This window comes from Papaver somniferum, unplaced genomic scaffold (genome assembly GCF_003573695.1).
Source record: "Papaver somniferum cultivar HN1 unplaced genomic scaffold, ASM357369v1 unplaced-scaffold_29, whole genome shotgun sequence".
Classification (NCBI taxonomy): domain Eukaryota; kingdom Viridiplantae; phylum Streptophyta; class Magnoliopsida; order Ranunculales; family Papaveraceae; genus Papaver; species Papaver somniferum.
This window is the reverse complement of record NW_020639929.1, coordinates 3,187,980-3,260,068: the sequence shown is the minus strand read 5'-3', so window position 1 is coordinate 3,260,068 and position 72,089 is coordinate 3,187,980. Positions and strand designations below refer to the sequence as shown.

At 36.9% G+C, this 72,089-nt stretch overlaps 1 protein-coding gene, 1 long non-coding RNA gene and 1 pseudogene across 7 annotated transcripts; 1 reads left to right on the top strand and 2 right to left on the bottom strand.

The window, feature by feature from the left end:
- Positions 1-1,785: 1,785 nt before the first annotated feature.
- LOC113341327 lies at positions 1,786-5,194 on the bottom strand. 6 transcript variants are annotated; one of them, XR_003355892.1, is made up of 9 exons: positions 4,926-5,194; positions 4,699-4,817; positions 4,402-4,497; positions 4,166-4,317; positions 3,921-4,085; positions 2,872-3,749; positions 2,257-2,359; positions 2,073-2,162; positions 1,786-1,963 (listed from the first exon to the last, which is right to left on the bottom strand). It is a non-coding gene; the product is annotated as an uncharacterized LOC113341327 (long non-coding RNA). The 6 variants fall into 6 exon arrangements; XR_003355891.1 differs by having other exon boundaries at positions 2,257-3,749; XR_003355890.1 differs by having other exon boundaries at positions 2,073-2,359.
- An 18,499-nt stretch (positions 5,195-23,693) lies between these two features.
- LOC113341406 lies at positions 23,694-25,808 on the top strand (annotated as a pseudogene).
- A 72-nt stretch (positions 25,809-25,880) lies between these two features.
- On the bottom strand, positions 25,881-29,637 carry LOC113341407 (telomere repeat-binding factor 4-like). Its single transcript, XM_026586294.1, has 6 exons — positions 29,452-29,637; positions 28,957-29,159; positions 27,885-27,969; positions 27,574-27,657; positions 26,334-26,616; positions 25,881-26,243 (listed from the first exon to the last, which is right to left on the bottom strand). Exons 1-6 carry the CDS (start codon positions 29,599-29,601, stop codon positions 26,209-26,211), a joined length of 840 nt encoding a protein of 279 aa, XP_026442079.1. The 5' UTR covers positions 29,602-29,637; the 3' UTR covers positions 25,881-26,208.
- Positions 29,638-72,089: the final 42,452 nt, after the last annotated feature.

Below are 72,089 nucleotides of genomic sequence, written 5' to 3'. Positions count from 1 at the left end.
TCCCAAACTGTTTTGCCTTGTATTTATAGTGAATTGGAGCCAAAAATTCGACCATTGATTGCATATATTCTCCATTTAATCCAAATATTCTCGGCTGCCAATAATAACGAAAATTTCCATTTTTAATCCCATGCACGCGTTAACTTTGATCCTGCACGCTCCCAAATGTCTTCTCCACGCCTCAACACTCTTCCAACACTAGTAGGACTCTTCCATGCACACAAGAACTCCATTTTTGCTCGTGTTACAGTGCACGTGCTCTGTTTTGGGCTCAAGGATCATCACGCGTTTTCCAGCCACTTCTGATCGAACTCACTGCCCATAATGTGTTTTTCATGCCATATCACATCTTCCTACCAAGTTTGAGAGATTGAATCTCCCTAAAACATCTTCATTTTGTTGATTGAAACTTTAACAGTTGAGAACTTCATTTCCCGCCAAAAACACAAATTCAAATTGTTGAAGAAGGTGCCCCTTATCCAGAGTGATGGGGTGCGAATATCAATTGGGGTGGAAATAGTAATTTTTCTGGGTTCCTCCGGGACATTTCTGGGACGCTTCTGGTGCATTTCTGGGGTGCCTACGGTACATTTCTCCGGGGTGTAAAACACTGGTTTTTGAGCCCATTTCGCCGCAAGGGATTATTTCTCTAAAATTTCCTACAAGAACACAAAATAACACAATAAGTACTTAATCGAGTCTAACAATACAGAACATTGAGAACAAAATAGACACATAAATGCGTCTATCAGGAAATCAAGTGGGCGAAATCAAAAAACATTCAGAGGCTGTATCTAGAAGGAGATTGTTTGAATGTAGTTTTTTCTATAAATGGTGGTCCCTTAGATGGACAAATAATTCCATTGTCATGGATTGTAAGGAACTATATATTAAGTAGTTCTTATAGTTGGGTGTGTGTCTGTGTGCCAAAAGATACGAATGAAGTACTCATTGATTAGCAAAAGAAGCTAGGCTTAGTAGTTCTATTCTTTGAAGGAATGGTTCCCTGAATGGTTGGAAACTCTCTGCTGAGAGAAACTCTGTGTTGGTACTGATTTATTTAATAAAGTTTGTTTTCCTATTTTATTTTATTTATTTAAAAAAAAAAAAGCTCTCTAGGACTCTCTTTTTATTATTCATTTCTTGCTTTACAAATGAATGTATCATTGCCTATTTATAGGCTACACAAAACCGACAACTATACACTCCAATTCTCTCTAGATTCTTCTTATCTAGAAAACTATTTGACCAAATTCACAATCTCAGTTCACACATTACAGACCACCCAATGTCCATCCACTGCACCAAGACAGCCTTTTTGTGACGTTTATAAACGTTGGTAGAGTTTGTGCAACTGTAATAAGCGTTTTCAAATTGGCGTTGCGCTTTATCCGTTGCACAAACTATATTGAGCAACGCTTATAAACGTTCCACAATATGTGGTGCAACATTTTAGTTATCCTATTTGTGCAACGTAAAATTGTGCAACGCTTACTATTAAAAGAAAAATGGTTAGCGGGTCCCAGATTTAATGTTCCTACGTTTATATCGTTGCACATTTGTACAGATAAAAAAAAAAGTTACCGCCGGCTTTAATTCCGGCGGATTTCTGCACCTGCATATACCATTCTAGATGAACTAGAAGACCCAATTTATGATTTGAAAGGAATCTCAATATCATCACAATGGATCAAGAACAATTATTGATCAATAACAATTCATACATCATCATGAAATAGATGAACTTATCATAAACCCATACTGGAAATTAGTATGATTCAAAGATTAAACAAACACATACAAGTAAACTAACATCTTCATGATCCTGTAAAGTGTAGACACAAACCCATGCACGGTTTGATTAAAAAAGAAACAACAATCTATTGAAAACCCCTAAGAAACAACAAGAAAAGATCGTTACTGTTTTTGCGAGTATTGCTTCAGCCTCTTTCCATTTGTTCGCCTACAAGTTTTCCAAATAATAAATCAGCATGCATATGGACAAATAATCCAACGTGCTTTACCACTTTTAACATACAAATCAGATATGGGAATCACAAATATGTTGTTACCTCTTCATCAGGGGTCTTTAAAGGATTATCATCTTCACTCTCATCGCCAGAATCATTAGATTCATAACTGCTATCTTCGGCATCAGGTGCCTAGAAAAATAATTAAGTGTGGAATGAATAAACATCAAGCCTAATATTAGAATCATTTTGTAAATTGATTATTACATCCTTATACTATAGAAACCCTTTTCACAGCATTATCTTCAGCAGGTTCTTCATCTAAGGAACTTTCCTCAGAGCTACTTTTCTTTTTGGCGGCAGGCTTTAACATTACGGTCACAAGAAACCTGAAAGAATGAATAGCTTCATTTAGATATTATGGGACACAAGAAACCGAGATGCTGATGCACATTAGCATTAGGAATGCCAATCCAACTGATCAGTTTAGGCCAACTTGAACAAGCATTATGTCAAGAAGTCAATTTGAAACCTCTAAATTAACACTTCATCACATAGCTTTTAAGAAACAAGAAACATTATTCACATAAGTCGGATAGCCATACTCTATGCATGTTACTGAGAGTATTCCCTCATAACATAATGAATTTATCTAAATCGTCGAACCAGAAGTTGTACCACACTCGCAACAACAAAAATAATATTCTCAAGCAAATAAATTATAAGCAACATAAAACTACATCTATATAGTATTAATGGGTTTTTTTACCTCTTCATCTTAAGAATCATCTGAAATGTTATCACTGGATTCTTGTTTCTTTACTGCTGGTTGTTACATCAGCGGATTTAAATAAATCAGCTAGCCTAATAAAACCAATAAGAAAAATTGAACAAGACAAACCTCATCCTCGCAATCACTCCCACCATAGTTATCATTGTTGGACTCTTCTTTCATCTTGGTTGCAGCCTTGCAGGTGCATGGGCTTTCCTTGCTTTGGATGCCTTGGCAGGAGGTTCCTACAAGAGAAAGAAACATACAGAAGTTCCAGGACAAAAATAGATACTAAAACAGACATTATAATTATGCGGTTGGGGAACTATCAATCATAGGGAATCTGTTTGCTCTGTTCAAGACCTCAGCAACTGAACACTCCACTGTTTGAGAAGGATGAGCAACAGATGAGACATTAACAATGAGCTGAATAAGTAATAATGGTTTTTCTTACACTTGCTTATAAATGATACTCATTAATGAAGTTCAAGATAGTAAAGAAGTTAAAGCATACATGAAGGTAGAAAGCAAACACTCAATTAGTAAATCTAACATATCTTCTCGTATAACTTTTGACATTGATAATCTAAAGTAATGCAAATTTTCATGCTTTTGAAACAAGAGAATAAGTAAATCTACCGTTTTACATTCACTAAACAGATTTCAAAGCATACTTAAAAATCTGATGATATTCTCTGGTTATACCCGGGGGTAACATCATTTGGGCCTCTAATAACAATAGGTACAAAACTATTGAAGTCTGACCAACAGACATGTGGTTTGATTTTGCTACACAGTTGATGATATGATTAATTGCCTGAGAAAGAATCCAAAAATCACAAATTAATAAGAGTAAGTAGTTCGCTTGAGCATCATATACATAAGAAATATCACATCAGGAAAGTAATATGACCTGCATTGAGAAGTTAAATGTCATACTCTACGAAAGGATCCACAGGGTGAAGACTACAGTCAGCGGTGCGAACTCCATTTTCAGTGAAACCATCCTACAGAGAACGCCATAAATATATTGGTTCAAATTCACTAGATATCGAAACATAGTAAATTAGCGAGGAATAACCTACAATATAATGAAATAGATAAAAACCAACTACGAGCTTTCGGAGCACAAGCTAGGTCAGAAACATGTTTTAAAAGCATTCCTTATCAGGAACAACCTCTGTGAATGTAATTGGTGTATCTCGAACTCTCAAGTTGATGTTCTGTCTTACTTCCTTTCCCATCAAAAACACTTCCAGATAAGCATAGTGCATACATCTCCTCGTCAGCTGAATTCAGCAACTCACAAAAACAGATACAAACAACACACGACCAACGAATGACTGCAATTACAAATTCAATTGTCAGGACCAAAACTAGATGCACAGATAACAAATAAAGTTTAAAAAGATTCAGGTACCACCTACAATTGTGCAAGCCTCGCACAAGTTCGCAAATATGGTAATGATAATTCTTTGAGAAGCTCAATAATAAAGTGTCTCATCCATTATGCCCAATCCTCCTTAGTACCCCTGAAGAAGCCTCACCAGATGTTTTTAATCAACTTTCATTGACCTGTACGGAAATAGTTAAGTTCAAACTTATAATGACAGAAGAAAATGAAACAATTTAAAATAGTGACTGGAAGGGTAAGAATACCATGCATCTAAACTGACATAGGGACTTGCTGCCTGAGATGTTTTGACAGTTCACACCTTGAGAGCATCATCCCGCCGCTACAACTTTTCATACCTACTGTAATAAATCCCACAGAACCCCATGATTAAAGTATCTCCATGAATCAAAAATGCAGAAAATGAGTGCTTAAACTACGGTTAAGCCAAAACCAGAAATATAGTAAATAATTACACAGGAAAACAAATTGAAAATTCAGTCACACAAAAACCAATAGATATAAAACTTACACAGAGAAGTTATAGTTAGATTCATACTTACTCTAACATGGATATGAGATATGCCTGCAAGATCTAGCGTCTTTGTCCGTACAAACCATTCACCAATTGAAGTAGTCACCTCAAAGATATCATCAGCAACACCATAAACATCTCTATCTCCTGATTAAGAAACAAAGAAAAAATTAGGAAAAATAATTACAAATCTAGGGATTTAGAGGAAAATTATAAGAAAAAAACTAAATCTGACGAGGATAATAGATTTATAACTGTAAAATTCGTTGAAAACCGGATCCATCAGTTCATCACTAGAGAAAAAAATTCAGTTTGGACTCAAGCACACCTTACAGAATCGTTCAACTTTACAAAATAAGAATTTCTAGGGTTTGAGTTATTGAAATATTGGGTTTTGATTTCTGGACTAGTTTTGATTCATGAGATTCGATTAGGAGATATGGGTTTCGATTTACGAACACTTGGGTTTGATTTGGAGATCTTGGGATAGGGTTAGAGGAGAAGAGAAAATGGGAGGAGCAGAAGTCGATGTCTGAGAGAGAAGACAATAAAAAGAAAATAAGAAAACCAAAAATAAAATGGAGATAATATGATCTGGATAGACAATTTAGCCCTCAAACAAGTTTAATAAAGGCAAGCGCGTCCTATTTTCCTATTTTTTCTTTTTCTTTCACTAATAACTAATATTTAGTTCAACGTATTTTCTGGTGTGCACCGTCTATATTCGTTGCACATCCTCAAGATGAAAGCGTTGCTAAAATCAGGATATGGTGTAGTGATCCTACACTTCTCAAGCTCGTGGTGTAGTTTTCCTTTTTCCCCCGTTTGATATTTCTTCGCGTCGACACGCCACATCTTCTCATGATGTATCCGTAGCTTTCGCCTTTTATCCTATTTTCTTTTGGCTAGCTTGGCATTCTGCTAGCCCCTCAGTGGGTGCGTTCCCACGGTCTCAACCTTAGCCCATCCCGGCCTTTACGCGGCATTCCATTAGCCTTCGCTCGGGTTTTCTTTAGCCTTCACTTGGATATTTTCTTCACAAGTAGAGGATTAACATCTCGTGACAACATGGATTTCTCATTCCATGTTCAAAATTGCATTCTTCTGTGCCTTGAAGATATCGCGTTACTTTCTGAAGGTAAGCATATAATCTTTCGTACCTTGCAGATATCGCACTATTTTCTGTGCTGCCTTCCAGTGACATATACCAGGGTTACTTTGGTAAACACTGAGCATTCCTGCTAAAAAACTGATATCTGGACTCTTGCAAATCATTGCATATATAAGAATTCCCACTGTAGAAGCATGTGGAATTTTCTCCATATCCTTTTACCCCAGATTATTTCTTAGGTATTGCATCTGACTAAACTTGTCACCTATTTTTATAGGTGCAATACTGGGTGAACGTTCTTTCATGCCTAATTTCTCCAGAACTCTTTCGATATAACTTTTCTGAGACAATCCTAAGATTCTAGATTCTATGTTTTGAGTAATTTTGATATGGATAACAAATTATGCCTCACTCATATCTTTCATTTCAAAGTTCTTAGAGAGAAATATCTTGGTTTCATGTAGAATACCAAGATCATTACTGGCTAGTAGTATGTTATCCACATACAAGAAAAATATTATGAACTTAGTCCCACTGACCTTCAGATATATACATCTTTGAAGATGTTCTCCTTAAATCCAAAGGCCAAAACTGTATCATTAAATTTGAGATACCAGTATTGGGATGCTTGCTTAACTACATATTGACTTCTTCAATATACATGTTAAATGTTTTTTTGCCCTTTTCTGCATATCCTTTTGGTTGTTCCATGTAGACCTCTTCTTCCAAACTCTCGTTGAGGAAAGCAATTTTACATCCATTTGATGAAGAACAAAATCTTAATGAGTTACCAAGACCATAATGATTCTTAATGAGTTCTTCTTACATATAGGTGAGAATATTTCATGATAATCAATGCCATCTTGCTAATTATAATCGTTAGCACAACACTAGCTTTATATCTTTCAATATTACCTTTAGCATAAAGTTTGGCCTTAAAGACCCATTTACACCTAATTTTCTTACAATTTTCTAGCAACTCAACTGTATCTCAGATCTCATTCTGGCGCATAGAATTTATTTCTTCATCCATGGCATTCATCCATTTTGGTGCATTTTTTACTTTCAGCGGCTTGTGAAAACGAAACTTGGTCATTATTTGATCAAATGTCAAAATATGATTATTGAAGATATACCACGTAATCAGGGACATAAAAGATTTCCTTTCTCTATGAGATCCGCGCAATTCAAATGGTTGGGTTCTTCGACCATCAGATCATTTCATTATGGGGTAGTTATCACTTTCTCGCTGTTCCATATTTTCATTTTGTTGATTACTTAAAGGAACACTAATCCTTTCTGAAGGTACGGGAAGAAAAATTGTTTCCCATTTCTCTTCAATCACAATTTTACGCGATTTATTGTTCCCACTAGATTCATCATTTTTAAGGAGTGTGTAACATTAACGATCTCTGTGATTATCGTATTATGATTAGGGTATTATCGCATTACCGTAGAACATATACACTTTGAATCTTTCAGGGTATCCAATAAAGAAACCGCTGATTGTTCTAGGATCCAAAATCGCTTAATATGGGTTATAAATCCTAGCTTCTGGTGTGCAACCCCAAATATGCAGGTATCTTAAACTAGGTTTCCTTCCAGTCCATAACTCATAATGAGTTTTCGTAACCGACTTACTTGGATCCTGGATCAATATACACATCGATTTTAAGAGCTTCACTCCACAACATAAAAGGTAAGATTGGGTTACTTAACATACTCCTAACCATGTCAAGTAGAGTAAAATTACGTTATTCAGCAACACCATTCTGATGAGGCGTTCCTGGCATTGTGTATTGTGCACAATTGTCGATATTTTCCAAGAAGTTTGGAAAATGGACCAGGATTTCGACCTGATTCATCATATCTTCCACAATATTCACCATCATGACTAGATCGTATGATTTTCACTTTTATATCTAACTGTCTCTCAACCTCAGTGATAAATACTTCAACAACATTTACTGATTCATATTTAATATTTATCATGTAATACATAGACATAACCATATAACGTGAAAAATCATTGATAAGTGTGATGAAATATAACTCTCCTCCCATAAACGAAGTGGAAGTAAAAGGTCCGCATATGTTTGTGTGTATGATCTCACGAAGTTTACTGTTACGTGTGGCTTCTTTCTTAGATATATTAATTACTTCCCCTTTGACACAATCAATACACACACCAAAATAAGTGAAGTCAAGTCCTGGAAAAATCTCATCCCTCACCGATGTATTTATTCTTTCCTTGGAGATGTGTGACGAACCGGAAAATTACGCCTTTGGCGCGTTGCCCCGCAGGACATAACTTCCCTCGGTGCGCCATGATGAAGCTACGATCCGGGACTTAAGGCTAGGCAAATGCACGTTCATCCTCTCTTGCAGGAATGCTCGTGGAGCATGATCTAGCTAACTTAGCTTCCACACCGTTCCATCTCACCCTTGTTCCGCGAAGGGTTTATTAAGAAAACCAAAAACCTTCCTAAAACGGCCAAAAACGGCTTTTTGAGGCCATAAACGAATGAATTTGGCTAAATTCTGGTGACCATGTGGATCCTTAATTTGAGGTCCTAAATTACAACACTCGGGTCCTTAACTTCCAAATAATCCAGCGCGCGTGCTATAACTTTCTCTTTGTAGCTTGATAGGAAGCATGAGCATCCACTTGCTGGCATGCAACTAAGCCTCATCAAGCTTGATCACAATCATCTCTTGCATAGAGCTACCGAGCTTAGATGATATGAGGGGACAATCTACCGCAATAATATCGCAATTAGATGATATGAGCGACAAAGTGTTGGACCGGCAATGATGCAACTATTGCGGCTTCCTACGTACCCTTCCCTACTCTAAAGGGATCAAGCACATATCATAGTTCATCCATGAAGGGACAACAACTCAAACCAATTCATTTGCAAGGTCGTGGCCTAGAAAAAATGGTAATGACCTAGTTCGCATAGGACGTTCCGTCATGATGCACAATGATTATGCATCATCGGGTCCGCGGCATGACATAGTGATGCCTAAGCATCAAATGCTCTCTTAGAAAGGCTACACAACTATAAATGATCCTTAGGCATCATTTATACTCTTCCGGCTAAGCTATGAAGCTTACTTGGTACATAGTCCGTATATACACCTTCAACCAACTACCCCTCCCTATATATGTCTTAATGGAATTTCTACAAGTTAGAAAAGGGGAGGAGATTGACATGCTTGCTTCACTGTTCATCGCAGTGATTGCGTGCAATGATTGCACAACACACCTTTGGCCAGCCCTCTCTGGACTGATGCACAATGATTGCGCTGCAATGCTCAAGACCACCTACCCAACTGACCTAATGCATCATAATGATGCAAGATTTGTCTCTTGGCCAAATGCCACACATAATGCTCCATTTTGGCGCGGTATTGTCCTTAAGTCAATCTACCTCTTGCCAAGCAACAGAAGCTTTGAATGAAGCTTCATCTCAGGCCATGGTGCATCTTTTAGCATGCGCCATGCTAAAAACACAGGGTGTTACAAGATGTGTCACATTCATTTATGCCAGAAGTTAGGAGAATTCTCTTTAATCATTTTTCATTTATTTACAATAAAAGTATTACATTCCAGAGACAATAAGGTTTCAGCAAAATTTTTATCAAGGTTAATTTGGTACAAACCATTACTCGTGATACCAGTACTAACAAGAAAAGAGTCTTTATACAGGCTGAAATATTGATTGGTTACATTAAAGGAATATATGACATATCTAGTTCTGATAAAGATATTAAATTTTGGGATAAAGAAGGTACACAGAGAGTCTCAAAAAGATCTAAATAAGTCTGGTATGAAAAAAGAAGCAGTAGGTTCCTATTGCTTTAACTTCAGTCTGACTATTAAAAAACAAAGTTTAGTTGGACATGGGTTTCGGTTTAAAAAGTATCCCTGCAATGTATTGGAATCATGAACATTAGCGCATGAATCAACCCTCCCAGTGCTTTTACAAAATTTGATACGAAAGTACATATAAAGGTAAATTGTTCACCTTTTTTTTGAGCCATGCCAATCGCTTTAGACATTCACTTTTAAAATGTCTAGGCTTTCTGCAAAAATGGCATTTCAGTTTTTCATCCTTTTTGACTTGTAAAGAATCAGCAGGCCTTTCGCTATTTTATGGTAGTAATTTCTTGCCTCTCATGGGCTTTACCTTTTCTTTTGAGCTCCTTGAGTCACAACATTTGCAGTGAAGTTTTCATGCTATTTAAGTCTTGCTTCCTCTTGAACTAACATGTTCCTTGGATAACTCACGTTCCATATATTCATACTCCGATTTTGCTGGATGTTCAGATAGCATGAAGTCTACTTCACGATACGTCTTCATGTTAACTAAAGGAGATATATCATCGAGAAGCGTGAAACAAACTGCATACGCTTCATCCACCATGGAGGATGATATTATAGTATCTTTTGAAGCTACAACACATATTTTATAGTGCAACATTTTATCTTAGGTCTTGGACTTGTCGACAGTATTGCTAGGCTGCTGAGAATTTATTGTGATAATCGCGCAGTAGTCTCTTTCTTTAAAAACCACAAGCATACAGATTCTAACGCCAACAATTATTTTGAAGTAAAGTTTCTTACCGTCAAGGAAGAGGTACCGAAGCAACAAATTAATGTGGGATATATAAACATGAAGCTTTTGATCGCAAATGCATTAACTAAAAGGGTGCCTCCAAATACATGTAAGGAACATGTGACGTCAATGGGGATTAGCCCCATATAAATTAATATTTATGGATGAAGAGTTGATTCCGCACAAAACTTTTGAGATCTCATGATAAATTTTGTCTCCTATGTTTTCATGTATTTCTTACTTGTGTACACAGACTTAAGAAAATCAACAATACATCAATTTTATACAAGTATGGTGTTTACTCTTGCAAACTCGATAGACTTTCGTTTTCCATTATTTTGCAACATGTTACTAGTGTGGTACATGGAAGGGAGTATGTCAGATAGTTGATGTATAAACTTCATGACTCATATTACTGTACTGCATAATAGTGATATTATGACGTATTGTGATGGCTTCAAATCTCACGTTGCACATAATTTTTTTGCATCAAATCATTAATGACGTATTAGGTATATAATGGGTCATATAGGTCAAGTGGGAGAATGGTAGATTTTTGTGGCTCACAGATCGAAGACAAACACAAAATTGGCTTGAACCATGATGAAATCCATCACCGATGCTACGCAATTGCCAGATGATACCGGTTTGATGGTGAGAATTCTTTAGTATGTCGCTTGTGTTATAGTAATTTTATATTTTTTTATTATTTCTTTGATGGTAAGAAAACCTAGCTATAAATAACAACATGAAAGCTAAAATGACTAGTCATTTACCAAATAATAGATGTTACTAAAAAGTAAAGTTAATAGAGAACCCTGTGAGTAGCACAGTGGATGTACCATCGTCCCTCCATAGGGGAGACCTGGGATCGAGTCCTAGTGTACGCACTAGCAGTAGCAGCAGGGGTTAAAGGGGATGGTGCAGTGGGGCCCGCATCAAAAAAAAAAGTATAGTTAGTAACGCGAGAGAATGGGCAAGAGGAAATATAAATCATCATTATCCGCAACCTGTGAGTCTTGTCTCGAAACATAAAAGACGAAAAGAAGGGATAAGGAGCTAAAACATCATCAGTAGTGGCTGCTTCTCGATCATCATGAAAGTTATAGTTGATAGTTAAGTTTGATTTAGCATATACATGTAGCAAATAATGAATAATCTGGATCAAGAAAATTGTTTTTAATTGAGCAACAACATAATTAGAATAGCTTGTACATGTATAACAATTTTTTTTTGTCGGAATTAAATAAAGGGAATTTTGAAAAAGTACCTTCATACATGTATAGAGGTACCACTGTACAATTAATTTTTACACAACTTCAAAGCTATTAACCAGTTGTTTTCTAAGTAAAACTTACCAAAGGGTAAGATGCATGTTTGTATGATCTAATTTTTAACGACAGCACAATTGAAAGCGCAAGATATAACATGAATAACATGAGAATTTGATTAATAAACAAAAGAATTTACAAAAAATACTGAGTTGGGTGTTGAGCCCATTCCCAAAACAAATGAAAGGTGATAAATTGCTCCAAAAACAAGAAATGTGATATAAAATATAATCATAAAGTCACGGGTTCGAGGCACGGTGCAGAGGTGAAGAGGAAGCTGAGAAACAAATAAAACAAAAAAAATTAAATTAAATTAAATAAAATAAAACTTACAGGAGTTTGGGAGGTAGGAGGAGATTGTTTGAGGCGTGACTTTTAAAAACTAGCATTCAAAAATGCCACCAGCATCCGCTTGTGTAAAGCAGCTATTTATTTTGTACAACTTTTCTCTAGGATCGAGCGAAAATGGGTTAACTCGTTCTTCCTTTTTTCCATTAGTTTTTGAATGACTAAAATTCAGGTTTACAATTTCTAATCATAATTTTTTAGATTCATGTTTTTGGAATCTCAATTTTAATCTTACCGCATTACCTAATCTACAATCTTTATATTTATATCTATACATTCTTTCTTATCTTTAATGGATTCTTAAATTTTTTCTGATTCCCCTTATATGTGATTGATTTTTTGATTTTATCTAATGACTTTTCCCACTTTTATTGTTGTGATCATAGTTTTTGTTGAGTATTTAATCAAGCTTTTGATTAGGGGATCAATTATGATTGAAATCATTGCTTTTACTGATGGTGTTGTGTTGAAGAAATCTTGGATCGGTTTCAACTCATTAGAATCAGGCAGTAACTCATCCCGCCTTCCAAACTTTTCAAAAAAATTCAAAACCCATAGATTCAACTATGTGAAACTATTATGTTACCTTAATTTTCTGTTCTCCTTCACTATTGTCAGCTTTCAACCTTCCATATCTAGAAAAGATCCTAAATATCTCAATTTCCTTTCTTATCAGTCTAAAAATACTTCGCAATTACATAACAATATTGACCATATCCAATTATACACCAATAGCAGCATTATTGGATATTCTCATAACCATAGACTTCACATTCAAACTTTTTACATAGTTCTTTTCCGGGAGAGGTATTTTTCCTGTAGTGTAAACTATTCTCTCCAAGTTCATCACCTTATGGAGGAATCTCAATCTAGTCAAGTTATATATTTAGTTAACAAGTTCAAGAAAGCTACACTAGACTTGGGTGATGTTAATGAACTAGAGGTTATCAACAACGATAATAAGGAAGAAGAAAAAAAAGATGAATGGGAAGCAAGTGAGATTGGCAAAGTTATTATTGAAGGTCGAATGAATTATGATATGGTATAAAAAGGCATCACCTTTACTTGGTTTTTTCTTACTCTGGAGAACCTAAGAATCATAGAGGTGGAACCGAATGTTTTCATATTCAAGTTCAATCAATGGGAGCTGCTCAACAAAGTTATTGATGAACGTCCGTGGAGCATTAACAGACACCTCTTAGTTATACATGATTATATTCCGGGAATGGTTTACACAGAAAAACATTGGGGTTTTCAACTATTTTGGATTCAGCTCAAATACCTATTGCCAGAGCACATGAATGTCACTTCTTTTACTAAAATTTGGCAAGTAATGGGTGAAGTTATAGCTATAGAGCCAAAAGATGCAATCCCTATTGGTGGGATCCCTGTGAAAGTTTGCGTTAATGTGGATCTTTCTATGCCTATGAGAATAGCAGTGAAATGCTCTACCAATGCAAGTGTTATTAAGTGGCAAAAATACTTCTTTGAGCGACTACCTAAGAACATATGCACTGAGTGTTACATTGTGAATCATTTAAAAGATGTCTGTAATGATGCTGTGATTTTTTTGAAGAAATCTCATGATAAACCTTACTTTGTTTGAAAAATTAACAACATTCGTAAAAACATATCAATTGTAGCTGCAACTAAGGAATCTGCCTCTATCAAAACTCCTGCTGTGAAAAAAATCAGAAAAAATCTTTCAAATCAAATGTTTTCATTCCACCAAAAGATGGTGACATTATAAATTTAGATTCTTTACTCAAAGGTGAAGAGACTTTATCTGAAGAAGACAGTCGACTAGGCAAACGTCAAAGAGCTGGTGAAGCTGAATCTCCTATTCCTCCTGCTTCTGATATTTCATCACACAACAACATTGTGAGCCCAATCTCTGCCCCTACAAATACTCAATTGATCACTACTGGAAAGAATCAGATAACGCAACCACCCAAGGGGGATCAGGTATCACACATTCTTATCACTTTTATATTTCTTATTCTTAATTTTCAATTTTGTTTTCTTTGTTCACGTAAACTATTAGTTATTATACCTTCATTTAATTGCTTATCTCAGTGTTTACTTAGTAACCCTAAATGTATTAAATTTTTCCATTCAAAACCCACGTTAGTTAATAAGTTTTCATGCATATCTTGTTTTAGGTTTTTTAAGCACGTTACTTTACTTTGCATATTTCAGTTGATAAGTTCACTTTTCAACATGAAAGTAGTTTCATAGAATGTACAATGCCTCAACACCCCTTCCACCAGAGATTATCTTAGGGACTGAATTATTTCCCAAAACCCTGATATCATCTCTTTATGTGAAACTAAAATCCATGAAGACAAGATGAAAATGTTGTTAGCTCCACTTAAATTTCCTAATATGAAATTTCTACAACCCATTGGCTTGTCTGGGGGTTTAGCCCTTTCATGGAAGAATGGTTTTATTTGTGATGTAGTTAGCTGTGAAGATAATATGATTCATGCTTCAGTTCAATGTGATCCTAGTCAACTTGAATTATTATTATCTTGTATGTATGGATACTGTGATTATTTTAAGAAGAAAGCTCAATGTTGAATTTATCAAAGACATTGGACTCAACATTTCTCAACCCTGGGTTCTTCTTAGTGATCTTAATTTTCATATACTAGATTCCTCTTCATCGGCTTCTTCTTTAGGTGATGGCTTTGTTAATTATATCATTCAGGAAGTGGGTTTGCAAGATTTGGGTTTTATAGGAAGAGAACACACTTGGTCAAATAATAACTTGGGAACTGGGAAAAAAGAGATCAAGACTAGATATGGTTTTCACTAATGGTGCTTGGAGTCTACATTTTCAAGACTCTAAACTTCTTCATTTAACCCAAAATGGAAGTGATCACTGTCCTGTGATGTTTGTGATATATTACTCTCAGCCAAAAATTTGGAAGCCATTTAAATTCTTTCGGACTTGGCTTCAAGATAGAACTTGTGCAGCTGAAATTGCTTAGGCTTGGGAAAAATCAGTTCAAGGCTCTCCAAGTTACAAGCTCATTAAAAGGCTTCAGTTCACCAGGATTACTTTATCTAAATGGAACAAAACTCATTTTGGAAACATTGATCAGAATGTGGATAATCTCCAAAAAAAGCTATCCGCAATACAAGCTATGCCTTTTTCTCCAGATAATACTTCAAAAGCTTTAGAAGTCAGTCAAGAGTTGGATAAGTGGCACAAGATACAACATGAGTTCTACATACAAAAGTCTAGGGACAACTTTGTAAAAGATATGGATTACAATACTAAGTATTTCCATACTTTAACAAAGAGGAAGACAGCTAGAAATAACATTGATTCTTTAAAAACAGACGATGGAACTTGGTTACATTCCAGAGATGATATTTCTAATTTGCTTACTCAGCATTTTAAAAATATAAGTACTTCTCAAAATACTATAATTGAACAAAAATATTATGCTAATATTCCTACTCTAATTACAGAGGAAGATAACAATCTACTTCTTTTGCCTCCATCAGATGAAGAAATTCATAAAGTCCTCAAAAGCATGGAGAGTTGGTCTGCACCAGGGCCTGAAGGATTTCAAGCTGGATTCTATAAGTCACAATGAAGTATAGTTGGTAGTGATGTTTGTGATATGGTGAAGAATTTATTTGCAACTAAGTTTCTCCCCAAACAGCTCAAGAAAACATACATCTCTTTAATTCCCAAGAAGAGTAAGCCTTGCACTCCTTCTGACTTCAGACCTATTGGGATTTGCAATACTTCTTACAAAATCATTTCTAATATCTTAGTATCTAGAATGAAGCCATTAATAGAAAGAATCATCTCCCCATATAAGGCTTCTTATGTTTCAGGAAGGCTTATTAATGATAACACCATTATACCTCATGAAGTAATTCATTCAATGAAAAGAAAAGAAGGTGAAGGAGGTTGGATTGCTTCAAAACTTGATATGTCCAAAGCTTTTGATAGATTAGAATGGTCTTTTCTACTCAAGGTACTTCAGAGTTTTGGGTTTTCTGAACTTATTAAGGAATATATAAGTACTACTTCTTTGTCTGTTATGCTTAATGTCTCTCCATGTGAAGAATTCCCACCTTCTAGAGGAATTATACAAGGAGACCCTCTTTCTCCTTATCTGTTCATCATTGCAATGGAATGGTTCTCTAGAACTCTTTTAGAAGATCATAATTCAAAAGAAATCAAAGGAATATCAATTGCAGGAGGAGCACCACTTTTAAATCATCTACTTTTTCAGATGATTGTCTCATTTTCATTCAAGCAAATTTAACCAGTGTGAATAATCTTCTTCAAGTTTTGAAGGACTTTAATTCACAATCTAGTCAGGTCATAAACTTTGAAAAATCTTCAGTCCTTTATAGTAACAACATGAATCCATCTGTATGTAATACTCTCAGCAATATTTTGGGAGTTCAATATATGGCGGAAAATGAGAAGTATTTAGGGTCTCCTCTTATTCTTGGTAAATCTAATAAAGTGAGAGCTTTTAAAGATATTCAGTTGTCCTTTGAAAGAAGACTTGGAAATTGGCAAGGAATTAATCTACATCAGGCTGGAAGAACTACAATGGTTAAGGCAGTGCTTAATGATGTTCCCATGTATCAGATGAGTACCTTCAAGATTCCTAAGACTCTTCTCAATAAATTTGATACATTACAAAGGAAATTTTGGCGGGGTTACAAGTCTAATAGAGGGTTAAATTTAATTGGCTGGCATAACTTGAGTATATCCAAGGATCTTGGAGGATTGGCATTTAGGGATCTGGAGATGTTAAACCATGCACTCCTCACTAAAATAGCATGGAGAATTGGCCAAAACTCTGATCACCTATTAACCAAAATACTCAAAGCTAAGTACTTCAAGAAAGAGCAGTTTTTACACATTGAAAAAGAAAGGAGTAATTCTTCATGGACATGGAAAGGGATTGAACTTGGTCTTTCTATTCTTCAACAGCATTACACTATGGAGGTCAACAATGGTAAGGGTACCAAAATATGGATTGATAGATGGATCATAGGACTGGATATCAAATTGGAGCCACTACACCCTTCACATCTACAGCATGTCTTTGTCAGTGAACTGATTTTACCAGATTCTAATACTTGGAATGTCCCTCTTTTCAATATTTTTTTTTCTCCAGTTATTGTTGACAAAATCAAACAGATGCAGCTTTCCCTTGATGAACAGGATATTGTAAGATGGAGCCCTTCAAAGGATGGAGTCTTCTCAGTCAAGTTTGCCTACAACAAACTTACTGAGACTAGAGTACAAAATCAAGATGCACTTAATGATGTTCCTACAACTTTCTGGAAAGCACTCTGGAAAATAAAATTGCCTCATCGGGTAAAACTTTTCATATGGAAGTGTTTGAAATATATAGTTCCTACAAGGGAGAGACTTTCTCAGACAATGAAAGACATTGAAACTCACTGTGAAGTTTGCAAACAAGAACATGAAACCATTTTTCATATCCTCATCAGTTGTTCTCATGCTCAGGCTGTATGGCGCTCTCTTGATATCAACATTGATCAGATCATTAATCAATGTCAGACTGTTAAAGAGTGGATTATTTCTTGGTTTCATAATATTCAGAATACATGAAGTGAAGATATTAATAACTGGAGAAAGTTGTTGATGGTAGGGAGTTGGATAATATGGAAGGAAATGTGTGACTGTGTTTTTCAAGATAAAAAAACTCAACCCAAGTCGTATTGTTGAAAGGATTAAGAATCAGTTGATTAGTTACAGCGTTCTTACTAAGGAAACTTCAACTGAAGTTTCAGCTGATACTTTAACTCACACTTCTGCATTATCTGAGCATACTACTAACACTTTCACTTGCCTGCAGGATATTTTGAATGAAGTGGCCACCTTTAAATTCTTTGTAAACACTTCATTTGATAAATACACTGCTGATTGTGGGTCTGGAATTGTCTGTTATGATACTGCAGGTACATTCGTTGGATTCAAGGGATCATATGCAGCTAAAATAATTGATGCAGAAGCAGGAGAGTATAAAGATGTTCTTGAAGGATTGAGATGGGCAAAGGCAATGGACTTAGACAACATTCACATCATATCAGATGTTGAGGCAGTAGTTAACTCCATCAACAATATTTCTTTTTCAATAAGATGGGAGAATAGAAAGATTATGCAAGAGATCAAACATTTGCTTACTTCTTTCAACTTTACTAAAGTTTCTTATGTTAGTAGGAATTTTAATTGTTCAGCAGATTCTATTTTTAAAGTAGTAAGGAGAGATAAACTTCAAGTAGAAGAATTCAGTAATGATGTTACACATCTGCAAACGGTGTTATCCAGGCTTTTATATCCTGATATTGATTAATAAAATCTCCCTTTTTATCAAAAAAGAAAAGCAGCTATTTATTTTAACAAACATACCCTAATTAATTAATGCACTAGAGAATCTAACACAAAAATTATCGATATTTTAATTTCTACCAATACCTCGTAATCTTGTTTACATTTTGGGCACACCAGAGTCGTAATATTATAAATAGAGCCAAAATGATACCATTTTCCCCCTCTATTTATACTGTCGAAAGAGTAAACATGCACAAGAAAATATCTCACTCACTTGTTAGTTTAATTTAATTGAACTCTCATTTATAATTCATTTACTCTTCAAAAGAGAAAAAAGGAGTTATAATTCATTTTAGCTCGACATAAAACCTCATGTCCAGAAGAAAATACACATAGGATGATGGGATGAGACAGAAAGATGTGATTTATTAATGTAATTGTGGGAGCTACACCCTGTAATCCTATACTGGCTACCGGGTATGGTGGCTCCTGAAGCCTATTTTCTTCTACTATATGGGCTCCAAAGCCCACATATATAGCAAGGACGCTTCAATCTTATGCTAATACAAAGAAAAGAGTTCCTTTTGGTAAGAGACCCCTAAATTACTTAGTTGTCCCTAATTTTACTTATTTATATAAATATCATTGTTTTAAAAATAGATCAAATTTTTTAAAAACTTAATATCTTTCAAAATATAGGTTGGATTTTTTTTAAATTTATATATTTGAAAAGCTCCTTCATATATCTATGTAACGAGTACAAATAAAAATAGTAAATTTTTATTTTAAATTTTTTTTCATGGCTTTCAAATTTAATATTATTGGATGAATAAAAATTCAAACATGTGCATCACACATGTGTATGTGTCCGTACTAGTATATATAAGGGGATGTGTCCATTACTTGAGTTTTGTCCGTAAATTAGCATCTAATATCGCATGGTAATTTCCAAATAAACCAAATACTCATATACCCTCATATTATTTATTGATCATCACTTGCATCTGTATGGAATAGGGGTAAAATGGTCCAAATTAAATTTACAGCTTCAAAACACTATTCATCTAAAGTGCTAAGGGGAGTTCCCTTTATAATAGTAATAGATAAAGGGATGCATTATATCTTGTGTGATTTCTGCGGAACTTTGGTTTTCTCGCCACCCTATTGTCAGTTCCCATTTTAAATACTATGAATACTCCATATGTTCGTTTAGTTTGGTCAGTGTCTTCTCCGTACAATAGGATCGATCCTACTCGTCGCCTTAAAGCTACAGTTTGCAAGACTCAATACAATAGATGACAAAGGTGACATTATGAAAATTAGATGTGCAAACAAGATACTCCTTGCAATCAAGCTCCACCATTTATCCCGCTCCGTATCGAGCCTTTAGTTCAACTGAACAAAGTACGGTAACATTTGTAGAGTTCAGTAAAAATAGAGGGAAAAAATTATAGATGCGGAAGACTAAGCAGAGACTATAGATGCGGATTTTTGAGCGAGTTTACAATCTCCAACAAATTCAGGTGCCTGGCGATGGCACTGACGGCTGAAAAACCTTGCATTGCTTTAGACTCGTCATGTTCTGGAATGCGTTCCTTGAGCAGAGGATGAGAGGAAATCTTACAGCTCGGGGTGATATCCTTCACCTATGAGAGTGTCCGAGGGTTTGACATTTCCATGAATTTCTGCAATTTGAAGAAAGAATGAATGGTAGCACTGGTGCAGGATCTAAGATCGAGGAAGTTGATTAAGTTGAGGCACTTGACCCAGACGATCTGTTTAAGACTCGGCATGAGACAGATGTTCGATTGAGTGTGTTTTTGTTTCTTTTTTCTGATGTTTGACTCGCTCATACGCCTGATTGGAAGCTAGTTGAATCGAAAATCATTTTGTACTCGCCCAACTTTGAGAAAACACATCTGGAGTAAAAAATTAGTCAGACTCAGAGACGGGATTTATGCTTTAAAAAAGAAGAAGTGCCGACAGAGGCCTGCGCCGTAAAACCCAAATCTCCTTTAATCATTATGAAAGAATCTCCCAGAAAACCTAACTTTTTTCACAAAATTGGTTAAAAAGATCAAAATCAACAATTCCCGAGTAGAATGTAAAAATAGCCAGGATATAAACAGTTTCATCCTACCCATTTTCAAATACTTTTTCTTATTTTTAATTTACTTCAGGATGCATTTAGTTTCATCCTCACTCTTTTTTAAGTTTAAGCCACGATGAATCCAGTTTCATTCTTACTATTTTTTTGGTGTACATTTCACCCATACTAATTCTTACTCGTCCGTTTGAACCATGTTTTAAAAATATTTGGACAAATGACCCATTTACCGAACTTTTTTCTATCTTACTCTTTAGAAAGCTAGAACCTGAATATGAAGAAGAAGAAGAAGAAGCATCGATAATCTCAAGCATGTCAGATGAGATCTACTTGTTTTTGAAACTGAATAAAAATAGATAATGCATTTGAACGTTGCACTAAAAGGAGACACCCAAGTATAATGAGAAAAGGCATCCATTAAAAGCAGATAATAACGATAACCATGTCTAGAAAGATGTGGAGAAACCCAAATATCACTAACAATCAAACTCAAAGGTGTATCAAAAACTGTAGTACTAAGAGAAAATGGAAGTTTCTTGCTCTTGCTTATGTGACAAAAGTGACAAAGATCAAACTTCTTATTCAAGACAGGAAGGGAAAAATCATTGACTATTTTGGAAACTGTGGAGAGCATTGGATAGCCTAACCAATGGTGCCACACAGGTAAACTAGCAGATAGATAAGACCGCGGAGACTTAGTTCGATTGATACCACCAACACCATCAAAGATGTAAAGTCCATTCTCATTCCTCCCCTTTAGCAGTATGGCTCTCGTGCACTTGTCCTTCACAACAAAAAAGTTTGTGTGAAACTCAAAGTAAACTTGATTATCTTTGCAAAATTGATGAACGGATAGTAGATTTGTTTTGATTTTAGGAACATGGTAGATGTTATTTAAAAGAAAACACCGTGTATTATGGGTAAACGTAGCGTTACCAGTATTTGCAATTTGCAGTGCATTACCATTACCAACTCTAACTTGGTTTGTTCTGTCATACTCATGCGGGATGCAAAGATTCTGGATATCAGCAGTCAAGTGGTGAGTTGCACCAGTGTCTGTTGCCCACTGTTGTTCAGCTGGACCTCCAGGCAAAGCAATATAAGCCGCATGAGCTTTGGGATGATTGGTGTTGCTCTTCTCATAACGAAACCAACAACGATCTGCAGTGTGGTTCCTCTTTTTGCATATCTGGCAAAAAATCTCTCCTTGAGCAGCACCTCTCTGCGGTTGTTGAGGTCGACAGTTGTTTTTGTTGTTTGGTGGAGTCGGTCCTCTGGACTGATTGTTAAACCATCTTAGTGAATTCCTGCTTGTTGAAGCCGAGTTGGAAGAGACAATATTTGTCAGTGGCTGCTGCATTTGTGACAGTTGGTGTTCAAGCCTCATCTCAAAGGTGAGAAGATGAGTATTGAAAGTCTGGAGATCCATTTTTTCAGCAGTGCTTAAAGTAGTGACGATTGGATCATAAGTTTGATTTAATCCATTGCAAATGGATTGTTTCATCTCGTTAGCAGGTACGGTGTAGCCAGTTGCTACAAGCTGATCAAATAATCGTTTAACATCATTTCAATAAGCCTTCAAAGTCTTATTACCTTTATTCAAGTTATGCAGCTGTTTTTTGAGATTCATCTAGTGAGCAAATGTCTTTGGGGCAAACTCCGACTCCAGTGTATCCCATATTTCCTTTGAAGTTTCAAGTTTGCAACTACACTGAGAACTTCAGGTGTTAGAGTTGAATTCAACCATCCAACGATCAATGAGTCTTGAGCTTCATAAGTAGTGAATGCAGGATTGATAGCTTCACTATCTGGAAGAGTTCTTGCTGGTTTTTCCTTAGTTCCATCTATAAAGCTTGTTAGATCATAACCTTTCAAAATAGGTTTAAATTGAGCCTTCCATAATACATGATTTGTCTCAGTGTGTTTCAATGTAACCAGGTGATGGATTTGAACTTGGCGAAGAGTGTTTGTAGTACCTGCCATTGTTGTTTAGGGTTTTTTTTTGTTTTGTGGGTTTTGTGTTTTGTTGATAGTTGCGGAAACGTAACTTGGATCGGAAGGCCGATACCAAGCCAAAAGGTGAATTTTGGGTAGAATATCTTCCACAGAAATTGTGGAGATTTTGCACTTCTATTTATATGATAACTCAGTACATTATTCAAAACATAAAACTAGGAGAAACAGGTTAGATCCTAGTTAATAGTCTTAGCTTTCTCTTGATGATCAGACTTGGTATTTTGTTGTTAAACAACTTCCTGAGCTGGCAGAGATGATTGAGAGTCTTGCGTGAGCTGTTGATGACTTGTGCTGACACCTGGTATGAAGTCATTTCTAACCCTAATAATTTTGTCAAGATGCACCGGAATCTCACTATCTAACTTCGATTTTGGTCGGTTTGGAAACGTAATCTGCGATCCTCGAATGAATTTCACTGGTATGGTGTCAAAATTGATAAGCCATTGGAATGTTTAGAAAAAGATGTTCAGTTTATGGGTACTTAGCAATGGTTTGGTTTGCATTTGGAATCAAGAATTCTTTCGTCTTTGGAATACAAGGAATTTCTCAAATCACCAAATAACCCCTTTGATTGGAATAGTTTTTCATATACTTTTGTTTATGATTACAAAGTGATATGAACATGTCTTGGCAACTATACCATCAAGTTTTTCATATAATAGGTTGAAGGATTGACAGTTTTTATATTTTTGTAACAGTTTCTTTAACAAAGATAACCTTGTAATTGGAGTTGGTCGTCTATTCCATGGAAGAAGAAGCAGTAGACGAAGAAGATCATTTGTTTGTCGTTCTGTAGCATGGGGTGGTCCTATCTACTTTCATGCTGTCTCGTTAGTCAGGTAACCAGTCTTGGTAATTTCGAAGCAATTATAGTTGAGCGACTGCAGGTTTGTTCACGTTCATAATCTCTTTCTCTAAGTATTAGTATTGAACCAGAGTTCCAGAGTCTTCCAGATGTTTCTGGAAACCCACTTTCCTTTATGTGATCCACTTTCCTTTACTTGATCTTCCAGAAACTTCGGGAACAAACTAGAGAAGTCCACTCCTGTATATATAAACAACAGCCGGCCTCTCTTTCTCCTCACAAATCTATTCTTTTTCAAAAGAAGCTTCATAAAATTCTCACAAAGTTCTGCAAATTTTTCTTTAAGCAATTCTTTTTTCTAAGCAATTTTTTCTTCCGTGAGTTTATTATAGTATTGAAGGAGAATGGCAGGAAAAGGCGAAGGACCAGCGATTGGTATTGATCTGGGTACAACATATTCGTGTATAGGAGTATGGCAGCATGATCAGGGAAACAGAACAACAACTTCTTATGTTGCTTTTACTGACACTGAACGCTTGATTGGTGATGCTGCTAAGAATCAAGTTGCGATGAACCCTATCAACACTGTCTTTGATGCAAAGCGTTTGATTGGGAGAAAGGTTTCGGATTCATCAGTTCAAGCTGATATGAAGCTGTGGCCTTACAAGGTATCAGCTGGACCAGGTGAAAAACCCGTTATTACTGTGACTTACAAAGGCGAAGAGAAGCAATTTTCAGCTGAAGAAATATCATCTATGGTTCTCATCAAGATGCGTGAGATCGCAGAGGCTTACCTTGGTTCTTCTATAAAGAACGCGGTTGTTACTGTCCCTGCGTACTTCAACGATTCGCAGCGTCAAGCTACAAAGGATGCTGGTATGATTGCTGGTCTTAATGTGCTGCGCATCATCAATGAGCCAACTGCTGCTGCAATTGCTTATGGTCTTGATAAGAAAGCATCCAGTACCGGGGAGAAGAATGTTCTAATTTTCGATCTTGGTGGTGGTACATTTGATGTTTCATTACTGACCATTGAAGAGGGTATTTTCGAAGTGAAGGCTACTGCTGGAGATACTCATCTTGGAGGAGAAGATTTTGATAACAGGATGGTGAATCACTTTGTGGAAGAGATTAAGAGGAAGAATAAGAAGGATATCAGTGGGAATCCTAGGGCATTAAGAAGGTTGAGGACAGCCTGTTAGAGGGCCAAGAGGACTCTTTCTTCCACTGCCCAGACTACAATTGAAATTGATTCTCTCTATGAGGGTGTCGATTTCTACACGTCTATTACTCGTGCCAGATTTGAAGAGATGAACATGGATTTGTTCAGGAAGTGTATGGAGCCAGTGGAGAAGTGCTTGAGGGATGCTAAGATGGATAAGCGCAGTGTTCATGATGTTGTTCTTGTCGGTGGATCAACTAGGATTCCTAAAGTGCAGCAATTGTTGCAGGAATTCTTTAACGGGAAAGAACTCTGCAAGAGTATCAATCCTGATGAAGCTGTGGCTTTTGGAGCGGCTGTTCAGGCTGCGATTTTGACTGGTGAAGCTAATCAGAAGTTGAATTCAATTTTGCTGTTGGATGTTGCCCCTCTCTCCCTTGGGCTCGAGACTGCCGGAGGGGTTATGACCACTTTGATTGCAAGAAACACCACTATTCCCACCAAGAAGGAGCAAGTTTTCTCTACCTACTCCGACAACCAACCTGGAGTGCTGATTCAGGTCTTTGAAGGGGAGAGGGCAAGAACCAGGGATAACAACTTGCTTGGTAAATTTGAGCTTTCTGGAATTCCACCTGCGCCTCGTGGTGTCCCTCAGATCACTGTTTGCTTCGACATTGATGCAAATGGTATTCTTGATGTATCTGCTGAGGACAAAACTACAGGGAAGAAGAACAAAATCACAATTACAAACGATAAAGGAAGGTTGTCCAAGGAGGAGATTGAGAAGATGGTGCAGGAGGCAGAGATGTACAAGACAGAGGATGAAGAACACAAGAAGAAAATTGAGTCGAAGAATGGTTTGGAGAATTATGCTTACAATATGAGGAATACCATCAAGGATGAGAAGATTGCTGGGAAGTTAGCACCAGAAGACAAGAAGAAGATTGGGGATGCCATTGAAGCTGCTATCCAGTGGCTTGACTCCAACCAGCTTGCAGAGTCTGATGAATTTGATGACAAGATGAAAGAGCTGGAGAGTCTGTGCAACCCAATCATCGCCAAGATGTATCAAGGTGGTGCTGGACCTGACATGGGTGGTTTTGGTGGCATGGATGAGGATGGTCCTTCAATGGGTGGTGCTGGTAGCACTGGTGCAGGACCTAAGATTGAGGAAGTTGATTAAATGGAAGAACTATCACTGCCTGGGTGCATGAAGTTGGAGGGGTTGTGTTTTGATAAACTTGGTTTAGTCTAGTTCTTTTTAAGTTTAATTGTTAACAGGAATTTCAAATGTGGATTTTGAGGTTTTGTTACAAGAATTTCAAATGGTTTTATGTCATCAAATAGAAAAACCAGACACCATTAAGAAATTTTGATCCATGGAGAAACTCCATCCATGTTGCTTTTCCATGTACTGAAAATAAGCGCCTTACAGTGCAAATTGTATTCAAAGCATGGCAAAAAAAATTCCACCCTGGGAACTCCGTTTCTCACTCATTTTTCACATAACAAGACTTGATGTCTACCCGTCTATAAAGCAGTTATAAAATCTATCTAAACGTTCTATGAAGGGGAAAAAAAGAAGAAAACGAGCGTCTACACCTCACATAACAAGCCTTTTTAATATACAAATGTACTCGTTCAGATGCCAGACCCAAGCGCTTCCTTTCCCGGAATTTTGGCCCACATCTCAAAAAGCCATGATTGCAGGTTCACCACGTTTGCCTGAAACAAAATCAAATATGGATGCTAAAATTCAAAAAACAGGAAGGAAATGAGAGAGACAGGGGGGCAAAATCTTGGTCTATATCTTACATTGTTCCAATATATCTTCAAAAAACAGTTTCATACATGCCGAGTGTTCAGCCATCTTTTCTACCCTCTCTGCTTCCTTAACTGCCTCAGACGCCACAAATGACTTGTTTTCAGCCTCAGCAATTTTTTGGGCCGTAAACATTGTCGATTCTTTGAATGTGGAGCTAGGAAAGCTAGAGTCCTGTGATTGTTTTGTTCGACTATCATTTGGTTTTGGTGTTTGTTCCATCGTCATCGTTATTCCTAACGGAGCGTCTTTCTTGATCTTGTAGTAATGTTGGACCTGAACATCGCCACAAAGGAAGAAAGATCAGATTAGAAAATAAGCCTAGGTTAACCTTTTATTCCTATAATTAAATTCGGGTCTTTTACTACAATACTTCCCAAGTAAAAGAAGTAATGACTAAAATCTTTGCTGGAAAAGCTCAGAATTCTTCTGCTCATAAAGTTTATCTGTAGCCATTCACAAAACTCGTTTACCGAAATTTACTGATTCTTCAAAACCTATCTTTCTCAAAGAAGTTAGAATCAAAAGTTAGTCAAAAAATGTTGATGCATTAACATCCCCCTCCTCGCTTAAACTACAAAGATGGTGGAAGTGAATCCCTAACGCATACACAAAGAATCAACATGTAGCTAGAAAAGAGAGAAGAAAGATGCTATTTCCACTATATGGCGAGGTATGAATGATATCTGCTAGCATATCCTAATATTGTGATGACTTTTTTTTTTTCGTTTTGAAGCGCAACATTATGATGATTTAACAATCCAATATTCTAAAATTTAACAAAAAAATATAAAATATTATAAAGCTGAAACCAACTCTAGTTACAATCAACAAAAAAATGTTCAGCAGTTAAATGTAACAATTATCCAGAGGCAAGTATGACAGTCTGTAGGTGTAACTTGTTTGCTTCTCAACACGATATAAGGCAATAAGGATGGGATATTCAAGCAAGCGAAGTTTTGATGAACTTAATTTTCATGCTTACAAGTTTGAACCAGATATGTTGGCATTTAAACTAATCAGGATCTAGCATCAATGCAGAGATATGTCTTGCTCACTTCAGATTTCTGACTCTACAGGGACGTACAAGTTTTAAACATGCAAGATATACACAAGGCATATTCACACACTTAATAGAACTAACACCAACCCAGTAAAATGACTAGAATAACACAGTAGAGAGACTAGAGTACAGTTGTTAGTTATTATAAACATCATGTGAAAGAACTTCACCTTTTCAAGTTTGTCCTGTGCCGCAAGCCTTCTCAACTTTGAACTTAACAATCTTCTGAAGTTAGATGGCACTTCATGCCTTTGCTGCAATACATTTTCAAGCAAAAACATTCTTTATTTCTGCTTGAAGGAATATGAGTAAAAGCGGCCATCTTAATGTTCAAATATGTATCATATTCTTTATGTTTCAACATGTTCTCCACTATTCTACTCGAAGTATACACGGATAGCAAAATATGTTTTTTCAAGGAGCAAAAACAGATAGAAATATAAATTGAAAGCAGTAACAAGACAACAGATGTCTCTCTGACCTCAATAAAATCGTTGATAGCACCAATATCTGCACCATTGGGATCTTTAATGTTAGAAAGTGCTTCAAGGATCATCAGATCGTACCTGTGAATGAAGCAGCAGCATCAAGCAACTTATGAGTCATGAAACCACTATGAGCCAATAACAGTAGAATAAAAAAGAAAGAAAATGAAAGAAGGGTACATGCGAGATAAAAATATGTTTACCTAGAACCAACCTTATTAGTATTCAAGAAACAGAGATTTCTACTATTACTGATCTACAGTTCGGGTAAAATTTCTTGCAGTATTACACTTCGTTGCCTCATGTAAGTTGAAGGCTCATACAGATCAAACGAAGTAAAAACAACATCAAAAGCTTTCAAGACACAAACAAGGCATCCATCACGCATCTTCCAAAATTTTACATGAGTTTCTCATGGTTTTGTTATAAGAAAATTACAGTCTAATTCCATATAAGGGCAGAAATACCAGATAAATGGCTAGCTTCCATAGATACTGGTACCAGTATCCGACACCAAGACATATCGGATTTTCGGAAATTGCCGATACGGATACCGGCCGATACAGCGTACAAATAATTTCTAAGTGTAATTTTAGGAATCAATAATGTTTTAGACAACACAGATTCAATGTAATTTCAAAAACACCTCTATCTCTGATAAAACAATTTAGTCCCACTTAGCTAACAAACTTCAAACTTCCCCTCTTAACCCTCATTAAAAGGAGAGTAAACTCCTTAAACTTCTCTTCAAGTGTTTCTCCACTTCACATGCACAAAGCACGTGAGAAGCAAGAAACCTTCAAGCAAACTTCAAGGGAAAAACTTGAAATATACTAATAAATTTTTTGACAAGGCTTTTGGGAAGTATAAGTATCGGCGCAACCTAGAATCCACATATAACGTAGCAGCAGAAACCAATTATCGAATGCATATACCATAAACTTTGAGTATACACAGTTGTAATTGATTATTAACATCACATATACTTATATCATATCGAATCCACAAACAAAAACCAAAAATGTCAGCATACACTTTACGAAGCTAACCGAAAGAGTCAACACCTACCGTGGTGGAGGCTTCACATCTGGTGCGATTTTTGTAGGATCCAAAACTTTATCTTTTGCATCCTCGGCAGTTTGAGAGGATGATGGAGTTTGAAAGATGGCTGATGGAGTCATCTTTGGCACCTTTGGTGTGGCTGCTGCAGCCTTAACACCTTTTGGCCTAGAACCCTCCCCAGTTGCAACACTCATATTCCTCCATTTATCCTGTCCAAAGCATAACATTAACAGAATAAAAAAAAGCATCCACAAATCCAGTCCATAAAACACTACTAACAACAACATTATCAAAAAAATCAAAATTTACCAGGATTTTAGTACTTTAAACCCTTAATTATAACCTAATTTTGAACACAATTTCTTAGCTAGGGTTCGTAATTAGAGAAATCCTAGTCAAAATTCAATCACTCAACTCAATTTAATAACAAAAATAATAAGAACCCAGACTGTAATAAGTGTAGATAAACAGAACCCATGAATAGAATTAAAGAAGAAACACCTTTAGATCAATGTTGGAACGAGCAGCAAGAATATGACCGTATTCAGGATCTTTTTGTATGTTTTTCCATTTTCCAGTTCCGTGTTTGTTAATACCAGCTATAAGTGCTTCTTCTTCTTCTGCTGTCCATTTCTGCTTCGGAGCTCCCATCGTCTACCTTCAGTCTCTCTCTCTCTCTGTTTCTTTCTCTGTAAATTTGGGAGGAAAAGTGTAAACCTAGAAAAATTTAACAGGACAGGGATCACGTGAAACTCACGTGATAGGTCACTTTTTTGTTTTGGCTATCTTAACCTCGGTAAAACGAAGCAACAAACAAGAAGTGGCCCATTGCTCTTGCTTTATGTTCTTTTATTTTTGCGGACTCGACGTGTGGATCTAATTCGGGGCCTGGTTCCCGACTCGGCATCAGTCACTCAATTAGGTTTTAGTTTAAGTTATCCGACTCAATTTGGTTTAGTTTAAGTTGGATCTGACTTATCGCTAATTGACTTAAACCTAATCGCTGATTTTGATCCGTTTTGAATTAGGAAACAAAATATCTCTAACTCACGGTCAAGCCACTGACTCGTGTATTTTTGAGAAAGTTGAATTAGGTATGATTTAAAAAAAAAAACACATTCAAATGAATCCGGTGATTTCAGTCGGATGATCAATGTGCATGACTGTTAATTTTGGGTTACATATCCGGTAATTTTGAGGGTGAGAATTGTTTTGTTTTACAAATTAGTTTTTCTTCTATTTTTTTTCGTTTTTGAGAAAAATAAAAAATAGTACAAGAAAAACATGTAGTCAAGCAAACATGACAAATTACTTATGTCCCTCCGTTATAAATTCCAAGTTTGTGATTAAATCTACGAAGGGGATACACCTAAACCAGTTACATAGAGATCTCTATTGAACAATGAAGAACATATAGATATCAAGATTATGTATATTAGAGTGCAAATGAGGAATTAGGTATGTTTATGTTTGTTTATTACAACATCTACAAACATGAACATAAGACGAAGTTAAACTACTATTATTACCCAAAACTTTATAAATTTTCTTAAGAGTGGTAACTTTGCAAACGAAGAGGAGGAGGATGTTGATGTTGAACAAACTTTCGAATATTCATGTTATTTGATTCAAAGATAACTTTACGTCAGCCATGGGAAAGAGCTAGTTGCATGGTTTCCACCATAACCCAAACCTCAGTTCAGTTAGCTATGAATGTAATATTGACTACTTTAATTTAGTAATATATATGTATTAAGGAGCATGTTGTTGTGATTTGTTAGAGATAAGAATGAGCTGTGTAACTTAGTCAGTTGATTGAGTATACATTGAGAGTCATATGGCAATATTTACGGTCAGCTGAGTCATTTATATTTTGAATTTGTTTTCAGTCTTTGTATTCAGTTAGAGTCTGTAACTTATCTAGTTTTCAATATCAGTATAAATAAGAGTCCAAGATCTCCACAATGCTTGTGGAAGATATTCACCAAATATACACTTCTAGCTTCGCAACAACGCTGAGAACTTCTGGTGTAAGGGTTGAGTTTAACCAACCAATGATTAACGCATCTTGTGCTTCATATGCAGTGAAGGCAGGGTTGATTTCATCACTGTCCGGGAGAGTGCGTTCTGGGATTTCTTTTGATCCATCAATGAATCCATTTAGGCCATGACCCTTTAAGATGGGTTTGAACTGAGCTTTCCATAGTATGTGGTTTGTTTCAGTATGCTTCAATGTGACAAGATGATGTATTTGAACTTGTCGAAGAGCATTTGTTGTATCTGCCATTGCTGAATCTGTGATAGTTGTGTTTGTTTTTCACTTTTGTTTTTTTTGGGATATTTGCGGAAGGTGATCTTGGATCTTAGAGCCTGATACCAAGCTAGAAGTGTATATTTGGTGAATATCTTCCACAAGCAGTGGATATCTTGGGATCTTATTTATACTGATATTGAAAACTAAATAAGTTACAGACTCTAACTGAATACAAAGACTGAAAACAAATTCAAAATATAAATGACTCAGCTGACCGTAAATATTTCCATATGACTCTCAATGTATACTCAATCAACTGACTAAGTTACACAGCTGCATTCTTATCTCTAACATGATTCATGTACTTTTTAGTGATCGGACAGTTAGTTATGAAGGTTCTGATAAGATTTCCTCTAAACCCTGGGTGTCCAGATAATGCCTCTTAACAAGCACACAACTGTTTTTATTGTTTATCGTTATTGGCGTCAATTTTTAAGTTTTTCAACTGAAGTAATGCTTAATATTTTAGGAATCTATAATGTGCCCTAGTGTAGTTTCTTTATGAATATACAAACATGTATTTCACCTGACCGTGTGATTCATCTTGTTCTTTTTGATTGCCATACCAGGGATATAGATCGTTATGCATAACGAGATTATTTCTTTAGACATAGGTGTCGTAAGGCACAAGCACAATCCAGGAAAATGGTAAGGACTTGAACCTTATGAGATAATGCAACCTTATGAGGTCATGTTTTCTGCTTTAAACTGAAATTATCGAAAAGATGGGATTTCTGTAAATCACTAGGGTAGGAAGTGAGTTTCCCTTGCGTTGATAGTGTAATTTGTTTTGGAAACTTGATCCTGAGCATATTTAACATGCTTAATAGGAGAAAAGGAAAATTTCACCTTGATGATATGTTATCAATGTTTAGTTGATGTTTTTTTTCTTTCTAAATCTCTAACTTCTAAAAATTTTGGCTAAAGGTTATCCATGTGATTTTTGCATAATGCAGTTACAATGGATACTGGTTTAAAACAATTAATAAGTGATGCTTAATAGGTGGATACTCAATTGGTTTGCAGGTGGGAATCACCTAGGTCACATCTTCACAAATAACATGGGTTCGGTATTATTAACGATGGGGCCGGACACAAGATGAAGCATGGTAAGATCATCAAATTGGTAACTATTCAGGTTTTCCTGTGTCATTTCTACTTAATAACATGGATTCAGTCTTAACTGTCGGTGTTACAGGGAAGGAACTCTGCAGTATGGTTACGTAATTAAAAAGATTCCAGGTGATTTACTTTTTCACTTTATGTTTGGTTTATTAGTTGTTTTTTTTTCGGTTTTGTGCTGACTTGGATGGCAGGCCCGGATTGGTGTGTAAAATGAAGAGCAAAGATAAAGATGGCAGGGCCTGCGGTTATACCGCAAGTGCACGGTGTCGATTGTAGTATGTGTATGCAAATACGGGTCATTCCACAGGGACTTGGGTGTATGTTTGAAGATTTCCTATGCTAAAACAGTGGCAGTTGAGAACTTTGAGCTGTGTTGAGACACAACTCAGCTGAGGTCAGTGAGATGTCAAAATGTGTAAGAGTGAACAATGGTTGTAACTGAACTAGTGAAGGCAGTGAAGTAAATGTGACAGTGAAGTAGAATAAAAACAATGAAGCAAAGGTAACAGTGGCAGTTAACAGGAAACAAAGCCAAATAAACCAAGGCTGTTAGCCAAGGGCAGGGAGGAGATTGCAGCTGTGGCTAAGCTAAGGCTTAGAATCCACCTTGTGTCCTAGATAAACAATGCAATTCTAGGTTTAAAAACTTAAGCATCCAACTAGAATGGGAAGAAAATCAGCTTGCTCACTGATTTGCCCCTAACATTGACTGTCTTTTGAAAGCACAGTCAATCACAGGCATATCAGAGCACCAATCACGGATTTCGAGATCGAATTCCTGTAATAAGAGTATCCATCGAATAAGGCGAGCTTTAGCATCCTTCTTGGAAAGAAGATACTTCAAAGCCGCATGGTCAGTGTATATGATGATCTTAGATCCTATGAGATAAGATCTAAACTTGTCTAATGCGAAAACGACAGCAAGCAATTCCTTCTCGGTAGTTGTGTAATTGAGTTGAGTATCATTAAGGGTTTTGCTAGCGTAGTATATCACGTATGGTAGTCTATCAACACGCTGTCCTAAAACAGCACCAACAGCATAATCAGAGGCATCACACATGAGTTCAAACGGAAGTTCCCAGTTGGGTGGTCGGACTATAGGAGCGGCGGTGGGAAGAGTTTTTAATTCCTCCCAAGCTTTCACACAAGCATCATCGAAATTGAAGGTAACATCTTTGGCGAGTAGACTACACAGAGGTCTTGAGATTTTGCTAAAGTCTTTGATGAATCGCCGGTAAAAACCAGCATGACCTAAAAATGATCGAATTTCCCTCACAGAGCGGGGCTTTGGTAAATGTCGGATGAGGTCTACTTTAGCTTTATCTACTTCAATGCCTTTTTCCGAGATGATGTGTCCTAGAACTATTCCTGAATTCACCATAAAATGGCACTTTTCCCAATTTAGAACAAGGTTCCTTTTCTTACATCTGGACAGCACAAGGGTAAGATGTCTTAAACATTTATCAAACGAAGAACCGAGCACGGAGAAATCATCCATGAAAATCTCGAGAAAACTATCTATCATGTCAGAAAAAATGCTCATCATGCATCGCTGAAAAGTAGCAGGTGCATTACACAACCCAAAGGGCATGCGTCTATAAGCAAATGTCCCAAAGGGACACGTGAACGTAGTTTTTTCCTGATCTTCTGGTGCAATGTGAATTTGGTTATAACCGGAAAAGCCATCTAGAAAACAGTAGTGACTGTGTCCAGACACACGTTCTAGCATTTGGTCTATGAAAGGGAGCGGTAAGTGATCCTTCCTAGTTACTGTGTTCAACTTTCTGTAGTCGACACATACTCGCCATCCTGTGGTTGTACGTGAAGGGACTAACTCATTCTTGTCGTTCTGAACTACATTACTGCCTGACTTCTTAGGCACAACTTGAATGGGACTAACCCATTTACTATCTGGTATTGGGTATATGATACCCGCATCAAGTAGTTTCAGGATTTCTCCCTTGACTACATCTCTCATGTTAGGATTAAGTCTCCTTTGCATTTCCCTAGATGGTTTGGCATTCTCTTCGAGATTAATGTGGTGCATGCAAATAGTGGGGCTTATTCCTTTGAGGTCTGAGATGGTCCATCCTAAGGCCTCTTTGTGTTCCTTAAGTACTTCTAAAAGCTTACTTTCCTGTTCCGTGTCTAAACATGATGAAATAATGACAGGTAAAGTATCAGAAGAACCTAGGAATGCGTACTTCAACGTACTAGGAAATGTTTTCAATTCAAGCTTGGGTGGCTCAACAATGGATGGAATGAGCTTGGAATCAGAGAGTGAGGGTGGTTCCACTTCATATCTTCTTTCAGTGACGTCCATTTGAGGTACAGATTCGAGCAGAGATAGGACGTTACTACAGTATGCATCATCATATGAATCTGAGTTAAAGTTCTCCATACATGCTTGAAAGGGGTCGACGGATAGAATGTTAGTCAACGAATCTTGTATTAATCCTTCAATCATATTAATTTCATGCACATCATCATCATCAAGATTCACAGGTTGTTGACTAATATCGAACACATTCAATTCTACCGTCATGTTGCCAAAAGACAATTTCAACACTCCATTACGACAATTAATGATCGCGTTGGACGTAGCCAAGAAAGGACGTCCTAAGATGACAGGAATGTGACAGTCTGGGTTTTGTACAGGTTGAGTGTCTAAGACAATGAAGTCTACAGGAAAATAGAATTTGTCAACCTTGATCAAAACGTCTTCGACCACTCCACGAGGAATCTTGACAGATCGGTCTGCCAGTTGTAGAGTGATAGATGTTGGCTTCAACTCCCCAAGACCTAACTGCTCATAAACAGAATATGGCAGTAGGTTAACACTTGCACCTAGGTCTAATAACGCTTTATTGACCGTGTGTTCTCCTATAGTGCAAGAAATTGTTGGACATCCTGGATCCCTAAACTTGGGTGGAGTTTTGTTCAGAATGATGGAACTCACCTGTTCAGCTAAGAAAGCACGTTTGTGCACATTAAGCTTGCGCTTTTGAGTACACAAGTCTTTGAGGAATTTGGCATAAGCAGGGATTTGCCTAATTGCCTCAAGAAAAGGAATGTTGATATTGACTCTTTGAACAGATCTAACATCTCATTGTAGTAGTGCTTTTCTGTTGATAAACAACCTCTGAGGAAATGGGGCGACAGGAGCATGAGTTGGTAAAGGGACATTCACAGCAGTAGAATTGTCAGATTTTCCAACTTGCTCAGGGATTGGTTTTCTGGGGTGGTGTAGGCAATGATATGTTTGGCTCAGATTCATTGATTTGGTATGCCTACATTGTTCTAATCTTACCACTTCGAAGAGTGGTGATGGAATGGACTTGATCGGGTGAGGTTTCATTGCAAGATGATGTGCCTGCTTGAAATATCCTCTTTGGATTTTGTTGGGGTTGGCTAGGAAGTGTACCCTTTTCTCTCTCGCTCATGAATCACACATTTGACTCATCTTTTGATCAAGATTTTTCTGACCTTGCACCAGACTCTGGACCATCTCCTCTAGGGTGGATAATCTCTTGTCGGTATTGTGTTGAGGATATGATTGTTGTTGAGAGTTTGATTGTTGTTGAGGGTTCCTAGGATATTGATAACCTTGATTGTTCTGAGATCCCTGATTGTTTTGATAGCTCTGATTGGGTTGAGATGGTCCTCCCTGAGTGGGTCCTTTGGACCATGAAAAGTTAGGGTGGTTTCTCCATCCTGGATTGTAGGTCTGTGAATAGGGGTTATGCTCTTGTTTTTGAAACATGGCATGTGCCTGTTCAAGCCTAGATTCCTGGACTGCAAGCAAATCGGGCAATTTTGGAATTGATGGTTGGGATCGTTACAAGCGGCACATACAGACGAAGCGACATGTTCTCGGAGAGTAGTGGTGGAAGGTTTTGAATTTTTATGTAGTTCTAACTCTTCTAATCTCCTAACTATTGATGCCATGTTTGCTCTTCCCTCGAAATCTGCTTCAATCCTAAAAGCCTTAGCTTCGGATGTAGTCTTTCTGGGTTCACGGATGGATTCCCACTGTTGCGTCTTTTCAGCTACTTCAATCAAGAAGTCCCAAGACGCATCAGCAGTTTTGTCTACGAATAGACCATTACACATTGACTCAACCGTTGTTCGGGTGGACATATCTAGACCTTCATACAAAATTTGCACAAGTCTCCATTTTTCAAAACCATGATGGGGACATTGGAGCAATAATTCATTGAATCTCTCCAGGTATCTAGCTAAGGTCTCACCCTCTAATTGCACAAAGCTATTCAGACTTTGACGAATTGTCGCAGTCTTGTGATTCGGGAAAAACTTTTTAAAAAACTCCTTTATGAGGTCATCCCATGTCATGATGGATTGAGGCTGTAAAGCATAAAGCCAGGCCTTTTCCTTATCTTTCAGGGAGAAAGGAAAGAGCCTTAACTTTAGGGTTTCGTCGGACATTTGAGTGAAACGCAGAGTTCCACAAATTTCCTCGAATTCTATCACGTGGTGGTACGGGTTTTCATTCTCGACACCTCTAAAAATAGGAAGCAACTGTATTGTGCTTCATTTCAGCTCATAATGGCCATTAGCCTCGGGTAGCACAATACAAGAAGGTTGACTGGCTCTAGTTGGGTACATATAATCCTTGAGGGTACGGGGTTCTCCCATTGTTTCGGTTTGATCTGGGCTGTCTACCTCAGAACTCAGAATTTCGATAGGTTCTTCTTGATTAATTCTAACAAGTCTGTTTGTTTGGTCTCTATAGGTCACAATCATGTCCTTGTAGGTACCTCAACTAACATGTTGGTCAGACAGAGCAATCGGAAACAATTTGGCCCACAAGGGTTACGAAGATTTGGTTTTGAATGGGTGTTGGACTAACAAGGGATTTTGGTTTTTTTTTTTTTTTTGGTTTAAAATTGGGCTTTGGAAAAAAAAAATTTTGAACTAAACCTAGCATAAATTAGCACAACCCATAAAAGAAAATAAAAACAATAATAATAATTAAGACAAGCCCATAAAAGAAAATGAAAAAGAAAAAGAAAAAATAAAAGAAAAATAAAGACAAAATCCCAAAGAAAAAGAAAAAGAAAAAGATAATAAAGGAAAAATAAAAATTATTACAATCCCAACTAAATAATTAAATTAATTATTACAAGCCCGAATTGGAATTTAAATGAGGCCCAAGTGGGTTAACTCATGGGTTAGGCTTACTTGATTTTTGGAGGGAAGCCCAAAAATAGGCTTTTGGTCCCCTTTTAGTTGCACACTTTAGGATCGTCCTTAGAAGCTCACGCTCAAGCCCAGCAACAACAGGTGGAACAGAGCCCAGCAGCAGCAGCAACGAAGAACAGCTCAAAGAAGGCAGAGCCCAGCAGCACTTGGCAAGCCCAGTTCAGTTGAAGTTGGTGAAGCCCAGTTCAGAGAAGTACAAGCCCACCAGTAGAAGGCAGAGCCCAGCAGATTCAGTTGGCAGCCCAGTTGCTTTGGCTTGGCAGCAGCAGGCTTGGTTCACCAGCTCCAGCAACAGCAGCAGCAGCAGCAACTCAGTACAGCAACAACAAAAATACAGCACAGCTCCAGCAACAGAAGCTGCACCAGGGTCAGGCAGCTTCTCCTAGCACCAGCTCCAACAACACCTGCAAGTGAACAAGATTGCAATGATCTCAGACAACTTCAAGCACATCAAGGCCACAACAGCTTCAAGCACAACAAGGCCACAGAACAGCAATGAAAACTTCAAAAATATGGCAGCCAGCTCCCCGGCAGCGGCGCCAAAAACTTGGTGTGAAAATGGGGTGGCACACAAAACTTGCAAGTATACAAGGCCAAGCTTTATAGTATAGGGATGAGTAGGGGTTAGTCCACAGGGAGTGGGAGCATACAAGAAGTTTTCCTAAGCTAGCAATGGAGACAAGGCACTATGGCAGTGAGCAGTGATGGATGAAGGCAGCAGTGGTAGTGAAATAAAGGCAGCAGCCTAAGGCAAAGGTATTGAGCAACAGTGACAGAAAAGGAAAAAGATGCAGAACTGTGTGAAGTTACTAAGGCAATTGAATCCACCTTGTGCCCTAATCAAGCAATGCAATCTAGGTTGAGTTGAAAATCCTATGCATACATCTAGAATGGGTGGAAAATCAGCTTGCTCACTGATATGCCCCTAGCATTGACTGTCTTTTGACAGCACAATCAATCACAGGCATGCCAGAGCACTGAGTACTTCCCATTGCTCAAGCAAAACAGGCATCAAGAAAACTATCCTAACAATGTATCATCTAACAGTGCACTAGGCTTCATCAGAGCCTTAGTTGCAGTGAATTAGCTCATGCTAGACATGAGTATAACAACAGCATTCATCAAACAAGCTAAATTAAGATACAACATGCACACAGGTTACCACACAAATTCAACTGTAGCTAAAAATGGAATTTGGAAAATGAAAATTGATTGCAAATATTGTTCACTGGCTAGCCCAGAGATATTTTCTACAACTCCCATAACATCAATTTATAGTTTTTTTACAAAACCCTAGATTTCTACAAACCCTAATTGGAAAATCCCCAAATCAGCAGGATTAGGGTTTCGAGAAATAATAAAATTAACTCACCCTCTGATGCAAATAGACTCGACCCATGCTTGTACTTCTCCTCCTCTGCTAATCCTCTACTCGAACGCTGCTCCAATTTCCTTCTTCTCTCCACTGTGAAACCCTAGCTATGTTTGTCTTCTTGGTAGCATCAAAAATTAATGCTAAGAACAAGACAGACACGACTAGGGAAGAGGTAGGTGATGGTGGTGGTGTCCTTGTGGTCGTGGTGGAGATGGAGACGGCGGAGCAGACATGGCAGTGTCTGCCATGGTCGGGGGAAGAGGAGAAATTTGGGGGAAGTGAGTTTTGGGGAAGAAGAAGGTGGGTGTTTGTTTTGGGTCGATGGGTTTGATGGCTAAGGTGTTGAGCGGAATCATCTGAAGTTGATGCGCAACGAGGAGATCCGTCGGATGTGAAGATGGTAGGTGGATCCAACGGCGATACGGAGGTAAGCGTGGAGCGACCGTCGGATGAAGGGATGTAGCAAAACGGACGACCCAATATGGAGATGGGCGTTGCGATGTAAAGCGGGGGCTTCGGAGTTTGATGTGCGATGATGGAGAGACCGTAGGATGCTGAACTGCTTCGATCTGACGGCTGAAATCCGAGACGGGCTTGGATAGTGGAAATGTGTTTGAGTAAGGGTTTTGGGCCTTGGGTATGCCAAGCCCATATATTCTTTAAGGACAATTCTTCTTCTTCAAGCCCACTTCTAGCCTTTTGGTCTTGTGCACAACATTCTTCGCGACTTCCTTGTGTAATTCCTCCCGGCTTTTCACTACTTTTCTGCTCTTTTCCGCTCTGCTATTCATCCAAACTTTATTTATTACCTAAAAATGCAAAACTAAGTAAGAAAAATATTTATTCTTGAAAACAATGAAAATACAGAATATGGGATAAAATGTAGAATTACTGCACAAAAGATGAGTTAAATGCCAACAAAAAGGGATAAATATATACATTATTTGGCACTCATCATTGGATAGTTTGTTCTGAATGTGGTGCTTAGACGAGGGATTTGAAACTTATTCCGAAAATTCTAAAAGGGGTTCTGAATATTTGAAGGTTATGTCGAAAGAAAATTCAGGAGAGGATTCTTGTTGTTTCGGCTAAGTGTATTCACTGATAGATGCATTGATTGGTATAGTTGTTGTTTTATACTTTACTACATGTTCCTTGTGCTTAGATTTATTTTATTGAAGATCAAGTACCAACACATAACATGTATTTATGCGTGTGGTGCGATGATTGTTCAGTTTTAGGTTTTTGATCGGAAAAGAGAAAATAAATTAGAAATGAAGAATGTACAAAAGTCTACCCAAATAGACTAAAAGAAAAGGAGTAACAGACTAGGCGAAACACAAAAAAAAAAAAACAAGACTAGTTACAAGAATAAATTTTCCCAATCCGTCGTCACTGAACTTGAGCAGTTCACATGCACTCTTTTCCCTGCTGCAGAAGACCAAAGGAGAATTAAGGTTTTAGCCTCAGTACCTAGGTCATCATCTGTCTTGTAGACGTGATTGACATTGAAGATGCGGTTGTTTCGTTCAGTCCATAAACACCAGAATATAGCTGCTGGGATTAAGCTCCAGATGTAATTTCCATTGGATGTGAAATTCGGGTGATACCAACAATTAGCCAGCGACTTAATATTCCTTGGCGTGACCCAAGTGCAACACGAACTTGGGAGTAGTAGTGACCAAATCCTGAAGGAAACCCTGCAATGAAGAAAAAGGTGATCTTGTGTCTCATCATTGCAACCACAAAGCGCACAGAAGTTATCTACTACCATTCCTTTGCGTAAGAGCATATCCTTCGTGTTTAATTTCCCATGAACCAAACTCCAGACGAAGATATTTACCTTAGGAGGGATCGACGTTTTCCAAACGAACAAAAGTGGGAAATTTTCGACACCCGCAGACTCAACCAGTTTCAAGTATAGGGTTTTAATAGAAAAGACACCCGAAGAATGCAAGGTCCACCTCCTGGTGTCCGTTAATACATCAAGGATAGGCGGGGAATCACCAACGACCGTAAGTAGTAAGGCGTATTCATCAACCTCAACACCAGAAAGTACACGTTTGAAGTCGAACTGCCAGCTACCGTCACCGGATATCATTTGAGCAACTTTTGCATTTCTATTTCGACAAAGCTTGTAAAGATTAGGGGAGACAGTAGATAATGGAAGCAGCCCACACCAGACATCATTCCAAAAAGAAATTTGTCTCCCTGAATGCAAAAATAAGGTAGAATTTTCTCCTACTAACCTCGCAGCGTCAGCAATCACACGCCAACAAGAAACCCCGTAAGATTGTGAAACTTTCCCCGGTAACCAAAAAGAAAAATTAGCACCATACTTATCTTTTATTATATTGTACCAAAGTTTATTTTTCTCAACACCAAATCTCCACCCCCATTTAGCTAACATGGCTAGATTCATTAAACACAGATTACATAATCCCAACCCGCCTCTTTCTTTTGTAGCTTGAACCAAGTCCCAGTTAACTAAATGTGATGTTTTTTCACCCTCTTTATATTCCCACAAAAAATTACGCATCTTGTTCTCAAGCGCTTTAATGATAGAAATTGGCGCCTTAAACAGAGAGAAATAATGCGTAGGTAATGAAGATAAAATACTTTTCAGAAGTACCAACTTACCTCCCCTGGATAAATTTATTCTTCTCCAAGTAGATAGACGAGCATCAAACTTCTCAAGAATCGGATCCCAAATACTCTTAGAACCAGGCTTTGCACTAAGCGGCAACCCTAAGTATATCAAGGGAAGAGAATCTGTTGAGCAACCAAATTCAGTAGCCCAGACAGTTAAATCTGGTACATCACCAACAACTACGAGTTTGGTTTTAGAAGTATTGACCTTCAAACCAGCAATATACTCGAAACATTGTAGTGCTGAAAACAAATTATGTAACTCCTCCTTACTATTATCTATAAAGAAAATAGTATCATCAGCATAATGAAGATGATTAACAGTAATACTGTTTGGAGAAACTGAAAAACCACTGAATAAACTTTGATTAGCAGCCCTATCCATGTATATCGAGAAACCTTCCATTGCTATATTAAACAAAAGAGGAGAAATCGGACAACCTTGTCTAACACCTCTTGTACTAGTGAAATAACCGAAGGAGGACCCATTAATAAGTACAGAGAAAGAAGAAGTGGAATAACAAAACCTCAACCAATTGCGCCATCTTCTGCTAAAACCCATTTGGTTTAGAACAAATTCCAAGTAGGACCAATTAACCCTGTCAAAAGCTTTCTCTAGATCAATTTTGCACAGAATTCCAGCGTTCCCAGACCTGAGTCTAGAATCTACTAATTCAGTAGCAATCAAAGTACCATCAACAATTTGTCTACCTTCTATATAAGCACACTGGACTGGAGATATGAGATTATCCATAACAAGTTTTAACCTATTAGCCAAAACCTTGGCAATAATCTTATAGACACTAGTCAAAAGACAAATAGGTCTGCAATCTTTTATAGTCTCAATATGATCCTTTTTTGGAACAAGAGTAATGAATGTAGAATTATGTTAAGAATTAATGTTACCTTTGGTGCAAAATTCGTTAACAGTTCCCATGACATCATCCTTGAGAAAGAACCAACACCTCTCAAAAAAAAGAACAGGGAAACCATCAGGACCCGGAGCCTTGTCACTGCCTAAATCACGAATTGCCTGTGTAACCTCTTCTTCAGAAAAATCAACATCTAAAATTTCCGACTCCATAGGAGTAATACTGTCAAACTCGATGCCTTCCAAATTAGGTCTTATGACTTCTTCTTCATTAAAGAGAGTTTTATAATAGTCCACTATATGAGTTTGTAGCCGACCTCTATCAGAAACCAAATCATTACCAATGTAGAGTTTCCTGATTCTGTTGTATCTTCTTCTAGCTGAAGCATTGCTGATGAAAAATCTAGTGTTCCTATCACCTTCCTGAAACCATTTAGTCTTTGATTTTATTTTCCACGAGACTTCTTTCATCTTAGAAATCTTCTCAAAGTCGGATTTATGTTGCAACTGTGCACTCAATTCATCATCAGAAAGGATATTTTTCTCAGCAAGACCGTCCAGGGTTTGAATTTCAGAGAGGATAGCATTCAACTTTGTATTGGTGTGGCCAAAAACTTCCTTGTTCCATACTTTTAATTTCTCCTTTAGTGCTTGTAGCTTCAACCATAACACAGTGCTAGGAGTACCTGCAAAACAAAAGGAAAGCCACCAAACTTCCAAAAGTTCTAAGAAACCATTCTCCAAAAACCACATGGACTCAAACCTAAAAGGACTAGGTCTCCAGGAAGGATCTGAGATATCTAGGAGTAAAGGAATATGATCAGAGGTAGGTCTGGCTTTGGCTAATTGAGAGACAAACGGGAAGTGTTGTTCGAAGGAAGGAGAAATAAGAAACCTGTCTAATCGACACATAACTGGGTTCGATTGACCATTCGACCATGTGAATCTAGCCCCCTTTAGGGGTAAGTCAATGAGATCATGTTCAACAATAAACTTGTTGAAATTCAGCATACTTCTTGTAATCCTACTACAATGCTTTTTCTCATCGCACTTGGTTATTGTATTGAAATCACCACCAATACACCAAGGAATATTATTCCAATAATGAAAAACGTTATCAAGCTCTATCCAGAAGTCAGACCTCTCGATCGGATTATTAGGACCGTAGACATTAGTGAGCACCCATTGGAAGTTGTCGAATTTATTTGAGCAGTGAATAGATAAGGTATAATCACCCACCAGGGAATCACCAACTTCAACAAAATCTCTATCCCAAAGTATTAACATGCCACCGGATTTTCCTACCGATTGTTGTATTGTCCACCCAATATTCTTGTAACCACAGATCTGTTTGATATCCCATGATGAGCAATGCATCATCTTTGTTTCTTGTAATATTATAATTGGAGCTCTGATCAGCTGAATCATTTTATGCACCACACTTCTTCTATTGCAAGAGTTTAAGCCCCTTACATTCCATGTAAGAATTTTAAGACTCATAATAAACCAAACTTTCCCTTGATAGTAGATACTCTTTTTGTTCTGGCAGAAGGTGAAGATACTACTTCCACAGAAACTCCCAATATTTTGAGTTCATTCTTCAGTTTGGCGGGTATGACAGATTGTGGATCCATGCTAACACATGAACGAGCTTCATCTGTAATGATTTCGGTATTTGGTTCATATCCCGGTGGATAAAGTGGAGAATTTGCATCTGTAAAGCAGCAGGTATCATCATCATTAATGCTTCCCATGAAAGAGTCTTGTAATCCTATAATTGGCAACGCAGCTTGTCTTTCTTCATGCACAAAAACAACAGCAATTCCATCAACCAATATTGTAGTATGTACCGCAAAGTCCTTATGAATTTGTGTTTTGATTGGTAGAATAGGGATGGGTTTGAGTATGGGTCCTGAGGCTGAAACTTTTGAGAATAAAAATTTCCTTGAGTGATTGGGAAGACTAGGAAAAATAATACCAAGTTGTACACCAAATTCACACAGTCGGTTTACTTCTTTAACAATCCAAGATGGGATAGAGTACTGATGTGGCAGCATCCTAGTTTTCGAGGGAAGAGGCATACTGGGGTTATGATTAAATTGTGGATGCTGAATAGGTTTGAATGATGTTGCAGGGTTATGCTGTAGGGTGATGTTGCAGGGTGAACTAGGAACCGTAGGAGTGAAGGAGGGGTATGGGTGTTGGTACAAGTTTTCAATGATGGCTTGCAGGTGATTAGTTAAAGGGCTATCAACTTTCTGGTATATAGGTGTAGTTGGAAGGGTTGTAGAAGTAGGTTTGGTGAATGGCAAAAGAAGCTGAAGGCTATTCTCTGGGTTGTCAGCATCAATCGAAATCTTAAAAGCTGCTGATGTAATAGGATGAGAAGTCATGCTTACCTCATCAACGTCCATGTCAGATCTCCCATCATCGGAACTATTTGTTTTTGGTTCATCAAACTTCCCAGTCATATCACGTTTGCCAGAATTATACGGATCCAAGTTAAGCTTTCGTATTTGTTTCCAAATATGTTTTACCGGCCTGGATTTCGATCTTTTATTCTTCTTAGACTTCTTCTTCTTTTTATTTTTCTGTATGCCATGATGACCGGAGGTTAAGTTGTTCACAGAAGAAGTCTTCTACGAAAAAGCAGCTGAGTTGTTCACTGACTGAGGTGAAATCTTGCACGTATCTACCACGGTGCATGAACTACTAAGAATCTTTCTCTTTTTAGCTCTAGTCACCTCCAAGATATCCGGATTATTTGATACCGTATACAATGTAGTATCCGATATTCTTGGAGGATCAATAAGCATGTGACCGTCAACAGGAGGAGACTTTCCTGTAACCTGAACATGATCATGGAACATCTGCTTTCCAGCAAAGATTTTGATCACTCTGGGAATGGAATTAATTCCATTATTGTTTCTAACTTTCAATCTTATGGCTCTCAGATCTTGAAGCCGAAGAGTCACAGCATCAATGTAAAGCAACTCCCCACATATTTTCCCAACTGCATGAAAGATATCCAGGGACCAGAATTGAAAAGGAATGCCAATAACTTCAATATAGAAATCGTAATAATGCTTTGCCGGGGAACCCCAAATCTGATTGTGCCATCGGAAAACCGAATATGTGATGTTGTTTGCTGTAAACTTAAATTCCCAATTATCCCGTGAGAATGCCTCATCCACGTGAAATATTTCCTGTGTTGAGTTAATGGGAAACAAATCATACGCAGACATAATTTGTAACTCATCACCTAGTAGTTTTCCGATATTGGCCCAAGAGACAACCTTGCATGGCGATGAGATAATAAAAGCATCACCCCATCTGCCTAAGTGACTCTTATCATGATTAAGATGAATGAATTGCCCATATTTGGAATTTTTTATGTTGACAGAACAAGGTGCAGCAAATCTGTCACAGAGAAATGGTGATGGAGACAAACTGGGATGATTAAAGGATTTGGTTCTGTTTTGAGTAAAAAGAGATTGGGCATAAGTTATATTTGGATTTATGAAGGTTGTGTTCCGTGAGGGTTTAGGGTCTTGTGGTGATGGTTTAGGTTTTGAGATGGAAGTGGAGAAAGCTAAAATGGATTCCAAAGCAGAAGACAGTGCAAACCATCCCTCATAACGCGGACCAGATGGAATGAAAAAAGATACAAAGTTTGCTTTCGGATTTGGATTAGAGAGATGAATATGCAAATAGTATCCGTTGACATTGCATTATTTTGTAGCAGTAAACCAGTTTTGATTGTCTACATGTTTCCAAACCTGTTTTCCTAGATCCCCATTAATAGCAGCTTCATGAAGTAATCTTTGTAGATCATTATCCAGACTACATGTGAAGGATCCGTAGATTCTACCATGAGAATGAAACTCTGTAAGAGTTATAGATGAAGATGGGATGGTTTTACTACAGGTAAATCTAAAAAACTTCCGATCAATCGTTATAAAACGTTGTTCAGAAGCCATAAGAGAAATATGTAATGGATTGGAACTAAGGGAATGGAACTAAGGGAACTAAGGGAATGGAACTAGGGACCTAATCACTAACAGGGATAAAGAAATTAGGGTTTTGGCACTACTTCTGTCTACTTCTCTCTCCTAGCAAGTGCTCGTAGATGAATTTGTACCAAGTCTTCAAAGAAACAACATGGTAATATAGAGCATATTTTTCTTCTAATCATGTTACTTAATATAGTGAAACTGGAAAAGCATGTGTAGCTTTCAGAATTTTATGATATGCATTAGGTTAGGTGTTATGGATCAGGTACTTAGGATGTATGGATAGAGCATGTGTAGCTTATAAAAATTCACACAACAAATCCTACCACAATCAATATAAGCCATTAGATCACCTGAGATAATTGCAGCTGATATTTTTTCTCCACATCTAGCTAAAGTAAATGGAGAAATTTCTGCAATTATTTTTCCTTCATTATTTACTACTGCAACTGAAGTTTGTTATTCCAAAGCAAGAGATATCGCATCAATGGCAGATGAAGCTGGTTCATCATATCCAATTGCTAAGAATTTTGTAGTGATAAGGTTGAAATATTCAATTGAATAAGCTGGCAATTGTGAAAATACCCCTATGGAACTTAGAAGAAATCTTATTATTCTTCTTGAGTTAACCAACAAAATTCAAGACTTGTTTTGAATGATGATTTTTGTTGTTTTTTCTTGTTGTTGAAATTGCTTTGAATTGATATACTTTGAACCAAATTTTGGTTTTGCCTCTTATCAGTCGCATGGATTATGCATTTTCCATATCTAATAATATGGTTTGTATTTATATTGCAGGGATTGTCGTCTAACAAATTGGAGTTCATCATATGCAAAACATTGATATCAGGTGCTTGTTTTAGGTTATAGTTTCTTATTGAAATTTAAGTTGTCACATAATGAAGAAATTTGTATCTTAGATACTCGCCACACTTGTATTACTTCTGAAAACTAAACTATGTCAGAATCTTAGTAACTCATGTTATACCACCATGTGTAGATGAACATAGCCTTCCTTTCTTTTGTAAATTTTTTAAATGTTGTTCTTATGTATCATTGAACATATTAATATCAGTAAAAGTGGTGTAGAATATGATTGATGGATTGAATTACAAGGTTATGGATAGTTGCAGGATAAAAGAGAATGGGGAGGATTTTTTGACCAGGTCAACAAAGACCTACTTTATTATTTTTATGTTGCAAAAATTTGGCAACAGCGAAAATCTGTTGCTATATTTTTACGGCGACTTTTTTTTATGTCACCATTGACTTAGTCAAGAATTCGCAATTCGCAACTAAAAATAGCCGCGACTCGAAATTCGCAACAGCGACAGCCAATTGCAAAACTCCATTTTTGGTGTAGTATATGTTGTGAATAAAGCCTTCCAATTTATGCATGCACCGACTGAATTTCATTGGGCATCGGTTAAACGAATATTATGGTATCTCAAGAATACATCCACTTATGGAATTCTTTTTAAGACAGCAGACAAACTACAGTTGTCGTTTACTGCCTACACTAACTCAGATTGGGCGGGTTCTTTAGATGATCATCGTTCCACCAGTGGATATTGTATCTATTTAGGTGGTAACATTGTCTCTTGGAGTTCTCGTAAACAAAAAAACAGTATTTCGCTCTAACACTAAAGCTGAGTATCGAGGTCTTGCAATTGCTACTGCTGAAATTATGTGGATCCAGTTTATTCTTTCAGAACAACAAGTCTCCACTAAATATCCACATGTTCAATGGTGTGACAATCTTAGTGCAACCTATCTTACTATTAATCCAGTTTCTTATCCTCGGACAAAGCATATAGAAATTTGTTATCACTTTGTTCATGATCAAGTTGCTTCTAAACAACTCGATGTTTGGTTCATATCTTCTAAAGATCAGATAGCATATATATATTTACAAAACCACTTTCTAAAGATCGTTTTGCTTTACTTTTTTTTGTTTTGAAGCATGAAATTTATTAAACTATTAAGGAGGGTTACAAGAGGGTATATAATACCGCAAGATTCATCAATTACGACTAAAGATAGAAGCCATGAACCTATAGTAACATGATACTGGAGCAAAATATGGATCTTCATATCGAATTTGCATCGGGGGCGGATGTTGGTGTCGAAGGTCAGAAGGCCTTCGGTCAATTCTTTCCACAAGAAAAGTTGAACTGTTGATGGACACGAAAGTGTCGGCAGGAACTCAGATGGTGGTAGATGTGTTCGACGCAAGTGATTAAAGTTGCTAGCCATGCTTTTGTATCTTGATGCTGCGGTGAGCTTCCCAACTGATATCCGTTTAATCCTTTGTTTTTCGGCTCGATCCATAACTTTAAAATGAGTTGATTGACTCTTGAGATAGAATCCAATCTCCGCCCTTGAAGGATTAGCACTAAAATTCTAAATTGATATTATAAAGGTTTCTGAAGGCTTTCTAAAAATTGATTCTGATCTCTCCCCCTAGAAATGCTAAAGCTAATACAAAGACTACTAAAACTGTGACTAAGAAACAAATGAAATTACAGACTCCAGCTGGATTACGACTTAAGATATTACAACTTACAACGACAAGGACTAAATTATCTAATACACTAAATTCACTAACATCTAACAGATAAACAACACCAAAAGTAAAACAAACATAAATGTAAGTTGTTGTCAGTAGAAATAGTGGATAGTCCACCATCCCATAAAGCACACAAATTAAGGTTCGTTGCTCATAGTTTTGATACCAGGTATTGAAACAAATTCATGGTGTCCCTGTAGACAGTGTTGCTGCAGTTGGTGTTGCTTCTTGTGTTGCTTCCTATGATAGATTGACCGTCATTGCTAATTAACACAATATGTACTGCAATTTACTTGGCGCATTTAAACTTAGTTCATAAATTTTCTCTGTAAGGTCCCATTCTTCATTATGATCCAAAACAAGCATCCCCTCTGTTTTTCTTACCAAACACAAATCAAGAATATCCTATGAAGTCTTCATTTGTTAATACCAACTGATAAAATCTTCCAAAGCCCCAACTTGTCGGTATCAACCCAACTCGATAAAAACTCTTGCTTTGAAACTAAAACCATCACTAAACTTATAGAACTCAAACCTAAGCAGCATCCCGAAACTAATGCAAAGATAAAAATAACCCATCCTGAACCTAACATCAAAAATAAACATGCACCAACGATTGAAACCAGAAAATGCCAACACGAAGGAGACATCCACCAACATTAACACAACAAAAATAACCCAATGGAAAAGCAACAACTGGGAATTCTGGTGTGGTTTGAGGGAAATAACGCCTACAAAAAACAAGTTCAAGGGAAAACATGGATAGTGCTAATAAGGAAGCTTCACCAGGCCAAAGATTGGTCAGGGAGAGAAAAGATTTTCGGATCTAAAAAAAAAGGTTTACACAAACGTCAATATGATAAGACTAAATTGAAGAGTATGAAAACTGCAGATGAAATTGTGGTGGTTAATTTTTAAGGGATTTAACATTGAATTGAAATATGATTTATGCAGATAATGAGAAATTCTAAATAAGATTAAGGCAAAGGTATCCAATCGACAAAGGGATTGAATCAGGACCGAGGGGTCTCAATAACTTCTCTAATCAAGGTATATAAGATTTCAGTAATGGTTATTCAGAGAGATTACCTTCCAATACAACAGAAGACAGGAAAAAGCCATGAGCAACAACAAAGAATCAGATCTGAAGATGATTTTCAATGAAGAATAGAAGAGGCGAATACGCCTTAGGAACTCAAATCACAGGACCGCAGAATCACCAAAATAGAGAGAAAGTATGAAAAAAAGGAAGGTATCACTTCAAACAATAAGCAAACGAAGTAATTGTGTCTCATAGGGCCGGCGAACCGAAGTTCTAGCCGATTAAAATTGATGAAATCATGGCGAGGAAATTTTTAGGGTTTGAAAAAGTTTGAAACGGAGGTGGTTTGAGTGGGAAAGCGAGGAAAGAGAAACCCGGGTCGGTTGATGAGTCTTTGTTGTTTTTCTTTACTGAGAGTCAAGCTTATAGTTCAAGATGATCCCTTATGCTTGCGGGAGGTATCGAGACAACGTAATGCTCAAGCAACTCTTCTGTCCAAATTCTAGAAAATAGTTATATATAGAATGTTTTGTATCTTAGGAAAATCTTTAAACTAGGCAATACTTGTATTGCAATTAGTTTAGAACTCTAAGTTATTGTCTGTATAAATATATAGCTCTCGTATATGAATTGTAATAAGTCATTCAAGGAATCGAATAATCATTCTAAACCTATTCTCCTATCTTCTCTTCTATATTCTAAACCTAATAATCAATTCCAAAATTTAAATATTGAGTAGATCGAAAGATGTGTCTTCATCGTGTATTCCATGTAGCCACCTAGGCAAATAACGTACAACGTGTGAACAATACTAGATAGGCCTAGGATAAACCATGGCGATCACATGGTGTTGCACCAACAATGCTCTTCAATAAATCAGTGAGAATGAACATGGAAATTTCTCTTATCCCGTGCTTATTTTCCTCGTCGAACATGAAGTTTTTATGTCAAATAAATGAATTATAAATGAGAGAAAATAAACTAACAACCCTTTAATGACTTGTGCATGTTCGATTTTTTAATAGTATTAAAAGAATTGTATCATCAATTGATTAGTAATATAACTAATTTGATATGCCAACTTGTGAGCAAGGTTACCGATCATGTGAGGTACTGGTGGGAACTAAAATATTTAGAGCTGTTTTTTTAAACATTTGGAGATCGTGGACACAAAGCACCTCCAGAAACTTTTTCATCCAAGTTGAAGGTTGTTCATCCATTGATTCATTGCTTCAGCATCAACTAAAATTTGTTGTCTTGGGCTTTAGTTTTCAAAAGTATCTAAGAATGCGAATGTGTACTCATACCTTTCCAATGGTTTGTGTAAATTATGTTTCATTTTTTCTCTTTATCTCCCTTCTTTGTGATAGGATTTAATTTTTAATTCATGGAGTTTGGGGCTTCTTTGAGGTGGTTTAGTTTGGTATACGTGAAAAATTTGATCAACATTTTTTTTTATAGAAAAACTTAAGATGCCAAAGGAGCACCTAAGGCTGATACATAAAGTTTTCATTGGAAGGACTGCTCATCCTTCCAGCATTGTTTTTACAAAAGTGTGTAATATTATAAGAATCCATATTTTGAAGTGTATGGATGAGCTTAAGATTTAATAAAACAAAAGATACTGGGTTGATATCAGTATTACTGTCTTCCTCTTCACTATTACTTCTTTCATAGAAACTTAGATGGAATCTTCCTTTGACAGCTTTATGGTAGAGTAGTTTGAACCGAACTAGAGTCTTCATGGGTTGAGCTTGTATCTGTATATTTGTGTGCTGCATATCTTTGGCCCATTGGAAAGCTAGATCTGCACCTCCTGTTGCTCTTCAAGCTCCAGAGTATCATTGATGTTTCCTGCAAAATCCATCATATTCAGTGCAATAGAGTAAATCAAATTTTCAAGATCTTGCAAAGTACATATTTTGATGATCTTCCCATAATCCGTTGGAACATTCTGATTCAGATTATATGGAATGATGTTGTGTGGAATATTTGAATCTATTTCCTCAGGTAAGAGGGAGAAACCATTCATAATATGCTCTGGCATGTTGTGAATTCTGTTATGGTTGCATAAATCTTGTTTAATGCGCATAGAAGTGATTGCCTCATTTGGTTTAATTTTTCTGAAGATCAGATCACATCTCGCTTTCCAGATATACCAGCAAGTAGTAGCATAGATGTTGCAGTCCTGACAGGTCACCCCATTTTGAAACCAGGAGTTGAGCCAGTCTATGAAAAATAGTCTTGTTATCAAACTGAGTATTATGAGAGCCAATGATTTCCTTCCAAACTAAAGTTGCATCAAGACAGTTTAGAAACATGTGTGTCATGGTCTCCTCATCCCCACTATTATAAATGGTACGTAAGGGATCAATATAATGCAGAATACTGGCTGTTTTAGCATTAGTGCGGATAATTCCATGAGCACATTTCTAGATAAAAAAATTTATAACTAGAGCCACATTCATGTTCCAAATTTCCTCCCAGTTGCCTGCCATTGTATCATTTCTGTAAAGATTGCCAATCTTTTCTTTATATAAAGCCTTGACAGAGAATTTTCCTGTGTCATTTAGGTTCCATGTTATCTTGTCTTCTTCATTAGGATGAGTTTCCAGAGCAAGGATTTCTTGAGCAACAGAGTTACAGAAGAGAGATTGCACTAGAGTTTCATTCCAGGAGCCATTAGGGAGAAAGAGAGACTCCACAGTTTCCAGATGATGATGATAATTTGGAGGTTTAGGAAGTCTTGTAGTGGTGTTTGGAATACAAATATCTTCCAAAAGTTTAATTCTTCTCCCATTACCAATTCTCCAGACACGGTGTTGTTGAATGTTGATGATGCCTTCTAGAATTCCTTTCCATATCCAGGAGTCACCATCTTTTGATTTTATGTCCATATTGAGAACATTCCTTCCCATTAAGTACTTTGCATCCATAAGTTTGTACCAGAGAGACTCTTTATCTTATTCTAGCCTCCAACCAATTTTTGTGATCATAGAGATGTTAAAAAGTTCCATATTCATGAAGTCCAATCCTATCAGCTCTTTAGGTTTGCAAACTGCTGTCCAAGCTTTAGGGTTATAATAACCAGTTGTATTTTCTATGTTTTTCCCCCAGAAGAAATCCTTTTGAAGTTTGTTGATGTCTTTGCAGGTTTGCTTTGGGATCTTGAAATAGTTTATCTAATAAATACATGCAGAAGAGGTGACAGATTTGATGAGCAACTCCCTCCCTCCAGGGTTTAGAGGCACATTTTTACAACTAGATAATGTCAGTTTAAGTTTTTCCACTCCAGGTTTCAAAGAAATGCTTTTGCTTCTATGGGTGAAAAGGGGTGAACATAGATATTTATCATCCATCTGAAGAATTTGAGCACCCATAGTGCTGCTGATTTGAGGTATAAGGCTTGGGTTTGTGGTTTTGCTGAAGAAGACTCCAGATTTAGTATAGTTAATGAGTTTCCCAGAGGATCTTCCAAAAATCTGTAAGATATCCATAATGTTTTGAGCTTCAGGCAAGTTGGCTTTGCAGAAGATCATGCAGTCATCAGCAAAAATAAGGTGGTTGATAGAAAGAGAAGCTTTGCAGATCTTTATGCCATGAATAAGGTCCAACTCCTCAGCATAAATAAGAGTTCTGGATAAGGATTCCATGCAGAAAAGAAAAAGGTAGGGTGAGAGAGGGTCACCTTGTCTTAAACCTCTGGAGGGTTTAAAAAAATTGTCAGGAGAATCATTTATAAGAACAACAAAAGTGGAGGTTGATATACACTTCTTTATCTTGTTGCATCATTGCTCATTGAAGCCAATTTTCTGCATTATGGATAGAAGAAAGGTCCAATCTACTCTGTCAAAAGATTTTGCTATGTCTGTTTTGATACCCATAGTTCCAGAGTCTTCTTTTTCCCCTCTTTTGGATCTCATGTTGTGTATGATTTCATGAGCAATAGATATGTTTTCAGATATTTGTCTGCCAGGAATAAAGGCAGATTGGTATGGGGATATGATTTTGTTGAGATGAGGTTTTATTCTCTGGGCTATGAGTTTGGATATTATTTTATAGGTTGTGTTACAAAGGTTTATGGGTCTAAAGTGGCTTGGAGAAGTAAGATTGTCAAATTTGGGGATGAGAGATATGAAGGTAGAATTCATTTCTTTGAGTAAATGGCCAAAGGTGAAGAAGTGTTGTACCATTTTGACAATATCATTTCCTATGATTTCCAAGTTGGTTTTTAAGAAATTTGGTGGGAATCCATCAGGACCAGGAGCTTTTTCACTAGCCATGCTGAAGAGAATGGACTTTATTTCATTGTGATCAGGTTGTCTGTTGAGCATAATGTTGTCAGCTGATGTTATGGTAGTGGGTATGAGATTGGTGATTTCTGGTGAAATGTTTATGGGTTCAGCAGTAGCCATGTTGCAGAAGTGTGTAGTGAAGCAGTTTTTGACTTCTTGATAGTCAGTACCCCAATCTCCTTTCTCATCTTGTATTGTATCAATCTTGTTCCTTCTAATTCTACTCTTAGTGGCTCTGTGAAAGTAGCTTGTATTTTGATCTCCCAATTTTATTAGCTGATCTCTGCTTTTGGTTTTGCAAAACTTTTCTTCTATGTCATTCCATTTTTTGAGTTGTTTTCTTGCATCAGCTAGAGCATGGCCTCTATCAATCTTGAAATAGTTGTTGTGGAGCCAGTTTAAATAGTGCTTGCATTCTTCAATATTAGTCTTGATGTTGCCATGTACATCCTTGTTCCATAATCTGATTTTGGGCTTTATGTCTTTGAGTCTTCTGGAAATGGTGAAAGCATTGGAACCAGATAGAGATTTGATCCAGCATCAGCTGTGATTATCTTGCAGTCTTCATGGTCCAGCCAAGGGCCAAAGAACTTGAAAGGTATCTTTCCATTTTTCTAGTGTGGGTTGGAGTTCAACAGGATGGGGTGATGGTCAGACCCAATGGCTAGCATATTGGTGATAGTGGTGTTAGGATAAAGGTCTAAGTGAATGGACATCCAGTAAAACCAAGATCAATCAAATAAAGATCAAGAATCTTGTTTTGGAATAAAGCTGCTTCAGAGGTATCAATTGGATGTGTACTGAATTTTTTAGTATCACGAAGGATAAAGTTGAAGTCACCTATTACCAACCAAGGTAATTTATTGGTGGATGCGGTTTTATCTATCATTTTCCAAGAGCTTACTTTAGAGGAGGTATCATAAGGGCTACCATAGTACCCCGTGAAAAGACAAGGGGGGATATTGGCAGGTTTTATTATGGCATTGATATAGTTTAAGCAGATGTCCAAAATGTCTAATGATATAGTAGTTTTCTTAAGTTTATCTTGTTTTGTTTAGTTTCAGAGAGAAATATTATGTCAGGATTCAACTTATTAAGCATATCATTAAGGTATCTCTTAGCATCCCTTATTCCTAATCCTTGACAGTTCCAAGCCAAAGCAGTGAAAATTGCCAAAAATAAGACACATTTGGATATTTGGAGATAAGCCTTCTAATGATATGATCATAGTAAGTGTTTATAATGTATTGGACTATTAAGAAGAGATTTAGAGATCTTCAAATGAAGAAATAAGGAGGGATGAGAGAATGTACCAGATTTCCAGAGAAGGAGCTTTCCAAAGTACCATTAGCCATTAAGGTAGGAGGGTTGCTCATCTGCTCATTTGTATCTTCAGTGAAGTCTTTGAATTTATTGATGTTTTCCAGCTCAAAACTGTTGGATATGTGGTTATTTTCATTGGGGATATGTTTCTTTCTTTTAGGGTCATGAGGGGCAGAGTTTGGAAGGGTTTCACTTCAATTTTGAAAACTATGAGCTTTTTTCTTGGCTTTCCAAGCTTCCTTCTTATTTTTGGAAATTTCAATATCCATATTGGCTTTGATTTGCGCCAGAGTGGGAAGGGTATTGAAAGGAAAATATTTTGGTGCAGGAGAAGCAGGGAAAGTGTTATCAGCGGCAGCAATATCAGTAGCAGCAACTTCAACATCATTTTCTACTTCAGGTTTGTTGATGTGATGATATCTTGCAGCAACTCTCATTCTTGGATTTTTTCTTGTAAGAGCCCACAATATTTTTTGCCAGCTCTAATCTTCTGTTTTTAATTTGACAATCCAGAACATCAGGGTGAGAAGAACTTGAAAGATCTATGGGAGATGTCTGAGCTCCAAAGATGATAGGATTGTTGGAAGTTGAGGCAATGTTTTCAATGGATTTTTGAAGCTCCAATCTTTTAACATCCTTCATTTTTTCTTCACATTCAGCAGTAGCATTAGCATCCGAGTAAACTCTGTGGATGATATCTTTACAAGCTTGAACAAGTTTTTGTTGTGGAGTTCTTGGTGGGGGAGATGGTTGTGGAGTTGGTAGAGACTGATGTGCAGGATGGTTTTGGTTTGGTGGAGAAGGACATAGGGGGCTTGGGTGATCAAAGATTATACAAACTTTACAGAATTTAATGCCATTGAGAAGATAAGAAACTTCTAGCCAGTGGGAAAGAGTAGAAGTTTCAAAGGATTCAATACCAAATTTGAGGGACCTAGTGACATTAATTGTAAGCTTGACCTCCAGATTGTTTTCAAATCTATCTCTTCCATATGGTTTTTTAGCATATTGATAGACTCCAATCACTACACCATTTTAAGGATATAGCAACCCAGAGTAGCCACATCACTAGTGTCGTTGCTAAATTTCTGTTGCTATTCTCCGTTACTATATTTTCGCAACAACATATTTATGTTTCGAATGTAGCAATAGCCTTCCCTCGGTTGCGAATAACAACGACAAGTTGTTCCTGCATGCGAAGCACTCGTGTGGTCGTAAACATTTTGACATTGTTTTCCACCCAAAGTCAAAGTTTGGTCACTCCTCTTCTTTATTTTTCCACACTTTCAGCCTTATCTACTACAGTACTACTCCCTCTTCTTTATCCTTAGAATTTTTTTAGTCATTTCATTTCTCATCTCCTCGCTCTTTATTATTTTGCTCCAGAAGATATTTTCTTCCCATGATATCAATTGAAGATTAAGTTCATGTCTCGATCTAAATCGATCTTCAGTTGCAGTCTTGTATTCGATCTGGTAAGTATTTATCAATATTGTTTTTTCGATTTCATTTAATAGATTCTAGGGTTTCACGATTTTGATTTATGTTAATATATTCTAGGGATTTTGATTTCAGTTTCAAGCATCTTCAGTTAATGGATTCTAGGGTTTCACGATTTTGATTTCAGTTAATAGATTCTAGGGATTTTGATTTCAGTTTCAGTTTAAAGCATCTACTTTAAGTGATGTATGATTTATTTTAGTTACTAAGGTGAAGTAATTGAGTTGGTTTTTGTAATGGATTGATTAGAAACTTTGCTGGTTGGATCTTAAATGGTACTGTTGTTTTCCTTAGTCCTCTCATGGTGATAAATAAGGGGGACTGGAAAAAATATATTTTCTCAACTCCTTTAAGACTTTATAGGGATTACTTAAAGTAGTTCAGTATTTATTTGTTTGGTTGTTTGCTCAAAATTCTGTCAGGATTTTTCTCTTCTTCTGTAAGTGGTGGTCGTGAATAGGTTTTCAAATGATGTCTAGTACACTTAATGTTGTTGGTAGATGTACACATTTAACTCTTAGACTCTGGATGTATACTACTTATATAATTTTGTTAAAGTAGCCTTGGTATTGATATTATTACTTAGCTGTTCAACAAATCTGTACAAATCTGCATATTAGCTTTGTACTGTGTCTGTTTCATTTGAATCTTAGCTGAATTGTATCGTGTAGCTTAGTTGTGCATTTGTCAGATTTCGTTGTTTCATAGTTTAAATCATATTACCAACTGTATATATCATCAGTAAATTTGTTCGTATAAAATTGTGATGTTTAGCTCTTCCTTGTCTATCTGTTAATACTTGTTGTTTCCTGACATCTGCACTTAAATTTTGAAACTGCAAAGCCTGAACTGTCGATATCTCAGCTCCATTGTGGTACCATTCTGAGATTGATAAAACTCTCCATTGTGCTAGCTAATGACTGAGTAGTGTAGGTGTGCGAAGCTATTGTTTCTTTGTGAAAATTTCTTTTTTTTTTTGCTGTGCTAGCATAACTTAGACTTTGCTTAAGAAAAATCCGCATTCTGTGTTTGTAGTCTCAGCATCTGTGTCAGTAGCTTTGTTAGTGTCACTACCCTGTAAAAATATCTTTTAGTTTCTTTGTAATATAGCGTCTCCTGATAGTTGTGTCGTTTAGCTATATTCAGTCCATTTGCTTAATTCTGTAATAGATCATAAATCATTTGTTGATAGTTGCATTACTTAGTAGCATCCCGTATTTAGGACCTTTTTAGTTTGGTTTTACTAATTTTTTTAGTACTTGCTCACATTTCTGTCTTCCTACTGTTTTTAGTTTAACTTTGTGTATTGCCTTTGCAATCTGTAAATTTTCAACATTTGCATCAAATAATCTTTTTTCAGTAGAATCTTGTCTGTAGTTAGAAATTAGTATAAGAGTGTGGTAGTGAATAACTTAGAGATATCAGGAATGATATGGGTTGGTATTCTCTTCACCAGAAGCCAAATCATGACCTTAGAGAATAATTCTTCATCAATCAGATCAGGGCCATTGGCAGGGACACCTACTAAGACCATAAGTTTCACAAAAACTCCTTTAGTACCTCCTTTTCTTAAAGATGAGTAGTCTTCTTCATGTGTGGTTCTGAGAATGTAGAAGTTTCTTCTCCTGTTCCATACATCAAATTCAATTCTACTCTGCATCTCCCAATTTTCATTGATGAAATTACTAACTCTGGAGCTTTGAAAGCAAATGTTGCTGCAGAGTTTACCAATAAAGCATCCTTTCCAGTCATGAGGTTGTTTTGTTTTGACATTTTCAGGATTGATGAAAACTTTTGGGAATAGATCCTCAGGAATAGTTAGAGCTGAATTCATTTTATGGACCAAGTTATCAATGAAAGTAGGATTTGAGTTAGAAGAGGAGGCCATTATACTAATAAAATGAGACAGGAGAAGATAGAAGAGGTGAGGGTTATGTTCACTGGGAGTAGTATAGGTAATGGTTATTTTCCCAATGGGAGGGTGGGATTGATAGGCTTTAATTTGAATTTTGTTCATGGTGTATGCTAATGCTTGTCGTACTTCGTATGGGTATCCAGAGTTCTGATGTGTATGGACAAATACTGATAAGTATGTACTTTTAAGGAAGGCAAGATCCAATGACTTTGTAGCTTTGGTCTTGAGCTACTATGGCTAACGGTACCTTGGATAGAGACCTGTCATGACGGTCCATACTATGTGTAGTGTTATTAGCATCTTTGTAGATAAAGAGAGGGTGAAACATAATTACCAGAGAGTAGAATCGTTTAACCTTGCGACCTTATGGAATGGAGTAATGGTAGTAACAATTTTGGTTGGGTCCAATTTTTGATTTGGATAGTTGTCTCAGGATCAAAGGCCCATGAAGATGTTTGGATTAGTTTCTAGCCCAGCTATTCTGCCATTCAGCATTAGACAGAATCCGAGTCAGATGAGTAAGCTTTTGGGAATGGATTGTGTGAGTTGGGCGTGTGATAATCCAAGGTGTGATGTACGTAATCCACTTACTGATGCCAAGTGTAGAATTCTCCAGCGGTTCTTTTCCATGTGTTAAGAGAGGAAAACGTTTAGTTAACGGGCTAATGCGTGAGGGAAACAATTTCCTGCTGCATAGGTTATGATAGCCTATTAGCGGGATATTAACGACATGGGAATAAGAGATAGATCTTTGAAGGAAGGATTGCAATTTTTGGGAATCGTTGCTATTAATTGGCGAAGCGACCAAAGACCCCAAATTGCATCCTTTTATAAGAGCCTTTTCATTTGGCGGTGAAGATTTAAAGTACTTGTTCTCTGCAAATTTTCCTTCTAAATAAATTCCAGAAGTATAAATCCTCCGTCTTCCTATATGGCTGAAAACCAGCAACAAGTTGATCGCAAAGGAAAAAGAAAGATGAATGAGGTCGATGTCGAGCCTCGAATTCATTGGTAACCATATGAGCACATAGTTAGTCACCCTCCATACGAAATTGCTTTCCCTCGGGAGTATGAGTATCCAAATTTCAGAGAGAATTTCGATTGGTATTTGAAGGATATGCAGCATAACATGGAAGTGAAGATCGAAGAGTACTTGCAAGAGGATGGTCCTCATGTAGTTGTGCATGAATTGATGGTCGATTCTCCAGTCGAAAGATTGATTCAATTCTTCAAGCATCCTAGACCTTCTCCTATTAATGAAGATAACAACAACCCATTTCTCAGGCCTGATGTCAGTGTTGAACAGGGATTGTAAGATGCCTAGTACTGCTAAGAGAGGTAAAATCAGTGTTTCTGCAACTAATGGAAGTGACGAGGAAAACCCATCTGTGAAGCCATTGCGTACATGTTCTGATGATGATGATTGGGTTTTGTATCTCTATCATCCAAGGTATGGACCCTTCGAGATACATGAAGGTGTTGCAGTCGTTGCTGACCGATTTCTTGTTTCTGGATTGAGCAGATTTGGGTTGCAGTCTATAACTCTCCCTGTAGGTGCACAGTTCATGGTTTGGAAATTGGTTGTACGACCATGGCGTGAGGAGGAGCCGATGCATTTTCCTGTGTTGGATGCACTGTGTCCGGCTACTGGTAGAATTGGTCGAGCAATTTTTGCCGGAGTAACTCAACCAACCACCGATCCAGAGGCCTATCCAGCTCCACCAATGAACGATTCCGGCAGCGGAGATCCCAATCCTATGAATCAGCAAACACCACCTTCTGGGATTCAAACTCCAAGGCCAACTAGGCGAATGACTCGGAGTTAAACTCGGAGCGTTAGCCAAGGAACTCAGAGCAGGACTCAGCATCAGAAGGAGAAGGTAAAGTGAATCAGTGTTCCTCTTTCCAACTTTTGATCTCAAAGGAGGAAACATTATTTTGAAATTTAAAGTGTGTATGAGAACAATGTGGATAATTATTGGTTGTTGTTGTTGATTTCTTTCAAGACTACTTTCTGTGGAAACTACTTTTCTTTGCAGAACAGAATCATGGATAATATTGATTCTTGGGTACTTGATGTATGCTTGTAAGTTTTTGTGAATGCTTTTGAGTTTTTGATGGTTAAATATGAGTGGGTATGGATGGTTTTCCTGTGATTTATTCTGGTACTGATAGGATTAAGGATTTTTAGAAGGTTTTTATGAAAGCTGAAATTTTCCAAGGTGTGTGTGTGGGGGGTGGGGTGTGTGTGTGTGGGGGGGGGGGGGGAGGGGAGTCCGTAGAATCAGGGGGATGATTTAATACTTTCTTCTCAGTAAAGTGCACTGAAGTAGAGTAATGCATATTAGTGGTTCTAGATGCGAGACTTCCATTAAATAAATAATTATTAGTATTCTGAGAAGGCTAGAGAGGAGCATTGTTAATACTAAGGTTTATTGAAGTTTTGGGTCTGATAGAATTGCTGTTTGCTATGTTTTTCATATCAGTATATCTTTTCTTGAGGATTGTAGAACTAGTGATATCTGTAGAGCTAGTCATTGTTGGGGTTGTAAGGATTATAGTGATACCTGCAATTGTTGTGATAGATGTGTGATCTGTGATTTTAGGGATACTTCCATGAGATGAACTGAGATGACCTGAACTGAGACAATTGCAAATGCAGTGATGATGTTGTTGTATGTAATCCATAGTGATTAGGAGATGAGAAAAATTAGATATGATTTTGGTGAAATCGGTCATAAATTCAGAGGTTGTTTATCCGAGAAAAAAAGAAGAAATTAAGATTGAAAAGAGAAGATTAGAAGTCCGGCGTAAATCCTGAAGGAGGAGGAGAGGAAACCGGCGAGAAAAGACCGTTGAGACTGTTAGAGCATTGCTCGGTCGAACTCGCATGCGTTGCTATCTCAAGAATGTTTGTCAATGTTAGTGATCAAAACTATAATTCTTGATTTCTAGTATATTATATCTAAGTCTCGGACTAGGATAGAAAGTGTAGTTGAGCTCAAGGACTTCACGGCGATTCATCATACAAGAAGAAGAACTACTCAAGGAACTGGTGGAACTTCTCTACAAAAAGGTATGTGAAGACTTGAACTTATCTGTCACCTAAAAGTCTATCTACTCTATTTCCTACTCTTTGAGACAAGAAGTCGTATGCTATATATGTAGACTGGATTATATACATTTGGTATTTCGAGCCGAGTATACCTCGCCTATCAATATCTCGAATTATGTGCTGGTAAGCGTTTCTCTTCGATCAAGTTTATCTTTACCTAGTGACGAAAGTCATGATATGTTTCAATCACTTTGAAAATTGATTTGACGAGAAATGGTTTGTGAATAACAATTATAGAACGTCCTCTAAGAATGTTTCAATGATTGAAATAAGAGTTCAGATCACATAACCAATGGTGGACATAAACATTGTTGTGGAAACACATTTATGTATAAGTCATATTCCTTGAACTAAAGTTTGCGAACTTTGTTGATATAGAGAAACCGGAGAATGGCGTGAGCCAAGTCCGCGAACTGCTGAACTTCTCATCCCGAGAAATTCTGCTGAAGTTGACAAACTAGACCAGTCTGCGAACCGACGAAAGTATTTGCGGACATTTTCTGCTGGAGTTTGTAAACTCTACCGGTTGCTTAAGTCCGCGAACCTAGTCTGCGAACTTGAGAAAGGTTATATACCTGAAGATGATTTCTGAACTTAAAATATAAAGACTAAGGAATGCAGTTTGCAAACCGTGGCTATAAAGTTCATGAACCGATTCGAGTGAATCAAATCATCTTTGCTTCAATTGTGTCTTGTGTAGTACATAATATTTCCTAGCAATTGAATAACTCCCTAACTAGTTCATTTGAGTCATTTGAACTAGTTATGGTGAAGAATAACATGGTTGATATGAGATGCTCATATGGCTAACCATTTGGTTAACTATTGTTGAACCAACAAGTGCGTACGTTTGGGTAGGGTTAACAAACCTAAAAAAGTGCATTGTCAAGTGTGTGTACCAAGCTAAGTTTTCGATCTAACGGCTGATAAATATTAGATTGAATCTAAATCAGGTTTTCATCTAACGGTGGATATTGTTTTCTTTGTTACCAAGGCAAAACCCTGATTTGAATGACTATATAAAGGAAATATCTAGTATTGTGAAAAACTAATCCCCACACCTTACGTGTGATACTAGTTTGCATACCAGAGTCGATTCTCCTTTAACCCTCTGGTTTTCTTTTCTCAAACCAGGTTAACGACTTAAAGACTTCATTGGGATTGTGAAGCCAGACCGATACTACTTTTACCGTAGTTTTGTGATCTGATCTTGCATCTTCTATCGTACGAGTACAATCATATTGATTGGCCTGAGATTGATATCTCCGATAGGCAAGATATAAAAAGTAATCTCATCGTTTGTGATTCCACAACATTTTGTTTCGCTACCATACGATTAAGACTGTTGTGAGGTGATTGATTAATCTAGGTTGTTCTTTGGGAATATAATACCGGATTATCAATTGGTTCCTGTTCACCTTTATTATTATCAAAAGACGGGACAAAACCTTTAGGGTTTATCTGTGGGAGACCGATTGATCCTTTGATATACTTGTCTGTGTGATAAATATTTGTTTATTATTAAAGCCGGCGATTTTGGGTCGTAGCAACTCTTAGTTGTGGGTGAGATCAGCTAATGGAATCAAGTGCACAGTATCCTGCTGGTATCAGAGGCGTAGGAGCATAACTGTACCTTGGATCAGTGGGAGATTAATTGCGGTTCAAATATAATCCAGTCCAAAGTTAGATTGGAGTAAGCTAGTGTCTGTAGCGGCTTAATACAGTGTGTGTTCAATCTGTACTAGGTCCTGGGGTTTTTCTGTATTTGCGGTTTCCTCGTTCACAAAATTTCCGGTGTCTGTGTTATTTCAATTTTCGCATAATACAGGTTGTGCGTTAGATCATCAATTAGAGTAATCCAACCTTTTGTTGTTGGTTGTCATTGTTTGATCCTTGGATACTGGTCTTTGGTACCATCCAAGTTATTCCTTGTGTTTGATTAAAGACTCGCTGATTTCTATTAGTTTGAGTAAATCAAAACAAGAGAGAGATATTAACTCCTCGATATACTTTAATCTAGATTGAGTCTGACTGTCTAGTAGATTCTCTAGCAAAGTATATTGGAGTTAGTCCATATAGATTTCTAAGAGAAATATTGGGTGGTGTTGTTAGACCCCCGCTTTTTCAATTGGTATCAGAGAAGGAAAACACGTTCAAGACCTTAAGTCTGTGTTTGTAGCGATCTGACTCTATGGACAGTAGTGCTATCTCAATAAATGCACCACCAGATCCAAGGATTTCAGAATTCTCTTCCATGACTATTTTAATAAAATATGTAGAAGAAATTTTATCTAAACCTCCACCAGGTTTAAAATCCCTTGAAGTGTTTTCAGGGATTGAAAAGAAGCTTGAGAGCTTATATCTTGATGTTGAGTTATACCTCCAGAAAGAGCAAGAATCTCTTGACAGGCTAAATCAAGTTATAATGAATAATATTCATGTTGAGGTTGATATTGATTTACTAATCAGTGAGAGCAACACTCCTCCTATGCGTAATCCAATTAGTTGTGATAAACTAAACGAATTACAAGAGGAGTTTAAATCTTAGTCATCTGAGTGTATCACCTCAAAGCATGAATTGATTCGTTGCTCAATTCCTGATACTTCCTATCAAGATAGTATTATTGTCTTCTTTTATGAAGAATCTAGGACGTCTCCTTTTATCAAAAGAGTTTCCTTTTGCAGTACTAAAAACTATCTGCAGAAACTGTTTTTTATAAGTTGGAAAACAAGAGATCAAAAACACAAATCTTTTTGGGTTCTCTTGAAGTTCATTGATAGACTTATAAAAAAAGTTCCTTGGGTGTTTCTCAACACTACAAGATTTAAGAGTTGTTGGAAAGAAACTCTCTCTTGGAGCCATGGTGAGCAAGACATTGTTCACCTCAACACAACTTGTGTGTGTTGAAAGTGCATCCTCACTAAGAAATGCCCTGCTATGTATACGGTGAGGGAAGCACAATAACTGGGGCGCACAGATTATATTTGGTAAGGCTGTAGAATTCAATTGGACTTTTCTAAAAAGGTATGTCTATAAACTTGAGAAAGTTTTATGTTTTTATTACTTGTTTGAGTACTTATAATGATCCATGTACCTTGATTATCGTTTATTTCTACCTAACTTGATCCGTGTTTAAGGTTCTTAACTGTTTAGGTTTGAAAACATTAGTTCGGGATGTTTGGACTTCATGGTACACATACCAAGTATGCATAACATCATTTAAAACCAAAATCCAAGGGCTTAAGTTCGCAAACCCCGTCTGCATACTTCTCCAGGATACGAAAATTCGTTTGCAAACCCGTATGCATACTTGACGTCAATATTCGGTAAACTTGTTTGGCCGTTTCTTCTTCGTCCGAACTCGGAACGACCTCATTATTTTTGCAGTCTCTTCCTCTTTGAATGCTCTTCTAAATGAAGGTGACAAATTATTGAATTTGGATGAGTTAAGATTGGTATTTGTCTTATCTCTTGTTTTTGAGTGTTTTGCTCCGTTTCGTTGCACTTGTTCCACTTCTCTTGGACTTGGGCACTTGGATTCATGGAGTAGTACTATTCTAAGCTCATTTGTAGATTTTACAAGAATGTTGTTGGTGAATCACAAAGAAGGAAGTTCAAGAATGGGAAGTAGTACGCATTACTATGGGATTCTTGAATGTTCACAATCATTTTATGTGAACTATGGTGCATGGTCGCTAATGACTTTGTATATTCTTCTTTGAAAATCTTTTTATACGCCTTTGGTAGCTATTCTTGGTATAAATACGGGCGAAGAAGATTGATTCTACTCTCTAAGGAAAAATCATCTTATATGTGCATTACGAGTTTGTCTTGATGCCTAGGAAACTTCTTATGAGAATTTATTCTTGCTTTTGAGAAGGATTACTAGAGTTTGGAATAGCAATTATTGTGATTACACATAGCTATGTCCATTATTTTCATCTTCATGTTTTTAGGTTTATTTGTTTAAATTCTAAAACGTTTTGGGAGATGATTTTGCAGTATTAATCTTGTTGATTTTATATATTGCAATTTGTTATGGGATATTAGTGTTTACGTACGTGAACTATGTTTGTCCCATACTTTGTCAAAAGTAAAGTCGTTCGTGATCGGTATTCACGTATTGATAAAAGAATGAATGGACTTTTGACAAATACAAAAGTTAAGCCTATATTGTCAAACATTTGATGGCAGATAGGTTAAAATCTTTTGTTTTCAAGGATTATGTCTAGTAATGTCGTTATGCAAATATTGATTGAAGATAGAATGAATCCTTGTGTATTCCGTAGCATTGATCATCCCTGATCCATATTTTATGTATTATTGTGAGGCTCCGTAATGTGTCTTATGTTGAGCACGATACAACCAAGTTGATTAATTTTTGATTAGCTTTGTTGGTTGTTCCGTAATGTACTTTATGTTGAGCATTTTTGAACTAAATTAATCATCTTGTTTGGTTATTTAGTTATTACTCCATAAGTCTTTTTATGTTGAGCAAAACAATTGACAATTGAATTGATTAGTTTTGTAATTAGTTTGGTTGTGTATTCCAATCAGATTAATTATGGGTTCTCTTGTGATTAATCTAGTTGAGTATCTTCTTACTCCGTGGGATTCCTCTTATGTTGAGTATATGAACGACCATCGTATTCATTTTCTAATGGTTATGTTAGTCGTATGCGCTGTAAGTTCTCTTATGTCGAGCATAATCAATTAAGTTGATCACTTTTTGTGTTTAATTTGATTGAGTATTCCGATTAAATTAATCATGGGTTTACTTGTGATTATTTTGTTTGAGTTTGTGGATATAGAAAATCATTCTCATGGTTTTTGGTGTCCATTAAAATCCTTCGTTTCTTTTGAAATTAAGGTCGCTCTTGTTCTTCTTTCGGGAATGACATCAAATGGGCGACTTTTGAAATTGTGATTAATGGTAATATCTTGAGGGGAGTGCGGCTATGGAATATTAGAGGGGTTGTCTTGTATCTTTAAACTCCTTGATGAATGCTACTAGCTTCGGCTATATGATTGCATCTAAATTAGATGGTATGTATTTTCTTTTAGTCATGAAATGTCTCTTACGGAAATTTCATTATGATCCCGTTCTTGTATCTTTTCCAATTTTATTGACAAAAAGGGGGAGAATTAATATGTAGTTCACACTACAAATACATATGGTTTTCGGATCATTGTGTAAGGGGGAGTGGTTTCCATGTGAGATGGACTATTGACTAAAGGGGAGTGATACATATCACCATAGTATTATTGTTGAAGTTGTGATACAATTTAACTTTGACACTGTGTAATAGTACTATGACACTGTATAACAATGATCGAGACCGATTCTTTCTCATTGTTATAGCTACGGATCTTCAACAATGGTGATAATAAACTTACAACCTTTGGGATCATTGGAGTACTTGGAAATGACGAAGATTTCGAGGAATGTTGAAGATTAGACATGTGGAATAGGATCTACTAAAGTTTCTTTATCTTTTTTTGTATTCCATATGTATTGATAGTTTTGTCACTAAAATTGACAAAGGGGGATATTGTTAGAGCATTGCTCGGTCGAACTCGCATGCGTTGCTATCTCAAGCATGTTTGTCAATGTTTGTGATCAAAACTATAAGTCTTAATTTCTAGTCTATTATAGCTAAGTCTCAGACTAGGATAGAAAGTGTAGTTGAGCTCAAGGACTTCATGGTGATTCATCATTCAAGAAGAAGAACTACTCAAGGAACCGGTGGAACTTCTCGACAAAAAGGTATGTGAAGACTTGAACTTATCTGTCACTCAAAAATCTATCTACTCTATGTCATACTCTTTGAGACAAGAAGTCGTATGCTATATATATAGACTGGATTATACACATTTGGTATTTCGATCCGAGTATACCTCGCCTATCTATATCTCGAAATATGTGTTGGTAAGCGTTTCGCTTCGATCCAGTTTATCTTTACCTAGTGACTAAAGTCATGATATATTTGAATCACTTTGAAAATTGCTTTGACGAGAAATGGTTTGTGAATAACAACTATATAACGTCCTCTAAGAATGTTTCAATGATTGAAATGAGAGTTTAGATCACATAACCAATGGTGGACATAAACATTGTTGTGAAAACACATTTATGTATAAGTCCTATTCCTTGAACCAAAGTTTGCGAACTTTGTTGATCAAGAGAAATCGGAGAATGGCGTGAGCCAATTCCGCGAACTCAGTCCGCGAAATGCCGAACTTCTCATCCCAACAAATTCTGCTGGAGTTGACAAACTAGACTAGTCCGCGAACCGGAGAAAGTCTTTGCCGAGATTTTCTGCTGGAATTTGTAAACTCTACCGATTGCTTAAGTCCGCGAACCTAGTCTGTGAACTTGAGAAAGGTTATATATCTGAAGATGATTTCTGAACTTAAAATATAAAGACTAAGGAATGCAGTTTGCAAACCGTGGCTATAAAGTTCATGAACCGATTCGAGTGAATCAAATCATCTTTGCTTCAATTGTGTCTTGTGTAGTACATAAGATTTCCTTGCAATTGAACAACTCTCTAACTAGTTCATTTGTGTCATTTGAACTAGTTATAGTGAAGAAGAACATGGTTGATATGAGATGCTCATATGGATAATCATTTGGTTAACTATTGTTGAACCAACAAGTGCATATGTTTGGGTACGGTTAACAAACCTATAAACGTGCATTGTCAAGTGTGTGTAAAAAGCTAAGTTTTCGATCTAACGGTTGAGAAATATTAGCTTGAATCTAAATCAGGTTTTCATCTAACGGTGGATATTGTTTGCCTTGTTACCAAGGCAAAATCCTGATTTGAAAGACTATATAAAGGAGACATCTAGTATTGTGCAAAACTAATCCCCACACCTTACGTGTGATACTAGTTTGCATACCAGAGTCGATTCTCCTTTAACCCTCTGGTTTTCTTTTCTCAAACCGGGTTAACGACTTAAAGACTTCTTTGGGATTAAGAAGCCTGACCGATATTTCTTTTATCGTAGTTGTGTGATCTGATCTTGCATCTTCTATCGTACGAGTACAATCAGATTGATTGGCTTGAGATTGATATCTCCGATAGGCAAGATATAAAAAGTAATCACAAACGTCTTCGTCTCATCGTTTGTGATTCCACAACATCTTGTTTCGCTACCATACAATTAAGATTATTGTGAGGTGATTGATTAATCAAGGCTGTTCTTCGGGAATATAAGACCGGATTATCAATTGGTTCCTGTTCACCTTGATTATTATCAAAAAACGGAACAAAACCTTTAGGGTTTATCTGTGGGAGACAGATTTATCCTTTGATAGACTTGTCTGTGTGAGACAGATTTGTTTATTGTTAAATCCTGCGATTTTGGGTCATAGCAACTCTTAGTTGTGGGTGAGATCAGCTAAGGGAATCAAGTGCGCATTATCCTGCTGGGATCAGAGGCGTAGGAGCATAATTGTACCTTGGATCAGTGGGAGATTGAATGGGGTTCAACTACAGTCCATTCCGAAGTTAGCTTGGAGTAGGCTAGTGTCTGTAGCCGCTCAATACAGTGCGTGTTCAATCTGGACTAGGTACCGGGGTTTTTCTGCATTTACGGTTTCCTCGTTAACAAAATTTCTGTTGTCTATGTTATTTCAATTTCCGCATTATATTGTTTTATCTTTATAATTGAAATAATACAGGTTGTGCGTTAGATCATCAATTAGAGTAATCCAACCTTTGGTTGTTGATTGTCATTGTCTGATCCTTGGATATTGGTCTTTGGTACCATCCAAGTTATTCCTTGTGTTTGATTAAAGACTCGCTGATTTCTATTACTTTGAGTAAATCAAAACAAGAGAGAGATATTAACTCCTCGATATATTTTAATTCAGATTGAGTCTGACTGTGTAGTTGATTCTCTAGCAAAGTATATTTGAGTTGGTCCATACAGATTGCTAAGAGAAATATTGGGTGGTGTTGTTAGACCCCCGCTTTTTCAGGGACACTATGAGACAAATGTAACGGCTAGAAAGTGACGAAGAGATTGGATTTCAGGTGGAGAGGTTTTAGGAGTTGTACGACTCATTCTCTTTCATCCAAAGATTGAATGTTATTATCCAAAAATTGAATATGTCAAAACAGGCAAAGTCTACATTTTCGTAAAATTTGATCAACAGACACCCATACCCTAAGATATGACATAGTTTGAATAATTTTTAATATTGTTTCTCATTGGTTAATAAATCAAGCCACAAGTTGATAATACCTCGTTTTCTCCTGTAAAAGATACTTTTATATTTTTATTTTACTTAAAGAAAATCATACTGAAAAGTGAAAGTATCATTTTTTTTTCCTGAGATGAAACGAATATTTATTTGTTGGTTTCTTATTAATTTATTTACACTTTTAATTTCTAAAGTTTCCCGTAAAAGCTCAGAAACCCAACAATGGTGAGCATTATTTACTTAGAACATGATATAATGATATAATATTGATTGCTGATGGATATTACAACTTTTGATCTTTTTGGGCCGGAGCGATCGATCCCGATTGAACTCCTAAAATATGAACTTTGCTAGCGGTGTACACTCTCTCAGCTTTTAATAGGAGTTTCTTTTTAATATGATTGAAAAATGGACTTCAAACATTTGATTTCTTATATCAAGTGTATCTCTAATTAATTAGAGAATGAAGCCAATCTAGCAGACTAATATACCATAAAGCAGGACTCTGAAAAACTTAGCATCTTTTGCCAAGACATCAGCAATCTCATTTGATTTTATTGGGATATATAGTGACAAATTCAATTATCAAAATACTTGATAGAGTTACGGGTAGGAATATGGAGATTAATTCCAAGTTGTTGGGAGTAAGATGCCTTTCAACAAAAAAATAAATAAAAAAACATGTTTAAATAACATTTCATTTGGAGATGAGTCATGTACCTTACCTTGATTAGAAAATCATTGCCACCTCGTGAAGTCGTAAGCGCATCACCTTAAGTGTAGGGTATCTTTGTTGTCGATAGCATATCACCTTAGGCGCAGGGTATCTTATTTGGAGATCAGATGAGTCTAGGTCTAGGCGTCTAGACCTAATGTTTTCACTTTCCACTAACTTTTTCATCACATGAATTTTCTTACCAAGAAGCTGTACTTTTACTTTTCAGAAGTTAATATTTCTAGAAGCAATAAGCTCATAATATGTTTGGTATCAAACCCCAGACTAATATAAAAAGTAGAAATTTTTGGAGTAAGAAGAATAGATAGGGAAAGGATAGAAGAACTTTTTATTAATCAGAGAAGGGAAGGAATTCCATTACATAGGTAAGTATTCTATTTATATAAGAGTAAAGGATTAAATCCTATTATATTAATGGACTGCACATCCGTGGGCCATGGACCCTATAATACTCCTTTTGTGCGATTTAAAAGCGGAACTTCAGATGTGTTGCCTCATTAAAACCTTGGCAAAGAAAACCCAGTGGGACAAAACTTTGACGAAGGGAAAAGAGTACAACGTGTTGATAAAGCTGACCACCTCTCTTCAGAAAAACCTAAAATATAAAAAAAAAAACCTGTGGGGAAAAAGATAATCTCAATCGGGGAGTCATAACCATGGTGTTGTAGTTGTCTCATTAAAAACCTTACCGAGTAACAAAACCCATTGGGACAAAATAAATTCGGTAAAGGAAAAAAGAGTTCAACAAACACTCTCCCTGATGTCGACATCATATCATTAGATACCCTCCTCTGATGTCGCCATCTCCCCCTGATTGCAATCAAGGGAGTTCATACAATTTCCTTAGTCCGATATTCT

What these genes read in the sequence shown, in the direction of transcription:
- LOC113341407 (XM_026586294.1), bottom strand. Translation starts at nt 29,601, where the DNA reads ATGGGAGCTCCGAAGCAGAAATGGACAGCAGAAGAAGAAGAAGCACTT. An exon ending in CTATCAACGATTTTATTGAG is followed by an intron (nt 27,658 to 27,884) that starts GTCAGAGAGACA and finishes AATGTATTGCAG; the next exon opens with CAAAGGCATGAAGTGCCATC. An exon ending in TGAAGATATATTGGAACAAT is followed by an intron (nt 26,244 to 26,333) that starts GTAAGATATAGA and finishes ATTTTGTTTCAG; the next exon opens with GCAAACGTGGTGAACCTGCA.